Here is a 72,089-nt window from a genome sequence, read left to right on the forward strand (position 1 = left end):
ACTATTTTCTTTTATGTGAGATATTCTTCCATGGATTTGTTTCTATAGAACTTGCCTTGATTCTTTTCGAGGTCATATTGACACATGCATGCATGAACATGATTAAGGCCCTCTTTGTTATAAGCTACATAAGCCAAATAGCCTACCTTGTAATTACTATTTTTCCTTTTGTTGAACCCTTTTGAGCTTTATGGTTTTTTTTTCCGTTTATTGTGAACCCAAGTCACAAGCTTTAAACCCGAAAAACATTGCCTTACCCAAGCCGTAGAACTAGTGGAGCATTGTTCATCATTCTGATATGTATGGGTATGCAAGAAATAAGTGTGGGGGTGTCTAGATTTGTGGTGTGGGTATGACTTATGAAATGGAACATGTTTTCATTCTCAATTCGTGAGTTCCATTGTGGATGTAAGTTTATTGTTCAGAGTTAAAAAAAAAAAAAAAAAAAAAGTAAAAAAGAAGAAAAAAAGGGAGGGTCTATTTATACATGATACATACAAAAGTGGAAGTTGTTGCAAAGGATTGTTCCCTACAGTAAACGAAAAGTGTTCCTTTTGAATGATCTATTTTTCAATGCAAGAGTTTTACATGGTTAAAATGCTTTAAAGCTAAATTGAAGAAGCTGTTGAATAGAGTGATTAGTTTTACATGTCTTATATATTCGAGTTTGAGTTGATTCATTTTTGCTCCACTAGTTTCAATGGCTTTTGAGCTATATTCCCAAATATTTTCCCACCTTGATCCTAAACCCCGTTACAACCCTTGAAAAGTCCTTATGATTCGTGTTATGCACGTGATCCCAGTGGTGGGGAATGAGAAGATATGCAAGCCTATGGTAGATCATTTCCATTAGATGAATTTGAGTGAAACACCTACCCTTCAAACACATGAGAGTTGAGTGATTATTTTCGTAAGGGTCTACGTATTTAGTTTACTCCATCTTTGAGTGAAAATGCTTATTAAGTAATCATAAGTTGTTTAAGAATATTTGTTCATGATATGTTATGAGTTTTGAAGAGTTTGATTGTTTTTTGTTGATGGCGTTGCAACCTTGATGTTTTTAGGAAAGTGAATTTGAAGTTTTGCCCAAGAACGAGTAAATGTTAAGTGTGGGGGAATTTGATAAGAATGCAAAATACCATATTTTTATACTTTAATGTTTAGTCATTTATATATCTTTGGTGCTTAAATGTACTCATTATTCTTTTATTTTGATTTAGGATGCAAATGGAGGTGTTAAGTGCAAAATGAAATTAATTAGGCGATTTTGGACAGTTTCGACATCGCTTCGTAATTTGGGCATAAATCTCACATTTGAACTCTGATTGAGATGATTCAAAATTTTATGAAACGCTAAGAAAAATATCTACAACTTTCATGTTTTGAGTTTTAAGAGATACTGGCTAAATCAAAGTCGAAATCAGGCTTTAAGTTGCTATACCTACACTGTTGACGCGAATTTGATGCGGTTTATTTTCAGAAGTCTCTAGATTTGGTGCACGAAAATTCTAGCTGAAAATACCACTTTCCTAATTATATTAGGATTTTATTTTATTTTTAATATTTTTTATTTAATTAATCAGATTGGGATATTGTTATTTTAGGATCAGATTTAGAATTTTTTTAGGAGATTTTATAGGCTTCTAAGAAGGAAAAATAATGTGTAAAAGAGGGAAAAAATCAAGGGACTTGAAGAAGACATCTCTCTCTCCGCTCTTCTCTAACTTCTCTTTTGAGTTTTTATCATGGTTTTGTGTCGCTAAACTTTTCTAATTGGTTGAAGGAAACGGAAGCTTGGGAATGAGATCTAATTGATTTTTATTATTCAATTTACGTTCTGAGTATTGGATATTCTTCTATGCTTATTTTCATGATTGTCTTGTTTAATTACTAGGAGGCCTACTAGATTATTATTTGTTGCAATCACTGCTAGATTAGATATCAAATCCATAATTGTGTGATCCTTCTAATTTGTAAAGTAATTAAGATTTAATGATTTACTGCGTCAGAAATTATTAGATCTTAGGAAGAACGCTCGACTAAATTAAATACAACCGCTTGTGCTTGTATTGTTTAGCTTCATCGATCTTTCTAATTCTTAAAGTTACTACTAGATTAAACCTTTAGCGCTTGTCTTAGATTGTTTAGTAGATAGGGTTAATTAGATTGCCTGTTTTCTTTTTAACTGCGACTAAGGAGAGATAGGAAAATAGTTCTAACGGTGAATATTTAAACTGTGAATTGATATATACTTGCATCGATGATCAGTTGTACAATTCCTATAGTGGATGTTAACTTAGACCAATGTTTGTTCTTTTGATTGATTTTAATTCTTCTATTTAAATTGTTTCTTAGTTATTCTTTTTAAAATTATTTTCGTTATACTTGAAACCCCCTTTCTTGTTCACGTAGCTTAAAAACTAGGCTAGATACTCTCCGTGAGAACGATCCTTACTCGCACCACTACATTCATTTTTTTAAGAGTATAGGTTTTATTTTTAGTTACTTGCGACACCACACCAATTGGTGAGACATCTTGAATCGAAATTGTTGAAATCATATTGATGAACTTACAAAACCTGAAAGAAAAATAATGTTACAAAACTTGAAAGAAAAATAATGTTAGAACATACTGGTTGTTTACACGAACCAATAATTATCATTTAAGGATGTAATTGTAGAATGGGAGATATGTTTATTTTTGATGTGAGTCGACTGGAAGAAATGTGATACAAGAATTATTTTGTTTCAGTAAAATTATAATTCATAATGTTTATAACATAAGTTTTGAGGAACTATCACGATAAGTAGAATATGAAATGGGAGGTAGAAATATTGTAGTTAGATTCAAATATCAAAAGTAAAGACCATTTGAAGAATAAAATACATTCATAAATTTTGAGGACGAAATTCTTTTCAGGAGGGAGAATGTAATACCTCGAATTTTAATTATTATCTTGAGAAAATAAAATAGTGAAATTTGGAGAAAATTCTGACAGATGGACTTCAGGTGAAATACTCGAATTTTGTTCTGATCATTTTTAATGAAATTTGACTTCACTATTGAATTCAAAATGGTCAAAAAACATACTAATTATGCAATATAATTTAGCCTATAAGCACGATTTAATCAGAAGTTAATCAAAAAAGTTATCAAATCCTCAAGTTTCACATCAAGTATTTATTAAATAGGTAAATGACAATTTAGAGATATAATTTGAAGAATTTGATTATACCATTAGATTCATGTCGAAAAATCACCCAAAATAGAGTATAAATTTGTCCAAATTGGCATTCAGGAAAAATAACTTTCGAAATGACGCTTATGTCCCACTTAAGTTATAAATATATGAATTCATAAGAAAAATCTAATTTTTCTTATTCTTCTCTCCAACCAAAATATCAACCTATTTTTCTTGAGATTTACAACTCAGATCTATGTCAAACTAGAACCATCCGAGTCTTGACATAAGAAGGAAAGTTGTGCACGTCGTCGAGGATTACATGTGGATGTAAGAAAATACGATTTTCGTTGGAGGAAAAACTTTAAGATTTGGCTAGAGGCGGTTCTAAACTTCGTTCAACCATCGAATATAGTCTAAGGTAGGATGCCTTCCCTTCTACCTTCTAATTATGCGATAATTTCATAGAAAATCCATGTGATCTTCGATAGATTGATCGTTTCATTAAATTTACACATATTTGAACGATTTGAATCATGTTTGAATGCTTATTTATGATTGATTTTAGTTCATTTGATGTATTTTAATCATTTTATGAGTGATATAATGTTTGGGACAAGTTTCAATGGATTTCGAGAAAAAAATTTCATGTACAAAAAATTCCATTTTTTGGCCTTCAAGCTTGTTGACGGCGGCGCCGTCAGTCACCAATGTCTCCACCACTAGTCACCATCAGACCTGAAAATTTTCAGAAACTTAATTTTTTTTTTCAACTTTGTTTCCTACATAGCATGTACACTATTTTCCCACCTTTATTTCATTAAAAACATTTAAGTAATTTACTTTAAGTTCTTTAATGAAATCAAGGTTTTACCTCCCATTTGAAAATTTTGGAACTAGTTTTGAGATCCAGATCTCATCATATCAAAATGTAATTTTTGATTTCAAGAACAAAACGTAAAATTTAATGTTTTCGCCTGATTTTCAAAACGTGATATCTTAAGCGTTCATTTGATTTAAGTAATAAAAATTATATGGTATTTCTCATGTACAAAAACCTGTTTTCAATTTCGACAACTTTGAAAAATCACTTTTTCCAATACTTAGCCAAATTTTCACAAATTTTCAACTTTTACATCTTATGGTTTTAATACGTTTTCTGAGCTTTTCTACTCAACCAAAACCATTGAATGAAATTTTTTGATGCTTTATGGATTTCAAATGAATTTAGAAACAAACAAATATTTTGATATATATATATATAAGGAGTTAGACGATGGATTGATCGATTGATTGATGAATGAATAGAGATAACATATGTTCTCGATTGATTGATGGGACAATGCCTCCAGTTCTACGTGAGGATCATGCCACGTAAGACATGATAGATATATTGATGAATGAGAATGACAAATGGATATCACTAGAGGGCACTACCAAACTTTGTTTGTATTTTTTTGATAAAAGAAAATGATATATTATATACAAAACAAAATGATTTGTTTACCATAAAATAGTCATGGAATACCTACAAAAAATGATGCGTTAATGTGTATCCGGAAGCGACAGGTCAATCTAGGATTAACATTAGATTTTATATGCTCTTTGGTAGTTTGGGATTCCTTAAAGCATATTATAGCTTATGAGATTTAAGAATTTCTCTTATTTCTTTCTTGGGGAATGTTCTGTGTAAAGGTAGTCTCTGTGTATTGTAGAGGTAGGTTGGGTTCACATGTATTACCTCTTGATAGACTTCGACGTAAAGGGTCTCCTAGGTTAGTTAGTGATCACTTTTAGTTTGCAGTCGTCAAACGATAGGCCTCATTGTAAGATGAACTCACTAGATTCTTGGCCAACGACCAGTCTAAGTCGGATAAACGGTTCCATTATTGTGGTATGCCGACTGGTTACATAATCAGATTTTAACAATGGGATTCCACATCGAAAGTAAAGTTTAGAATATCGATTGCCATATCGAGACTGTTATATCGATGTGTTATTATGTTCTCTTATCGACTACACCGCCGTGTTCTTACTATGTATTTTCTTTCTTTTGTGATGTTGATAGATGTTTCATTTGAAAAAAATGTATATGTTACTTTAAATGATAAATTGAAATTATTTACAACTGCCTATTCAGTATGCTTAGACATTTATTGTATGATACATTATGAAAATCTGCATGACTTAACTTTCAGTTTGGTTACTCGTGCATGTATGACTTGCTGTTAGAATGGCGATCATCTTATTAAATAGCATTCCCCTGTTACTCACCATATCATTCCCTTTTAAGATACTTTAGCTTTTGCAGAGCATGCCTATGAGGAGTCATTCGAGGAGGTTCTTGTAGAGGGTTTTATCATGAATCTGCAACCACCGCTAGCTTGAGAATTAGTATAGTGACTTAGCAGGTGTGTTGTAATGTATTTTGTGGGACTTGATGTATATTATTTTGAAAGGTTGTATTTAGGAAATGGTTATACTGTTATGGATTCGATGAAATTAATTGATGATGATTAGTTTCCGTTTTGCTCTGATTTTATGTTATCCAGTATAGATTCCACTACGTGTATGTTTCACTTCATAATGTTATTATCTATAATTGTTCTATCAGGTTGTGTACTTATTCACTTCACACCTTGAGACTCTGACTAATGAATCATAAGGATTCGTATTGGGATTTCGAGGCGTGGCAAGAGATTTGGAATTTTTAACCATTTTCATTGTTTCCAAATGGAGAAAAATAGGCTAAAAACAAGTTGAACTAGAAATTTCAACATAGGGTTGAGCGATTGAACCCGAGAGGAATACATTCTGCAATCCTTCGTGTGATGATGGGTGAGTCGATCGAGCGTAACAATTGTTCATCTTCTTATCTGATTTCAACCCAAATTCGCCAACAATCATTTTTAATTTTTTCTCAATTATTAATGATCATAAAACTAATAGATCTATTATTTTTCTAACTTCTAATACAAGATTTCCAATTAAAAGAAAAATCAAATATTAAAATCATTTAATCATGAATGATTTTTTGAAGAATGTACCCCTAGATTGAAACACAAATCTAATTCTTGGATGTAAAACGATTTTCTACTAAAAACTTAACAAATAAAAGGTAAAATGGAAGAATTTTTACTTGTTTGACATTTTCTACAGTGGGCTACGAAGTTAACTCCCCATACCTCCCTTTATTTACTTTTTTTTTTCTCTCAAACGAAATCACAATCTCTTTTGATTCCACACGAGGCCCTTGACAAGAGAAAAATTTTCTTCTCTTTCGTCAAGTGTTCTATCTCGCTCTACAGTCCTCAAATCGATTATTTTATCACTAGGGAGACCAGGGTTAAGATTTGTCTTTGAAAAAGAAAATGAACAATATGTAAATTTCTAATAAGTTTAATACTTCTAGTGACTTAAGGACGAAAAAATCATTATTGAATTTGTTTTATTTTTTATTTAAAAAATCTGTCCCGAACTCCAATTTTCACGAACTAATAATCTATTTTGGATAATTTTCCAACACGAACCTAATGGTATTCTCGAATTTTCTAAGGAAAAATCTATTTAAGTACCCAAACTTAACCCTCAATCAAAATCCCTCGAAATATGTAATGAATTTCTAAGACATAACAAAAACAAGGTAATATTTTTTTACGTTTAAAAAAAAAAAAAAAAAAAAATTACTTGTACATGATTCACTAGAGAGGATCCCTAGCTAAAGATAGGGATCATCATCATAATCTCACCTCAACAAGGAAAAGATGCAAATAACTCCTTATCAATTCCCATAGTTACATCTGGACCCGCAAAATTGAGGAATTCCTCCGCTTAATTTCTCAACATCTTAGATTGTCAAAACTGAAACCATGTCAAATACCCTATTCAACTAGCCCAAGCAACTGTACTGCAACCCCATTATGAGAAATTGGAATACGACCCCACCGCCCTAATCGTGGTTCCTGTAGGAAAAAAGATGAACTTTCAAAATATTAGAAGACAACAAAAGAACTGAACGAATGATATCCACCTTCTTGGTTATAAAATATGGCTGAATTAAGCCCAAATTTTAAGAAGCTTAAATGAACAACCACACGTATCCAAAAGCTTAAAAAAAATTAAAAAAAATTAAAAAAAATTAAAAAATTCCACCAATTACTGCAATTTTTAATATAAAAGATTCAGAAATTTTAATGTAGTACTCTTTTTCTCAACTTGAGCTTGGCTTTAGGAGGGGAGGATTCACTGAAAAAAGTATAATTGCTGCATTTTGATAAAAAAAAGACAAATAAAAGCCCCTCGAACCAATGTGAAAAGTTAAATTGGTTCCCATTCTCCAACCCAAAAACATTAAAAAAAAAAAAAAAACCCTATTTGTTATTTTGTTTCGCGTGAGGCGTTCATATGTAAAATAAGGCACCACTTGATATTTTTGGGCATTTAAAAGCAAATACTATATTTTGAACTACTTTTTGTGCACCCACTAATAAAATAATATTAAAAATGATTTTATATAAAAACTAGAGAAATATAATAGGAAAAAAAGCACTTATTTCAACAATCAAGTTAATTATAATAATTATAAAATTAGAACAATAAAATTAAGTAAAATAAACCCATTGAAGCACAATAACTACAAATAAGCCTAAGAACTCTACCACGAATATGCGGCTTACAATTAGGTGTGGTTGTATAAATAAAAAGCAACAGAAAGCAGTCAAGACGGTATTTTGAATAGAATATTTGGCCTACATCTTTACTCTTCTTCACTTTCCTAATAACTGTGGGTATTTTGGTAGGTAGTTTCCATTAAAGATCCTATTATTCTAAAATATTGAAGCGCCTTACAAGGGTTGGGCCTTTTTAATATTAGATGGGTCCCTCTTAGATGATCTCCCATGTTGAAAATATTCTTGATTGGATGATTATAACCATCTAATTAATCTGTTTAAAGTCATCTTCATAGTAAATCGGCGCTTGAGGGAATAGCCAGAATGTAAACTACATGTATAAATCCTACGAAGATGAGAATGTCTTCACTCAACTAGGATCCAGCTCAGCTCAAATTTGCTAGTCCATATTTACTCAAACTCAGGTTTCTTAATCAATCCTAACTATGTTAACCCAACTACAAATCAAGAATAATTTGGAGTTGTTACAGGGAGATCTTGTTGATTTCAAAACCCGTGCTAGTCTCACTTTTCCAGATTGGAACTTGTTAAAACGCAGATCAATCGTCAACCCAACTGACTGACCAGGTCGGTCCAATTGTCGGGTCAAACCAGACAAACCAAAAGTGAAATATTGAGTTAAATATGAGGTTATGACTTGTTTCTCATCTTCCCTTCGTTCTCTTCCCAATTCTTGGAGGCCAATGGATTATGCGTTCAGGGACTTTAAGAGGACAATGTGATATTTCTTTCAATCTGCAGTTCAAGACATAATCATCTCGATTTTAGGATTCCTGATCTTTAGGTGTAAACTTTTTAAGGAGTTTAGGGGAATAATTTTTGGGTACTTCCTTTGTAGATGGGAGTGTTTGTAATATTACTATGGAGAAGTGTGTCTCTCTATGGGGTATTGGAGTTTGTAATATTGTTTTACTAGTCACCTCAACCAAGTTTCTTTTAATCTAAATTTTCTAAAACATCTTTAAAAAAAAAAAAAAAAAAATTCACTACAAAATTTTAGGTTTTTAACAGGGTCAAAAACCGTCGTAAATACCAAAAAACCCGCCGCTATGTAATATAGAGCATTATAATGATGGTAAAAAACTGCCACTATTTGATTGTTTTACCGTCGCTATAGATATGAATGAGACCCATAGTGCCAGTAAAAAACCGCCGCTAATTGATTGTATTACCGTCGTTATAGATATACTTGAGACCTATAGTGACTGTAGTGGCCGCTTCTAATTAGTTTTTTACCGTAGCTATAAATACGATTTTTGAATGCCTATAGTGGCGGTAATGACTGCCGCTAATAAGATTTTTATTTTTTATTTTTTAATTTCTTTTATTTTAAAATTATTTGTAATTAAATACCTATTTTTATACAACCTGTTAATTAAACACAATTACTTAGAAAATCAAATTAGTTAAAAGACAAGTATAACAAAATAATAAGTCGATTGAATTAAGAGTCGATACTTATAAATCCATATTTGTTACTCAAAAAATAAAAACTATCTATCATGATTGTTATTGTGGACACTAATCATTGTCGGGTTGATTGTGCTGCTCATCAACCTACAATTCATATACATTAATCAAATTAGTCATATCAATCAATATTTATTAATAAAATATTTTAAAACACAATATATTCAATTATCAGTGATAATTTACTTTTCTTATTAGAGTAATGATCAATTCCTTGAGTCACTCCACCTCAGCATCTTTCACAATCTGTTGTTGCTCCAAAGACTCTAGTTTCTTCTTCAACCTATGTACCTCAACAGAATCGCTAGAGGAATTTTCAGAAGATGATGCAAATAATTTGCTAAGAGTTGGTCCCAGGCCAACACCACGAACACGACCATGTTTATTAGGACCCAAGACTTGAGATAATACATCATTTCGACCTGTAATATCTTAAGAGCCTTCTGGTAATAAACTCAAAAGTTCTTTTATCTTGTCCTGTAAAATATTTAAAAAATTCTTAGTATCTTTAAATTTAGATATTAATATAAATGGTTAATGCTTGATGAAAAATATTTTAAAACTAAACCTTCAATCTTTTCTGCTGTGGCCAAATCATTGGGCTTGTGTGTCATGAGAAATAAAATTAGTAAAAGTTAAAAATTAAAAAAATAAAATGTTTTTGACTTATCTCCCTATTAATAGAAAAATTAAACATGATATTCTAGAATAGATTGATTTACTTGACTCCCTTGAACATGGAATTTTGACCAAGTCTAAGATGAAATAACAAAAATACATGTTTTTCTAAGATGAAGTATTGAAGTATAACTGACTCTGTTACTGTTTCAGAAAACTATAGTGTCAGTGGACCTGTTATGCTCAAAGTGTAAGAAAAAGGTGATGAAGTTAAATGCTAGAATAGAAGTGATAAATGGTAACAATAAAGTAATCCTATCTTTGAAAGTTATTTGAATGTACACTGCCTTACATATCAGAGGATAAGACTACATACGACCGTATTTGCAAAATGAGATCATCAATCAAAATCAGATCTAGTCAATTTAAGTTTTGCTACTACCTCGTGTATTAAATGAGCAAGAGTGATTGGTCAATATAGAGAAAATTTTCAAGCAGTTAAAATATGCTTTAATCTATCCAAGATACATGAGGAATCTGTTTCAATCCCACTCTTGAGGATACATGATTACAGCAACTAATTGGTACATTGGCTAGCAAGCCTCATGACACAGAAAGAAGACAACATATGTTGGCATGTAATTGATAGATGATCCTTATTGCAAACATTAGCAGATAAAAAATTAACTAGAAGTAGCTCATACCTCTATCAGCTTCTTCAAACAGATTGTAGCCCTTTCCAAGGCTTCAACATCTTCATCAATCCCCAAATATTCGAATTGGAATTTGCAAAATGGAGAAATAAGTACAGAAATAAGTTATTTTGAATTCTGATATACAACCCTCTGTTTTTTACCATTTGTAAACCATAATCTGAATCCTGTTTTATTCATAAATGTATACTAAAATGGAGAAACGAAGTGATCTACTCAAAAGTATTCATGAAAAATAAAAAGGTGTTCCTAAAGGGTTAATCAGATGAAGGTTTTAAAAATGGCTGTTAATAATTGATTAATGATGATGACATTATAAATGCCTATGGTTCATAAACTCTTATATTTAACTTATAAACTATTAGAACTTCATTTATTTCATATTTTTACGAATAAATTAGTATTTATAAATCAAGGGAGTAGCACATCATACACAACAACAAATATTGCAAAGGTAAAATAAAAATAAAAATGTGTGGTTGTAAAGGTCATCATAACTGTTATAACACCAGTGCACCTCTTATTTTCATTAAAACCTTAATGTAGAAGGACTAGTTAAAAGGAATTTTATTTCAAAAGTAAATCTAATCCACTTTGTGTAATAATTTTTTTATTTTTTATTTTTAATTCTATTTATCTGACTTCTTACATGAAAGAAAGCCTTGTTTTTAATAAACTTTTTAGAAAATATACAAAAGATATATATGGCTTCTTATATTGGGGTCAGGGTAGAACAAAAGAAAATTTTAGTTGATGGATATCATACGTGCACCAATCTGTACTGCCTTGTTATTTCCTTTTGCAACATAATACAATTGTGTTAGAGAGGCTTAGCTGAGAATGAAGTATGTAATGAAACCCTATAAATCTCTCTGCAAAATATGAAAATCATCATAAACAAGATAATCCTACGGTGCTGCTTATCTATATTCTACCACCCCTTTTAGATGAATCCGTTTAAATTAATGACAATTAGTTGAACTTGATCAGTCCACGACGAGGAGGACAACCACCACCAATTCCCCAAGGATCTAGACTTGCACGAAATCATCTACAATGACTTCGAGCTTCGCTGATACCAAGCAAGGGCTGAGTAGTCAATTTTTTCTAGTAAACTTGACCAACCCATGGTGTAAATAAATAGTTTACTCCCATAGAATTAGTTCACATGTTGGGGTGCTATTGGTAAAAGTTAGTGTGGCAATAGAATCTCTAAATTTTTAAGAGTACGGGAAAATTTTGATGTTGAGCACTCGTATAAGATAATTATAAGAGAAGAGGAGCCAGTGCCCAGTAGAAGGACACGTCACCAAAAATCATTAACGTAAAGGTAATATGCTATGCTCAACTCATTAGTGTAAAAAGTTTGATGCATTCTTTTTAAAACTCCAATTGTGGTACGTCTAATTGGATCCTATAACCCAATAAATAATGTTCATTCGAAGAATGAATTTGATTATCAGCAATAGGTATTAACAGATCCATTGCAGCCCAAATACACTCAGTATTTCGAAGGAAAATATTTGTTCGAAATAAATATTTTTTGTCTTGGTAGCAAATATTCACTAAATAATCTCTATTGGTTAGGGCTGTCAATGGATTGGATCAAACCAATCTGATCAAGGATTTATCCAATCTGATATGATGTCAACCCAATACATCAAACCACTTTGATCCCATCTGAATTCAATTGTTATTGGATCAGGTATGGATTCTAATATTGTGATCCAATAAGAATCCAATCCAAGGGTCAGTTCATGGTTTGGGCCCACTCATGATATGAATATTTACTATTCGAAAACACCAAGTCATCCTGTTTAACAACTTCAAACTACAATAATCACTTATATTCAACAACCAAGTTAACAACTTCTAACCCAACTTACCAAATCAAGATACCCGCTAGATGCCACTTTCTCCCAAATCCAATCTGGTACTAGTTCTTGCAATAACTTTAGCTGTTCTTCTACTTCATCTGCAAATCCAAATGCAAGTCATTTAGCTAACTTACATTAAGCATTATTAAATTATATAGGAAATTGTTTCTTCTCATAACTTGATAAGAATCAATAGTCTTACTTCTATCAATTATATCACAATGGCCCACTATTAACTTCAGTTGTTCTTCTATCAACAATTTTATTTTAGCAACAGGGCAGATCCATAACAAAGCCTAGTGTGGAGATCAAGGGAGAAAGATAACTACTCTCTTGTACAAAGGCGCAAGTGTATGGAAGAATTCAAGCAAGCCCATGAACAAATCATCAAGCTGGGGTTCAACTTCACATACCCAACTCTTCCTAAGAGCAGCTCTCATCTATTAGCCCTTGAAGAAGGAATGCACATCCATGGAAAAGTTTACAGGTTTGGATTTGATCCAATTAAGATAATCAGGTAAGAGGAATGCCTCACATACCTTAACACCTTCGGCAATCAGACCTTGTGCAAGAACAACAGAGGTGGTTGTCACATCCCCAGCCTGTCTTACCAACTTAGCACCAATGTTCTCAAAAAGGTCCTTCAATTCGACATAAAAAATAATACTTGAGTTTCAATAGCATCCACCAAGAATGTAGATTCAAAGGTCTAAAGTCCAAAGCACGGAGCTAAGCCATAGTCAACTAAACTAAGCCAAAGTGCAAGACTGTTTAAAATGTAGAACTAGATCTAATCTAAGAAAGAAAAAAATTATCAAAACAATAGTCAACCAAACCTGCAAAACCCAAACTAGTAAAAGCAAGAAATTTTAGAATGTAGAACTAGATCTCATATGAGATATACCCATGATCATAAATCTCAATGAACTTAACCATCAAAATCACAGATTTAGCCCATTTAAACTACAGTTACAAACTAAAAATGAAAAAGCAAGGATAGATCTCCATGAGATCTGAACTAAAAAAAAAAAAAACGCAAAATCAACAAATTTTATTGAAACTGACTATCAAAACCTCATATTTCTCACCCTTCCAATGGACATATATGATATCTTCATTAATATAAACTAAGAATTCGAATTGCAAGACAAACATTCAAAGAGAAGTTCTTTGCAGTCCTGAACCAGAATAAGATAAACCAATCATATCAGCAGTCAAACAATGAAAATTGCAAAAATACTTCCTCAATACCTACTTTTCCTATAAAAAAAAATTCAATTTTTTAGGGTTCAAACAAACAAGAAGCAATTCAACTAGAACAGAGACATGGCTCTGATCTCCTTCCAAAGAAGTAATACATTCATCTACAGAAACAAATGTACCAACAAAGGAACAAATGAAGAGATCACATCTCAATTCAAAATCATTCCCGCCTTTCTGAAACGAGACACAATCGAAATCAAAACAACACTCAAAAAAAAAAAAAAATTTCAAATTGATATAAATCTCAAACAATTCACCTTGTAGAAGTGGAGAATCTTCCACTTCACAATTTAGCAAAGATCGAAAATTCAGCGAGAACCCCTCTTAAACCAGCTCCAATGGCGAAACCCTTGGCAGAAGTTATGATGGTTCTCCAAATCCTTATTCGAATTCAAATAAAATCTAGGAAATGAACAAAAAGATTAAAAATGTCATTTTCTCCATGAAAATCTCTACGACATCCGACGCAAGGAGGAGACATTGAAGAGAATTTAGGGTTTCAGGAGAGTTAATGCAAATGAAATGTACGAGAGTTGCAGAGAGAGACAGAGAGGAAAAGAGCCTCGGAGCAACTAATTGGATGCTCGTAAGATGTTTTTAATGGTGACTGCTGCTCAAAACAAAGAAGCAAACTCAATCCAAAATGAAAATGAGAGAGAGAGAGAGAGTTTTTCACAAAATTTGATGATACAGGGAGAGAGAGGTTTTCCAAAAAAAAATTAGTTTAGGCACGCAGACCGTGTTCTACAGTGACGCCTATTTTAGCCGCCACTAAAATCGTGTCGCTAAAAACAACTATTTTTGTTGTGGTTCAAGTCCAGCCTACCCATCAAAGAATAAAAAAATGTTATTCCAGAATGACAGTGAAAAACTTCTAAAGCAATGGCTACCATGAACATTCTAAAATTTACCATTTTGCATAACTAAGGACTTTTAAGTGGACTTTGTTGAGTCACTTCATCTGGTTCAACATTGATTTCAAGTTTGTTTCTTATTAAGTCAATTTGAGATATATTTTAATCAACTCAAAGAATCTCAGCATGGTAAAAGAAGAGAGCTGCCACTGGCATCCCAAGTTTTACTTATTACACTCCAATTTCTTAATTATTTATCACAAATCAATTAAAGATTAAAACACTCTTTAAACATTACAAAGGTTTGGCTCAGATTATAATCTCAACATTACAAAACATTATAACACTCATTCAAACAATTTCAGTAGTTGTTTATCATTATGATTAGGCTCGTATAAAATCTTAAACCCAAAAATAGAAATCTAATAAAAAAATTCTATTGCCACCACAACTTTTAATTGTTCTCAACTATTTACTAATTTTCTTTATTTTTAATTAGGGTGTAACAAGTAAAAGTTGGGTTGCCAATACCAGCTCTCTAAAAGAAGAATATAAGCAACTAGCCTCTTCTGCAATTACATGGAATATCAAAAGCTTAAATGACAAAGGATCAAGAAGATTGAAATACAGAAGCATGATGATAACTGTAAATAACTGAGCATATAAATTGATCAAAAAGTAGGAACCATATTATATTATGCAATAAAAGCAACAAAACCTCACCTGCCCAACTCCAGCCAAAAGGAACCGTCCAGATTTAGTAAATGCTAGGGAATTTACAAACCCAACCTGAGTTTCATCAGCATAATCAGATCGGTTTCAAAATAACAATAATGGAAGCAATTTTGTATTCATTTAAACAGTAAACCTCAAGCTATATAATAGGAAAATCTACATTCTACATTTCCTGTGACTAACCAAATCAAGGCACCCAACACAGAAATGAAGCAGCAAGTACCAATACTAATGACTTGTATCTTTCCAACTCCAGCAAGACCTTGAAGTTCAATCATTCTCTACATCTAACTCTCTTCAAAAGAAAATCTAAAGAACTCATAGGTGTATCCACTATAAAGCCAAGCAACTAAAGGAAGTGTATAAACCACACTAGCTCACAAGACGTATGAGACATGGAATTGTAAAATCTGCTTCCTACTCTTCCATGTCACAAAATTACCTTGACAGTCCAATACCCAATGGTTGATCCTATTAGAAGGAGAACCAATCTAATTTGAATCTGTAAACCCCTCCATGTTATTACCATTGGCTTTGCAACCAGGACAAAGAAACCCTTCAAACCTGACAATGCATTGTGTTGAAAGGCATTGAGGCACTCTAGGGGCTTCCATAACCAAACAGTAAGTGCAAAAAAGACATCTAATAGGGTAATAGTGATATAATTCAATTTCCCTACAAGTCTCCTATTCTTCCCTCGATCATCTAACAAGTCTCCCTAACCAATAGTCAACTGCTATGTGGGACCACTAAATGTAATTGCTTCATTAAGTATGATGGAAATGGAAGTCATTTGAACCCCTACATGGTCTTGGGAAACCTCATTTAATTTATTTTTTATGTTTAAATGATGCTTTTCCAACTTTTCCCAAAAAAAAATCGAAGTTTTTATTTATTGAATTATTCTCGAACTGCGACTTTGTCACTATGCTCGAACCAAATTATTCTCAAATCACAGGAAACAAAACCTTCAAAATCTACGAGACCAACTTTTTTGGTGCTGCTGAAATTGCAGCTCCAAAAATTGACAACATCTCTGATGACAAAAATTGAGAATTTTACATTTATCAACAAAAAAAAAAATGAAATTGCTCCACTTAAAAAATGAGAGATACCTAGAAAACAACAACTATTTTTTTTTTTTTTTTGATAGATAAAGGAAAGAAATACAGGAAGAGGGGAGGTCGAGATGACCCACCCCAAAAAGACAAGGAAATAAAACAAACAACAAGCTAAACAGAATAGAGATTACAAACACAGTCCCACCGGACCAAAAAATCCTTAAAGAACACTCCTTTGAACTCTTTGAAGACTTTGCACTAATGGAAAAGCAAACCAAGAATCAAAAGGACCGACTCATGTTTTAAATGCCAAATTCCTTCAAAAGTTCTATCAAAATAACCCAGGCCATAATAGGTCAAAGAGTGTAGCACATTGAATATTCTCAGTATTTCAATTCAATGTTTTTAGAAACTAAGGCGTGTGGCAAGGTGCTCAACTGGCCAACGCCTTGAGGCGTAAGCCTTGTGGTGACAAAATATCAACGATGCTGACTAAGGTACACGAGTTACCTCAATAGACGAGTCAATTTAAGAATAATCACATTTCTAATCTATCTAGGATTAATATGATTTATCTCAGTTCAAAATCTCCTCATTCGCGTCAGATCAACAACTAGATAACATAAATCAAATCAACTCAGCCATTTTTTTTTATGAACTCCTAACAGACAAGGCTAAAATAGCTCGCCCCAGATATCTAATTTGATAGATCTTCGCGGGATACCCAACAAACATATATAGTAATAGTTTAACGAAAACTTGGATTAAATGTTCCACCTTTTTTAAGTTCCAAGTTGCAACAACATTGATGTAGCTCGGCCAGAACTCATTATGCAAAAATTATAATCACTTTGGAAATGTCTATTTTCACTAGCAACATCATAATCACCTCGGAAATGTCTATTTTCCCAAGTAATATCATGATCACCTTGGAAATGTCTATTTTCCTAAGCTACATGAAAATCACCTATGGAATATCTATCTTTCCGAGCTGCATCAAATCACTTGGGCTATTTTCCAAGCACCTCAAGATGATGACACATGTAAAGTACCTTGGGTTAATTTCTAATAAAATGGATTTAAGGAATAAGATTGAAATACAAGCTCGAACAAGATAATATTCGACCAGTTTGAATTGAATATTCATGAGAAGAAACAAGATTATCATATTACTCAAAAAAATAAATAACCAAGCACATCAAATGGAAGGATAGTTGAAATAACAACAATTGTATTTCATCTCGACAAAATAGATCCCTTGAATAATTGGAAGGGAAATATTTGAATGAACAAATCTCTTTTGAAAATCAAATAAGCTCGGAAAGTAATGTATCTGACTAGAAGTACAGACTAAACCAATTATAAAAATGAAATCAGCTCAGCATTAACAAGCAAGATGCCTATCAATAGAGCTCATATTATGGATTAGCTCGAAAATGACAAAAAAAACTTGGATTAGAAGGGAAATATTTGAATAAACAAATCTCTTTTGAAAATCAAATAAGCTCGAAAAGTAATGTATCTGACTAGAAATACAGACTAAACCAATGATAAAAATGAAATCAGCTCAGCATTAACAAGCAAGATGCCTATCAACAGAGCTCATATTATGGATTAGCTCGAAAATGACAAAAAAAACTCCTATCAGAAGAGCTCAGATTATGGATTAGCTTGGAATTGACAAATTAAGACCTATTAGAAGAGCTCGGATAATGAATTATAACCCAGAATTTACAAATATCCAAAAAGCTTGAATTGTAGATCTAATACCAAATAAAACAAAAGTCAAACACCACTTTGTGCTTTGACACCGTTTTTCGTTTGAAGAACTTTGAGAAAATGAAAATTTTGATACTTAACCAAATTTTCACAATTTTCCACAACAATAACTATTTATTATTTTATCGTGTTTTCCGAGGTTTTTCAATCTACCAAGACCATCATGTGGAATTGGTTGATATCTTAGAATCACAAAAAATTCATGAAAAATGTATTGTGATAGATATGTAAGAGACTAGGACGATAGATAACAAATTCACAACAAGATGAGAAATCGACTTGAGCAAAACAAGCTCAATGACTTAATGTTTGTATGATACAATCAAAGATAGAAGAAGTGACCAGAAAACAATACCTTTACCAAAATACTCAAGCCCAAAATAGCCCTTATGCACCCTCATTCAAGCCCACTCCTCCCAGATTACCTGAACAAAATCCCATACCCAGATTACTAGCCCCAAATCTAGTACTTAGACTTCCAACCCCCCAAAACCCAAGACCTAACCCACCATTCCAGAGAAGAAACCCTTATCCCATAAAACGTATAAGTCCCAATCAAATGTAGGATAAAAGGGATAAAGGTCTGTGTTATTTTTGTGATGAAAGGTACCATCAAGGACACAAATGCAGCAAACCCAAACTATACTTATTGGAAGGAATGGAATTTGGAGGGGAAGAAGAAGAAGAATTGGAAGAAGAAGAGACCTTTAACCTGCCTAATACAGAGACCATTCCTGTATTTCAGCAAGCTGAATTATTAGGTATATCCTTGCATACCATTGTAGGGGCACCTTCTCCCAAAACCATGAGGTTAGTTGGGAAAATTGATACATGTTTAGTTATTATTCTCATTGATACCGGTAGTACACATAGTTTTATTGATGTGAATGTAGCAAGGAGGGTAAAACTACCAGTGGAAGAAGGCCACTTGGCAGTCCAAATTGCTAATGGGGACACCCTTCCTTGCCTTGGTTGTTGTAAGGCAGATCTTTTAAAGATGCAAAGCTATAACATTTTAGCCAATCTGTTCTAATTAACCCTAAAAGGGTATGATGTTGTGTTAGGGGTAGATTGGTTAAGGAGTTTGGGGACTATTCAGTGGAACTTTATTAATTTAAATATGAGTTTCTTCGTGAAAGGGGAGAATTTATTTCTGCGGGGCTTGAGGTTACCCGAGAAAGCCATAGAGGAATAACACAGTTTGAGCAAAACTGCCTTTGTAAAAGGAAGAGGAATATTGCTACAGTTTAGGGAGATCAGTGACAGTCCAGGAGGAGCACCAGTAGAGCCTGCCATACAAGCTATTTTGAATGAATTCAAAACAGTGTTTGTTGAACCCAATGGATTCCCACTAGGAGTCACGACCACCAGATCCAACTCCAAAAAGCAACTAAACCAACATGTGTTAGACCTTATTGGTAACCCTATTATCAGAAAGAAGAAATTCAGAAGTAGGTCAGGGAAATGTTAAAGTTTAGGATCATCCAACCAAGTCAAAGTCCATACTCTTCACTAATTCTCTTGGTGAGGAAAGCGGATGGGAGTTAGCGCATGTGCATTGATTACCGAGCTCTCAACAAAGATACCATCAAAGATAAGTTTACCATTCCTAATATAGATGAGTTATTGGATGAGCTTAATGGTGCTGAGTTGTTTTCAAAACATGACTTGCGATCGAACTACCAGCAAATCAGGATAAAGCCTGAAGATGTGCCCAAAACTACCTTTCGTACACATGAGGGGCATTATGAGTTTTTAGTGATGCCTTTTAGGCTCACCAATGCTCCATCAACCTTTCAAGGGTTGATGAATGGGATATTCAGGCCATATCTCAGGAAATTTGTGTTAGTTTTTTTTTTTATGACATACTTGTGTACATTAAATCTGTTGAAGAACATGTAGGGCATTTAAAAGCTATCTTAGAAGTTTTGAGACAACATCAACTGTAGGCTAAGGCCTCAAAATGTGTTTTTGGTTGTCGAGAAATGGAGTATTTGGGCCATGTTATTTTCAAAGTGGGAGTCAAAGCAGATCCATTAAAGATTACAACCATGATGGAGTGGCCTGAACCTAAGAACCCTAAGGCTCTAAGGGGATTTTTGGGTTTTGTAGACACCCCATTTTTGCATTTGCCTAATTCAACAATTCGTCACTCGGTTGTGGTGGATTCCTAATGATGAATATAAAGAACTCGAAGGCTTGTGAGTACTGCTTGATTCCTTCTGTTTCTAGTTTCTTTTTATCCCCCTACTTGTCACGACTCGACATAGAAGTTTACGCACGCTTAGGATCTACATCTTACGTCTGACTTAGCAAGCACATACGCTTAGGTTCGATACACAGTTCGATAACTTATAGATTACACTACGCTAGGAAAATAAAACATCAGAACTTAGAGATAGTCACACAAGGACTGAAAGAAACCTCACGCTACAATTTGTAAAAAATCTATAAAAATCACAAAAATGATGAAAATACCCCTCATAAATTTCAGACCTCCGAAAAATCTCAAAAGTACCTCTATTACACTCAGAATGTGATTTCAAGTCTAACGGGACTCAAATCGATGAAAACAGAGAAATTTCGAAAAATTCATAAAAATGACTAAAATGACCCTCAATATCCAACTCTAACATAGAGACCCTTATCTCTAAGAAAATAAAATTCAAATCGAAAATGAAACTAAAATTCAACTAAGAAACTAATTTAAAATTCAAATCAAATTTAAACCAAAAATCAAAATAAGATTCAAATTGAAAATTAAACTAAAATTTAACCAAGATCAAATTAAAATTCAAAATCAATTTAAAATTGGAAATCAAATTAAATTTCAATTAAAATATAAAATAAAAATTAAGTCTAAATTAAAAATCAAGAAACCAATTAAAATTCAAAATCAAAATCAAATTGAAAATCAAGATAAAAATCATTCAACCAATTAAAAAAGTAAAATTAAATCGAATCAATCAACCAATCAAAAAATCAAAATTCAAATCGAACAATCGAAATTCGAAATTTAAAATCAAATTGAAATTAATTAAACAATCAAAATGTAAAATCAAATGCAAATTAAAATTAAAATTAAAACATCAAATTAAAATCAAAATGTCGACAAATCTGAAATTCAAATTCAAATAAAAAAAAAATCAACCAATCAGAATTCAACGACAATAGGCTACCATAATATGAGTAGCGTGGGATCCCTCTCCTATTTTCTTAAGAAGAAAATTTTAAAAAAAATTAATAAATAAAAACCCACGTTTTCCTCTTCTTCTTCTCTAACACCAACGTCTCCAACACCCCTCCCACGTCTTCTCTCCCATCTCTTCATAACCACCCACACAACTCTCCCATCTCCCCCCTCTCTCCCTCTCTCCCTCTATCATGTTTTGATGATGAATACCATGATAAAACATAAGGGAAGCAACAAATTAAATGGGTGGGGGGGATTTTTGGTTGCCATTTTTTTAAAATCAATTAAAAAAAATTTCACCATTAAACTTACAACAAGAGTGCCCTTCTTCAAGTTCATCACGTTTCTACCTCTCTCATCTCCATTAAACCTTAATCCATTTTCAACGTTTTCTCACCCAAGCAACCCATAACAGTCCTTAATGTCTTCAAGCTCCATTAACGTCCTCCACAACCACACTATTACCGTCCTCCACAGTTCTTCTCCATTAACGTCTTCCACATCCAAATAATTCTCCACACCTTCTTCACCATTAAAGAGTGGCAACCTCACCTCCATCATCGTTTGTAACAACCCCACAACAACTCATACCTAAGTCGTTTTTTTTTCTTCAACGTTTTTTTTTTAAAAGCTACCTCACGCCATTCTCTCCCTGCAACTCTCCTTCTCTTCCCCATTAAAAAGCTTGCAACTTCATCTCTCTCTTCTCCCTCAGACCCTTTCTCTTCTTAATCACGTTTTTTAGTTCACTTTGCTGCAACCTTGCTGCACAGCTTCTTCCTTTCATTGCAATGTAGCTCCATTGCTGTCCTCGTCATCCCTGTCGTGCCCTATACATCTCTTCAGTCCACTTTCTGATTACCTCCTCTCTACTCGTAATAGCCGAACCTCCCTACCACTATTGCAACCACCATTGTTGCAATCAATTATTGCTGTCCAGAAAATCTTTTTAATTCATTGCTACGACACTGTTATGTCATATATAAGTATGCGTATTTCTCTGTCTTCGTCTCTCAAACAACGAGTATTCACGAGCCTTTGGATTCTACCTAAAGGACTAAATTTATTGTTATCGATTCTACAGGTAACTTTATTTTCTGTTTAGTCTGTTAATTTTTTTTGTAGTATTTATTTTGATATGGTGATAGGTTAGGTGATTTTTTTATTAGTCATTTTGCCTCCATTTTTGTTTATTTTATTTTGTTGATTCTTGATTGCGTAATTTTATGCATCCAAATTAATTCATTGATTTTGGGGGTATACGTGGCATTAATGGCAACCTTTAATTTTTCGAAAAATTAATGGATCGATTCGACCATTTTTGTTGATAGATTGATTGGGCCAACTAGTTATTTTCAAGCTAGTGAACCGGTTCATAGATTGTTGATATCTATCGAGTCGATTTATCGATTTTTGATGTTATTGGGTTAACTCATTAATGTTGATATTAATCTACTCAATAAAACTTAATGATGTACATGGAAGATAAAAATAAAAAATCGATTTTCACAATAAAAATTGCGAGTCGACTCATTGATTTTGGAGACATTGGAAATTTGAATCGAATTTTTTGTAAATTGGGCATGTGGGTTAACTCACCGATTTAATACACATGATAATTCCAAAAAAAATCAAGATTCTTTTGATTAACAAATTGTGAGTCAACTCACTGATTTTGGGGACATTGGAAATTTGATTTGATTTTTTATATAAATTGGGCATGTGGGTTAACTCACCGATTTAATACACATGGCGATTCAAAAAAAAATCAAGATTCTTTTGATTAACAAATTGTGAGTCGACTCACTGATTTTAGGGACATTGGAAATTTGATTTGATTTTTTTTATAAATTGGACATGTGGGTTAACTCACCGATTTAATACACATGGCGATTCAAAAAAAAATCAAGATTCTTTTGATTAACAAATTGTGAGTAGACTCACTGATTTTAGGGATATTGGAAATTTGAATCGAATTTTTTATAAATTGGGCATGTGGGTTAACTCATTGATTTTGGGGACATTGAAAATTTGATTCGATTTTTTTTATAAATTGGGCATGTGGGTTAACTCACCGATTTAATACACGTGGCGATTCCAAAAAAATCAAGTTTCTTTTGATTAACAAATTGTGAGTCGACTCACTAATTTTGGGGACATTGGAAATTTGAATCGAGTTTTTTACAAATTGGGCATGTGGATTAACTCACCAATTTAATACACGTGGTGATTAAAAAAAAATCAAGATTATTTTGATTAACAAATTGTGAGTTGACTCACTGATTTTGGGGACATTGAAAATTTAATTCGATTTTTTTTATAAATTGGGCATGTGGGTCAACTCACCGATTTAATACACATGGCGATTCCAAAAAAAAAATCAAGATTCTTTTGATTACCAAATTGTGAGTCGACTCACTGATTTTGGGGACATTGGAAATTTGATTCGATTTTTTTTATAAATTGGGCATGTGGGTTAACTTACTGATTTAATGCACGTGGCGATTCCAAAAAAAAAAATCAAGATTCTTTTGATTAACAAATTGTGAGTCGACTCACTGATTTTGGGGACATTAGAAATTTGATTCGATTTTTTTTATAAATTAGGCATGTGGGTTAACTCACCGATTTAATATACGTGGCAATTCAAAAATTAAATTTCTTTGATAAATGCCGTCAATGAGCCAATTCATTAATTTTGTGTACAAGGTATTAATTGATTTCACTTTCTTCCAAATGTGACTGAATCGATTCATTAAATTTTGGTGCCACATAAGCCTTACTAAATTATGGGATTCCATCATGCGAAATTCGAGAATCCATGTAGTTATTTTAGCCATAAGATTCATTTAGTAAATCCGATGTAATTTGATGATGATTGGACCCTAATTTGACCTTTAGTCTTTGAATGTTGACCATAGGATATTTTTGGATCGTAGTAGAGACTGATCATCTTGATCAGGCGAGTTCGGTGCTTAACACCTTTCGAAACCTGTAATTTAACCCCTTACTCATTACTCGTGGACCAACTCAATCCATTTTTGAGTTATCTATGGTTCCTAGACCTAAAATAGGTGGCAACTCCTATTCTTTAAAAATCCTCGAGATACGTAATCGGACCCCTATTTGCTATTTAACGGGGTGCGGGGGCCGAGGCGATTTCAGGTTTAACCGATTATTACAGGAAGTTTGTAAAGGGATATGGAAGTATTGCAGGCCCTCTAACTGCTTTACTCAAGAAAATTTCCTTTAAGTAGAACAAGAAGGCCAGCCAAGCATTTGCAGCATTAAAGGCAGCCATGGTGGCCCCTTCTGTTTTTGGCTTACCAGATTTCTCCAAGATGTTCGTGGTAGAATGTGATGCTTCTAGAAATGGTCTGGGAACTGTGTTAATGCAGGAAGGGAGGCTTCTAGCTTATTTAAGCCAAACATTAAAAGGTAAAAATATGTTATGATCCACTTATGAAAAAGAATTTTTGGCTCTTGTGTTGGCAGTTCGAAAATGGAGACATTATTTGTTGGGGCACAGATTTAAAGTAAGGACTGATCAACAAGCTCTGAAACACCTTTTGGAACAAAGGTTGGAGCACCTTTTCAACAAAAGTGGATGACAAAGCTGTTAGGCTTTGATTTTAGTGTGGAATATCACAGTGGCAAAGGAAATAAGGTAGCAGATGCTCTCTCCAGGTTACCAAACCAGGGGGCAGTTTAGAACCAGAGGTGACCTTAACTATATATGGAGAAGCCAAGGCCATCAGCATGGTTACAGTTAATTGGTGGGAAGGGCTCCATCAAGTATACCACCAAGATCCCCAGTTGTAGTAGTTTCTCAACCACTACCATCAAGGTGATCTTGATCCCCTCAAGTACCAGCTTAGAGGAGGGTTCTTATTCTACAAAGGGAGGTTACACTTGGGAATCCTAAAAATACAGCAGAAGCAAGTCATGCAGCAATTCCATAACAGCCCCATGGGAGGGCATACTGGTTTATAGAAGACTCACTCTAGGTTCAAGAGGGAATTCTTTTGGCATGGCATAAGAAAGGACATCAGAAAATTCATAAGAATTCTACGAGGTATGCCAAAAAAAAAAAAAAAAAACCTTGAACCAACTGGGGCTTTGTAGCCTCTACCAATACCAAGTAAAGTATAGGGTGGATATTAGTATGGACTTCATAAAGGGGTTGCCTCTGTCCAAGGGATACAATGTAATTATGGTGATAGTAGACAGGTTTCAGTAAGTATAGTCATTTCATACCAATGGCACATCCATATACAGCAACAATAGTCGCAAAGGCATTCATGGAAAACATATTCAAAGTACACGACATACCACAGAGCATAGTCAGTGATCAAGATGCAATATTTACAAGCAACTTTTGGAAAGAAATCTTCCATTTAAGTGGAACAAAGCTGCTAATAAGTTCGGCATATCACCTTCAAACGGACGGGCAGACAGAAGTAATGAACAAATGGTTAGAAGGGTACCTCAGTTGCTTTACCAGTGATAGACGCAAAGATTGGGCCAATTGGCTAGCTTTAGCCGAGTGGACATATAATACCTCAAAGCACTCTTCCATAGGGTTTACCCCCTTTGAGATAGTATACAGACAAGAGACACCACGACTCCTCCCATATGAGCCTGGGACTATGGCAGTGCATGCAGTTGAAGACAAAATGAGAAGCCAAGACTTCATCTTTACCTTATTGCGAGAAAACTTGCAAGCAGCTCAAACAAAAATGAAGCTGTACGTAGACAAAAAGAGAACAAAAAGGGAATATAGCATGGGAGATTGGGTCTATTAGAGGTTAATACCCTATAGACAGATGACGGTCATAGTGAGGAAAAGCTTGAAGCTTTCTCCATGGTATTTTGGACCTTTCCAGATCATTCAAAAAATTGGGAAAGTTGCATACAAGCTCATTCTACCCAAAGAATCCAAGATTTACCCAGTATTTCACATCTCTTGCCTAAAAAAGAAGCTTGGAACCCAGGTAAACCTTAACCCTAGACTGCAAACGGCACAATGGCCCCTGAACTAAAGAAAATATTATAAAGAAGGCCCAAGAAAAAGGGAAATCACACGGGAGTTGATTTCTTGGCTCAATTGAAGGGAGCTTATAAGGAGAATGCCACCTGGGTTGATGCAGAAGAGTTGCGCAAGACATATCCTGAACTCGTGGGTGAGTTCTTCTGAAGGGAAGGGTTATGTTACACGCCCAAAATGTTCAAGTGTAGTAGGGCTACGTAAGTGAGAGAATTACTTTAATTGTCTAAGGGTATTTTCGATTATGCATGTTTTTAATTTAGTTGGGTCTAGACCAAGTCAATGGGTTGTTACAGTTAATGGGCCACGATTTGTTAAGTGGATTGTTATTTGTTAGCGCACTAGTCTATGCGAAGTGGGTCAGTTATTTCCTAATTAGTTGTAAGTCCGTAAACGCCTATTAAAAGCCAGAGTATTATGAATGAAAGGCATCATATTGAATCTCATCTTGCTGAGTGCAACCTTTTTAGTGACTAGCTACTTGAATTGCCAAAATTTACCTGAGCTTATTTCTTGGACTATAACTTGTAGATGATTTTCAACATTTCAACAATTTTCGATTGTTATTCACAAGGTGTATTTGACATTTTTAAAGTACTGGGGAGATCGAAGTCTTGGTTTCCAGTATCAACGATGTCTCGATGTTTTTCGTACCCTCCTCCCCGGTTCAAGAGGATGAATGGTGCACCTGGCAAGGCTCGGTCAAATCAAATAAGGTTTGTTGAGCATTTGATTATTCGCTTATGCTCGACTGCGTTCTTCGATTCACAAACATTGATTGGAATCAATTTTGGGACTATTTATGTAACATCAACTGGATTGTTTTTGTATAAAAAAAATAATTGAACCCATTATGTGAAAGCGCACTTGATCTACGGGGTGTGCGGATTCACTTTTGATTTTTGAGATTTGGGAGTTGCCACCTAGTTATTACGGTCTAGGAATCGAGCATTGACTCAAGATGGATAAAAACAACTAATCTACAAAAAGAATCTAAGTCTGGGGATCACGTTACGGGGTTGGAAGGTGTTAGGCACCAACTCCGCCCTGCGAACGTCGGTCTCTACTATTTCCCAAAAAGATTACATTGCTAAAAAAATCTAAAATAAATAAATAAATAAAATAAAAAAAAAATAAAAAGAAAATAGATCTATAGGATCGCAATGATTTGTTCCCTCAGAATTGGTAGAATGGTTCTTCGTAAGATACTTCTCGTTTTGTTTCTGTCACTAAATCCGCTTCAAATCTCAAAGATGAAGTACCTCCTTCTTAGATGTGAATGTTTTCTAAAAATTTTGATGGATTTCTGGGTGTTTTGTGAAGAGTTTCTGAGAGTTTGTGAACAAAAACTAGGGTTTTGATGATAGGTAATGGGTTAGGACTTCAAAATCAGGGTTTTGGGAAGGGTAGGGAGGCTTTTTGACCTACATTTTCTAGGATTTTCTTTGACCTGCGAAATTAGGTTGTGGAGGCTCCTATTTATAGATTTTTTAAGAAGAATTAAAAGGTGACTAGGTCTCCTTTTAGATAAGGTGAATTAGGGTTTTGACTTAAGTCTTGTTTGATTGACTAGGTTTCTTTAGATTAGAGTTTTGACTTAAGTCTTATGAGATTGACTTGGTTTATTTAGATTATGGTTTTGACTTAAGTCTTATGAGATTGACTTGGTTTAGATTTTTAAATTAATTTTATTAATGTTTTACGTTGATTAATATTTTATTTATTAATTTTGAAATTAAATTTTTTTAAAATTAGAAAATTAACGTTTTGCCCCCGAAGAGAACTTTTGCGTTTCAAGTCGGTTTTCGATGATCTAGAATGCTTTGGAATCGATTTTTCATAAGGAATTCAATGAGATTATTGGTTTGTGTCACTTATGAAATTTATTGGCACGAAATGATTATCAACCCTTATGAAGGGCATTTTCGTAAATTTGTCAAATTTGGTGAAAATTGGCGAAATGGTTTATTTGATTTCATTTTATTGTTTTATGTATTCGAATGGGTTTTTCTAAGTGTAAGGGGGCTCTAAGGATATTTTGATATTAGGGGTATTTTGATAATTTGGTTATTTTTTAGTGATTTTTATCGTAAAGCTTCTTTTTATTTGTAAAATGATGATTTCTATGTTTTTGGGGTTATATTTTCCTAGCGTAGCGTGATTTCTATAGTTTTGTTAGTTTGAGATACTTCATCTGAATTTTTGAAACAAATCTAGTAACAAAATACAGCATTAAAATAATCATCCCTCATTGGAAACCGTCGCGATCGGGTTGACGAGTTGATTAATCAGGTGAATACAAAAATGGGGTGCTACATTATGTTGCTAACATGAGTAGGAAATTTCCAAAATTAGGTAAAATGTTTTGTGATGGTTATAGTAACTTCTTAGTAAAATTTTCATACTATTTTGGTGCTATGCAAGTTTAAATTTTTGGAATGGTTTTACTATTGAAACCACATAGATTTTTGGGTTGTTCGATGCCCAAAATCAGATTGCTTTTGGAGATTGCGTGGTATCCACAAACCGATTCTTGAGACTTAATGTGGGGATTGTCTTCCACAAAGCTAGATTGCATGGTTGTTTTAGATATCATGAAACCCTTAGTCTTTTGGATGTGGTTGACATTATGAAATTCATTTTAAGTCTCTTCTGATACCACTGGAACCCACTCTCACGGATCATGTTCATCCCTCTTATGGATAAGGGGTCAGAAGATTTTATTGGGTAGTACCTATAATTTGGCAAATATTGATTCATGCTGCCATTTCTAAATTTGTCCATCGAGACATCTAGGTTTAAGACTCAAACGAAACATTTGACACCAAAACATTGATGTCTTGGATTACTTTTCTCTACTTTGTGGCTTCTTTACCCTAATTGTTTCTCACGTTCTTTTTTACTTGAGGTCTATGCTAGAACCTAGAAATAAGGTGGAAATCAACTATGTTGAGTATCCAAACAACCCAATTGAAATTCATTAGGAATTTCCTTCAAATTCCAGGTATAACCAGACAAGAAAACTTCCAATGTCAAGAATTAGAATTTTCATGCCAAAGTTCTAGAATTCCAATTGCGTGTCCGCTTCCAAGAGGACACTCATTAGCATCTTATTTTACAGGGGAAGAGAACATATAAAAGGAAAGTACATCGCAGACCACAGTTTACTTAGTAGCATACCCAAAATCCAATCCTTCGACTTATACAATAAAAGTTTCTAACTTTTTTATTACTATAGTACTGAAATGGAAAATGAAGCATGCAAGAGGGTAGCAACTATACGGGTAAGGCTTGGTTTCTTTCCTTTTTTTTATAGGTTTGGACATTTATATTTATTTGTTTCTTTGTTTCTGTTGTTTGGTCCAATTTTATTTTTGAGAGTATCACTTCTTTGTTGGGAATTCAATTTGATGGACTCCATAGTGTGTGTTTTTATTTTAATTTTTCATTGCTATTTGTAGTTGTTTTAACTAATAAACACCTCTTTGGGTTTATGTTTTCTATTTTCTACTATGTAACAATGACATAAAAATGTTTTGGCTTCAATAAAGCTCACTACAAACAAGTTTGTGCTTATTGTTTGGTGCAACCATATTTATTCTTTCCTTAGTACTTTTTTGGTCCATCTACTTTAGGTTATTTGTTTAAATTGCGATTCAGCTTAAGTTTAAGTTATGATTCAACCAAGTAGACTCAAGGGTTGCTCTTACTGCACTTACCCTTCTTTATCTTCAAGCTTTGGAATAATGTCTCCAATTGAAGCTATGAAACTTGAATCTTTAAGCTGGTTCTCTTTCATTTATACACCTAAGAACAAACAAAGTTTATGGATTGTAGAAGATAATCTTTGTACCATATTGAAGAAGAAACTAAGTTGAGTGTACTAATGAAGTTTTTCTAAGAGGAACCTATTTTGTTTTTTGAAGTACTTGAAAACTTGTGGATGCATTTTATTCTATGACTGTAGGTTCTCTACTTGGTTGTGATGGAGAAACCTATTTCCCTTTAGACCCAAGCATATTTGGGTTTAAAAAGTGAAGGTTAGATAGTTCAATAATTTCAATTTCTAGCATCTAAGGCATTTTTTAAATGCTTATAAATCAATTTTTATGCTTATACTGTGAGATACACTTGGGTGAAGGATTGCTGGCTTTGGTTAAAGGAAGGAAAGAACGTGATAAAGAAATTTCTTCTTTTATGGTTTCCAGATGAGTAGAACTGATGTTATTGGCAGTAGAAGGAGGAGGTCTTTCCTCGTCTTCAGCTACAGGGTATAGCAAAGGCCTGACTGTTCTTATAACAGGTATTCTATTCAAATTGTTGCTTAGCTCGACTACAATTTGGTTTGAAGGACTCTTTAATAAGGATTTGTTTTATGAATAATTTTTTTTATTAACGGGGGCAGTCAAGGTGACCTAAAACCCCAAAGAAGAACAAAGCAAGCAAAAAAACGGAAACAAACAAACAGCTCCACATAGTTATGAACTATCCATACGGGGCTATAACTTAAATTATCCCCACCTAACTGCATTGTGTTGTATCAGAGCTATAACTTAAATTATGAAGAATATTTCTTTGTTGTTTGATGATCATGAAAGTCATGATGTTGCTTTTGTGTCTCTTTTCTGTTTTTTTTTTTCCTTTTAGCCTATTTGTCTCTCTAGAAGTTCGAAATTGAACTCTTGGTCTTTTGTTCTTGTATTGTAGTGATTTGGGAATTTTCAGGCTGCGTGCCTTTTTGTTCATTGGAATTTGAATAGTTCATTTCTTCATGCCATTCTTATTACGATTGATGACTCGTCCTAGTTGCACTCTAAGCAAGTATCTTACAGCTTGAGAGCAAAAACCAGATGAAAATAGATTTCACTTAACAAGGTAGCTCGCAAATTTGCAATCTAATTTGTAGGTCCCCAAGTCTAGAGTTGTTAGCGTCAAGAGGAAGTTCAAGTTGCAATGGTTAAATAAAGTTGGAGTTTTCTACTAAAGAGTGGGAGTAAGTATTTTTTTCTATCCAAATTGGTTCGTAGGGTTTAGACCCATAGCTTGATTTGACAGGACTTAGTTGACTAATTGCTACATATTAAATGTGTTTGAAGCTTTCTCATCTACGAAATCGATCCAAACTCTCTTTCATGAGTAGGTATGTCAATGGGTTGGGATATCATTGGGATTTTAAGCTCATAATAGGTATGTGAATGGGTTGGGAGGATAGATGGACTTTTAAACCCAGTTTGCTATGTTTTCAGATGCATAACATAATTTTCTATGCAAATTTTTATTCTGGTTCCAACATGTAATAAATATCATGATGAATCCTTACTCTCATCAAGCAACTTGAATAGAGTTTTGGGCTAGGAAAAATGAAGAAAATAGATTGCTTATTTTAGTCTCACATTCTAACATGAAAAAAATCAATGGACTCGTGGGGATACAAAATGATTTTTGCAATTGAGGTCAAGTGCTTTAGAACATCTCTTAGTCTGTTTCCTTTATTGAAATTTATACATGTCATAATTCATGTATTATTAATTCACTTTACCTTCTCTTGTTTAGGCCATTGTTGAATTCATCACATCACTAAATAATCGAAGCTTACAATGTTTTACCTATTAATTTTTTGGACAGGTTGTTGCTGAAGTGGACGTAATTGGATTTGGCCTTGAAAGGGATGCTTTCACCTCACTAATGAACGAGGCAGCCAAAAACTTCATTATTCAGTTCTTAATGTTATTAGTGTGAGGGTTTGTAGGACTAATTCTTGGTTGTATCTGATCATATGGATGGGCAATCCATTTTCCCAAGGTTAGATGGGATATTTGTTGCTTACATCCTTCTTTCCAGAAAAGTCCACATCTTACGTACTTTATAAGGTTAAATGGATTGCATATATTTATTTACACTATGGAGTTGTGCTTATTCTATTGATTGGCATGCTAAAACTTTTTTTGATGATTTTCCAATCATCTTTTAATGTAGATGGATCCATTGAATTGAGTACTCAAAAAGCTTGAATGTTCCAATACTGGAGGCACAAAATCAACAAAACAATCTAATGAGTTTCTTCGAAAGGTAAGGAAGCCAAGCACATAAATGCCATAAGACCCAAACTAATTTTCCTAAGATTTCATTGCATAGTCAAGTATTATAACTACTGATTGTACAGACAAAGAAATGACCTCCATATGGTTCTGAATACAGAGGAGGATCAGATTGCCCATAGAATATAAGATGGCGTTTTACCAAAATAAGTATTATAACTACTGATTGTACAAACAAAGAAACGACCTCCCCATTGAGAAAACTTTGTGCTTTGCTATTTATGTTGATGTTCCTCTTACATGGTGATAGGTGATTTGGTGGTATGCTCAAGCAAAGGAGGCAAATGCATTTTGGCCTATTTTTCTTGCTACAATTTTGACACTATGTAATTCTTGGGCTACGGTGGTAGCAAGAAAGCTGTCAAATTCAGCAATAATGATGAGGCATACTCTATCATCCAAAATAAGTAAGGTTTGACATGTAGCATATAATTATATTTGTTAAGGTTTACACACACTTCACATTCCAGCAATTAATTTTAGTTGTGATTGAGGATAAAATTTTGACTAAGACATTATCCCATAGATTACACTTGAACCTACTACATATCTTACATAGTTTATATGATTCTTATAGATGAAAATCTTTGCTTGGTACATCTTGGAATGTCTTCTTCAAAGTTTCATATGTAGACTTTCTTTTGGTAGGTTCCACAACAAGTGGACTCCTACATGAAGATCCTGGTGGATTCCTTCTTGAAGGTCTAGTTGAGTGTACTTGGGCATGGAGGAAGATCCTAAAGATAGAGAGAGAGGGGGAAATTGTTTAAGATTATTATTTTTAAATTATTCCCCCCAACACTCAAATTTCTTAATTTTTTTTTTATATTTGTATTTTTTGGGGTTTAAGATTTTAAATGAGCATAATCATAATTGTACACATAATCATAATTGTAAACTACTGTTTAAATTGTTTGATTGAGTGTTCTAAGGTTTTGTAACGATTAATAATAATTAGACCCAAACCACTGTAATAACTGAATGGTAGTTGTAGACACCCCATTATTGCATCTGCCTAATTCGACAATTCGTCACCCGATTTTGGTGGATTCCTAATGATGAATATAAAAGAACTTGAAGGCTTGTGAGTACTGCTTGATTCGTTCCGTTTCTAGTTTTTTCATCCCCCTACTCGTCACTACTCGACCTAGAAATTTACGCACGCTTAGGATCGCTACATCTTACACCTGACTTAGCAATCACGTACGCATAGGTTCGTTACACAATTCGATAACTTAGAGACCTCGTTACGCTAGAAAAATGTAACTTTAGAACTTAGAATACTCACACAGTGACTGAAAGAAACCTTACGATAAAATTTAAAAAAATCCGTTAAAAAATCATCAAAATGACGAAAATACCCTTCATAAATTTCAGATCTCCGAAAAGTCTCGAAAGTACCTCCATTGCACTTAGAATGTGATTTCGAGTCTAACGGGACCCAAATCGATGAAAACAGAGAAATTTATAAAAATTTGTAAAAAATCAACAAAATGACGAAAATACCCCTCATGAATTTTGGATGTCCGAAAAGTCTCGAAAGTATCTCCATTGCACTCAGAACGTGATTTCGAGTCTAACGGGATCCAAATCGATGAAAACAGAGAAATTCAAGAAAAATCGTCAAAAATCGTAAAAATGACCAAAACGCCCCTTAACATCTAACTCTAACATAGAGACCTTGATCCCTAGGAAAATTAAATTCAAAGAAAAAAAATTAAACCAAAATAAAATTCAAATTGAAAATTAAACTAAAATAAAAAATTTAAAATTAATCGTAAAATCAAATTAAATTTCAATACAAAATAAAAATTACATTTTCAAGAAACCGATTAAAATACAAAATCAAAATCAAAATCAAATTGAAAATCAAGTTAAAAATCACTCAACCAATTAAAATGCAAAATTAAATTAAAATTTTAAATCAATCAACCAAATCAACTAACTAAAAATGTAATTAACAAATTAAAATCCATTCGATCACATTTAAATCGAAATCCAATCAACCGACCAATTAAAAATTAAAATCAATTTAAATTTCAAATTAAAACGCAAATTAATTAACCCGTTCAACATTTAAATTTCAAATTAAACTCAAAGTAAACAATTATCGAACCAAATTGGAATTAAACCAACCTAAATCGGAATCCAAAAAATTGATAAATCTAAAATTCAAACTCAAATAAACTCATCAACCAATCACAACTCAACAGTAGTAAATTACCGTAGTATGAGTAGCGTGAGATCCCCCTCTCTCATTTTTTTTAATAAAAATAAATAAAAAATAAAAAATAAAAACAACCCACGTTTTTCTCCTCTTCTTCTCTAACGCACTCGTCCTCAACCCACTTCTTCTTCTCCAATGAGCTCAACCCTCTCTCCCTCTTTCTTCCCCACTTCTTCTCCAACTCTCTCCATCACTCTCCACTCCATAACCACCCACTCTCCTAACAACTTCCATCTTTCCCTCTCTTAACTATAAAAAAACAGCAGCCATTGAAGAAAGGGAGGGCCATCATCTTTTTCTCCCTTAGCATTCTTTCTCAAACGCCAACCCTCCACGTTAGGAAACAAACTCAAGCTGATCCCTCTCTCTCTTACATCTCTCTCAATTTCTCCACGTCTCTCTCTCTCTCTATCTATAAAAAAAGAGAAAAGAAAAAAACGTTTTTTTTTTGGGCTGCCTCCATTAAAAAAACAGCACATCTTTTTCTTCAAAAAAAAAACTGCACACTTTCCTTCTCCAAAAAAAAAAATAGCAACTTCATCTCCCTCATCTCTCTGATTTCTCTCTCTCATTGTTTATGGTACAACTACCATAAAACAACAAACATTAAAAAAAATAGAGACGTTTTTTTTTTCTTGGCTGTTAGAGGAGAAAAAGAAAAACAAGCAACCACTTTTCAAAGAGACAAAAACGTTTTCTTTTGTTGCCATATAAAAGAAAAAAAACTTGCTATAGCTCTCTCTCCATTCTCATCTCCTTCATAGCTGCTGCAATTTTTTATCTCCATCATCATTTCTTTTTTGTTGCCATTGAATCTTTGCTGCCCAACCTCTCCTAGCCATAACCTTGCTTCCCTAACTCTCTACTTCATTGCAATTTCTCCCTATTCTTTGAAAAATCCCCGAGATACGTAGATCGGACCCCTAATCCGCTATTTAGCGGGACGACCGTGGGGTCGAGGCGATTTCAGTGGCGACTCCACTGGGGATTCTAGGGTCAAACTTGACCTGATCCAAGACTATCCTTAGGTTGACTTTTTCCTCAAGTCAACCCAGTTGACTCAATGAGACTATTATACTAGGCTAGATTTGGTCCTTTCTTTCATTGGCATATGATTAGATATATTCAATTATTTATCTCTATTGATTGGTTTGATGATTGGATGTATTTGATTTGTATGGTTGGATATTTGTGAAAAACGCCCCGCGCGCACTTTGTCCCTTTGCACACACTCACGAGCATGCATACGCATATTTGCATCATGTTATGTCCTTATAAATCCAGTAGCCGGATCTAAGCTAACCTGGTCCTTCGGGACACGGGGGACGCCCGTGAACGCTACAACTTCACTACAGTACCTTCGGGTATATCAAACTGGAACACCATGTACTACTTGACCAAGTAAAACTGGAATAGTATATTGGTGTTTCGGGTTGAAGTGACCTAAGCTTTGTCCTAACCTAGCCTCAATCATATAGAAAGCCTAGAACTTAGGTGCGATCCTATTAGGCCACGACTCGAATCGACCATAAGTGCTCCCGGGTTGCCTTTCTTTAATCTAACCAAAAGGTAAGTGGGTGGATCGGTCCACACCGCTCAAATTGAACCCGCAATACCGGTCCAACCCAATAACATAACTATGAGACATACCGATCAATGTCTATTTAAACCAGTTAGCCCAATTGGTAAATAGATTTCATGGATCAAAACATGGATTGATTGGACTAATTCGCTTAAAAATAGTAGATGAAGTGATTCAAGTAGAATATTCAGATCTATTGAGTCGAATCGGCCCAAACTCAAATGGGTACACAGTCCCATTAATTTTTATTGGCCAATTTAATTTAATGGACTAAATATTTTATAATCAACAAGGTTGGGATTAGTAGAAAACATATTAAGGGTTGTATCGACTAGCACAACCTAGATCTTACTCTTGGAAGGTCGTACAATCCTTAATCATGGTTATATTTTCTAAGATTCCTGATCAATTGACAAATCAATTTCATACAACTTCTTGTTCAGAATGTGTCATTAGTTAAAGACTTTGAATCTAAGGGGTTAATCTACTAAATGTTATCAAAAGTGACCTTTAATTCTAATTGTTAAAACCTATCATCGGATCAGTAATAAATAATCCACCATTGATGGGGTTTCAGGATACTATTGTGCCTAAACTTAAGCGTCTGCCACCTAGTTGGAGTCAAGAGTCAGGTCGTTTGGAAAGAACATCAGCACCAAGTGAACCGTCAAAAATGACTTCTGAATCTGAACTCGTGGAAATTCGTAAGATCCTGGCAATCTTTGCAATGGATATGAACAACATAAAAAATAAGGTAGAAGTGCTAGAACAGATCTCTGAGTCAACAAGAGACCAGCTTGATGATCAAAGGGGCAAGGAACCAGAAGGTAGCACAGCTAAGAATCTAGATGAGGTTTATGAACTTGATGGAAATGAGGAGCATTTTAATGAGAATCCAATGTTGGTCAACAGAATGACTCAGTTGGAAACAGCCGTGAAAAATATAAAAGGAATTGACGAAATCGTAGCAGGAATAGAGGCTTTGAATCAAATTCCTAAGATCCGTCTGCCCGAAAAATTTGTAATGCCAGAAATGGAAAAATTCAATGGAGTAGGCTGCGCAAAAACGCATCTCAAGGTATATGTCACCAACATGCGCACAATGGGCCTTAGTGACGAACATATGACATTATTGTTCCAGCGTACTCTATCAGGATCAACGTTGCGATGGTTGATGTCCCAAGATTCAGTTGTAATTGGGACATGGGAAAATATGTCAAGGATGTTCTGGCACTAGTACAAGTACAGCACTGAAATCGAAACTTCTCGAAGGGATTTGGAATCCACTAAGTAGAAGAATGGGGAAACATTTACTGATTTTATTAGTCGCTGGAGGGCTAAGGCTGCACAGATGTGGGATAGACCATCAGAAAAGGAACAAGTGGCAATCATCTTGAAAAACCTCTCGCAGGGGTATGCTCAGCATTTAGTTGCCCAGTATCTCCCCACATTTGAATCCCTTTTACAAGCTGGAAGCCAACTTGAGGATGCTTTTGCCTCTGGGATCCTTTCCAACTCTTCTGTCAAAAAACCCTTCACTAATTCCAAACCCAACATCAATCATGCCTATATAGCCAATACTTCCACCACCCCAGTTCAACCCCCAGCTCGAACCAATAATCAGGCAAATTCAGGTAGAGCCCCCTCTCGACAGTTCACAAATCTAGGGATGACCCTCACTGTAGCCTTTCAAAAACTATTGAAAAAAGGGCTCCTCACCCCTCTCCAGCCTCGACCTCTACCAAACCCCCTACCAACTTCACATAACCCTAACGTCTTTTGCGAATTCCATCAAAGCCCTGGTCATCATACTGACCGTTGCATCTCTCTCCGCCACGCCATCCAAAATCTCATTGATGATAAAAAAAGTCATCATTCCTACCCCAACACAGCCAAATGTCACTACCAATCCACTACCTGCATATCAACCTCCGCCAATATTGAATATGGTCTCAAACACCCAACTACCATTCGACCCAGTTTCTCTCATCCACCCAATCTACGCCAAACCACTTAGTTATCCTCTTGTTGGAATAACTTTCAATGATGAGGTCTATGCCACAAGCCATGAGCCATTTGATTTAACTGAAGATGAATCATATTGTCTATCCCCACCTCGCTACGATAGCTCATCATATACCAGCCACCTCTTGGCACAAATGACCTCGAAAATCCCATTCTCTGTAACAGATGAAGATCTTTACCTATTAGCCGAAGAAGACGGAGCATCTGAAGAATTCGAAGGAGCAGATGATTGGCAGACAACTGTGGATTCACTCAATATTGCTCAGATGTTTCTCGAAGAAAGAAACGTGTCAGTCTTGTCAGTCAAAAATGGTGCTCAAAACCCACAGTCTGTAATCAAACCCGCAGTCGGGTCCCTTTCCAATTATCATGTAATGAGTCCTTTATTGTATGTCGAGTCTGGTCATGATGAGTCTGTCGGGTCTGTAGTAAGTCCTGTCACCCCATCTATCTTTAATGAAATAGAAGAAGTTTCTGATTACCCCGAGTGCAATAATGATTTAACTGATAATCTGACTTTGAATTATGAATCTTCTGATGAAGAAACTCCTATCGAATTAATTAAACAACTTGAACAAGAGGATGAACGTCGGGCTCAACCTGTAATGGAAAAAATAGAATTAGTCAATCTCGGGACTAAAGATATTCCTCAAGAGATTCAAATTGGAGTCACCTTATCTCCTGAGGAACGCGAAGGGATAGTGGATTTGCTCAGAAAGTTCAAGGACGTATTTGCGTGGTCGTATGAGGACATGCCAGGAGTAAGTATAGATATCGTCCAACATCAGATTCCATTGCATCCAGATGCTCGGCCAGTAAAGCAGAAACTCCGACGTATGAAGGCAGAATGGACTTTGAAAATTAAGGAAGAGGTCACTAAGCAGATCAATGTTGGATTCTTGGAAGTGGTAGAGTACCTAGAATGGATTGCTAATGTAGTCCCAGTTCCCAAAAAAGATGGGAAAGTGAGAATGTGCGTGGACTTAAGAGATTTAAATAAAGCCAGTCCAAAAGATAGTTTTCCGTTGCCTCACATAGATGTATTGGTTGATAATACAGCAGGGCACGCCATGCTTTCGTTTATGGATGGGTTTTCGGGGTACAACCAGATAAAGATGGCCCCTCGCGACATGCAAAAGACATCATTCATCACGCAATGGGGAACATTTTGCTACAAAGTCATGCCTTTCGGTTTGAAGAACGCTGGGACTACCTATCAGAGAGCAGCTACGACCTTATTGCATGACATGATACACAAAGAGGTCGAGGTCTATGTGGATGACATGATAGTGAAATCCAAAGAACGATCGGGACACGTCGCTGCATTAAAGAAGTTTCTTACAAGGATCCAAAAATACCAATTACGCCTTAACCCTCAAAAATGCGTATTCGGAGTGACTTCTGAAAAATTACTTGGATTCGTAATCAGTCAAAGGGGGATCGAAGTAGACCCTGGAAAAATCAAAGCTATACAAGAAATGGCACCTCCTAAGACTGAAAAATAGATTCGGGGGTTCTTAGGCAGAATTCAGTATGTCAGCAGATTTATCGCTCAGCTCACCAATGTGTGCGAACCTATATTCAAGCTTCTTAAGAAAAATGAGCCGACAGTATGGAATGAGCAATGCCAAAAAGCTTTCGACCAAGTTAAGGAGTATCTCTCAAATCCGCCCATTTTGGTTCCACCTACCCCTGGTGAACCTCTCCTCCTTTACTTGTCAGTCACGGAAGAAGCTATGGGATGCATGTTGGCACAGTACGACAATGACAATCACAAAGAGAGGGCCATCTACTATATCAACAAGAAGATGTTAGAATATGAACGAAAGTATTCAGCTCTCGAAAAGACTTGCCTAGCACTAGTATGGGCCACTCAAAGGCTTCGGCATTACATGTTCTCTCATTCAGTCATTCAGTTATCTCGGATGGACCCCCTAAAATATCTCTTCGAGAAGCCGGCATTGACAGGTAGAACTGCACGTTGGTTGTTGTTGTTATCAAAATTCGACATTACACATGTTACGCAAAAGTCTGTCAAGGGAAGGGCAATAGCAGAATACTTGGCTGATCACCTAGTGGCAGAATGAACAAGACCTATCGATCAATTCCCAGATGAAAATATCTTGAACCTTGAAGAAGAATTGCGAGATAGAGTATGGCGGTTATACTTTGATGAAGCTGCGAATCAGAACATGTACGAAATAGGGGCAGTCTTATTCTCTCCTGAAGGATGTCACATTCCGATTGCTATTAAGTTAGCTTTCTCCAATACTAATAATACAGCTGAATACAAAGCATGCATTGCCGGGCTCGAGGCTGCTTTGAATCTGGGTATCACAGAAATTGAAGTATTTGGAGATTCAGCCTTGGTTATACATCAGTCGTTGGAAGAATGGAAAACTAAGGATGTGAAATTGAAGCCCTATCACGAGTATCTGCTAAATTTAGTAAGGAAGTTCAAAGCCATCTTGTTCCAACATCTTTCAAAGGAAGAGAACAGATTCGTTGATGCTTTGGCTACTCTTTCTTCGATGATCTATTTGCCTTCAGGCATGGAACTAAGGCCTATCACAGTCGAAATCAAAGATAAACCTGCATATTGCCATCAGGTTGACATCGCTGCTTGACTCCCTGACGGAAAGCCATAGTACACTGACATCCAGAAAATATTAGAAAGACAAGAGTTTCCAGTTGAAGCGTCAAGGAAATAACGACAAACCCTACAGAGATTCGCATCCCAGTTCATCCTGTGCGTAGGAAACTTATATAAGAGGTCTTATGATGGAATTCATTTGTCATGTGTTGACGAAAATCAAGCTGAACGATTAATGGAAGAGTTGCATTCCGGAGACTGTGGACCACATATGAGTGGAAAGATGTTAGCCAAACGAATCATGAGACAGGGATATTATTGGCCAACAATGGAAACAGACTGTCATCACCTGGTCAAGACCTGCCATAAATGCCAAGTACATGCTAACCTCATACATGTACCTCCATCTCAATTAGTTGGTTTGACTTCGCCGTGGCCATTTTCTATTTGGGGTATCGACATAATTGGCAAAATCACACCTAAAGCATCGAATGGACATGAGTACATTCTCGTGGCTATTGATTGTTTTACAAAATGGGTGGAGGCCACTTCATATGCTGTTCTCACTGCAGCCAAAGTTGCCAAGTTCGTCCAAACTCATATTATCAGTCGATATGGGATACCTTCTAAATTGATCTCTGATAATGGGTCACATTTCAAAGTTGACTTTATTTCCCTGTGTTCAAAGTTCAAGATCCGACATCACAAATCATCACCCTACCGTCCCCAGACTAACGGAGCAGTTGAAGCAGCCAATAAGAATCTCAAGACAATCATCAGGAAGATGTGCCAATCGCATAGGGATTGGTCTGAAAAATTACCATTTGCGCTCTGGGCATACCGTACTTCGATACGATCTTCCACCGGAGCCACCCCTTATTCACTAGTGTATGGAATGGAAGCTGTCTTGCCAGTTGAAATGGAAATCCTGTCCCTCAGGATTCTAATGGAAAGTCAGTTATTCGAAATAGACTGGGTTTGTCACCGGTATGAAGAGTTGAACTTAATCGATGAAAAATGGCTTAAAGCATTGTACCACGTGCAAGCCTATCAAAGAAGAGTGGCTCGGGCATTTGATAAAAGGGTTAAAGTTCGCGACTTACAAGTTGGAGACCTCGTACTTAAAGAAAATCGAGCACCCATCTTCGATCCTAGAGGCAAATTCAAGCCCAATTGGGGAGGTCCTTTCATTGTCAAAGAGGTACTGCCTGGGAAAGCTGTCAAACTCCAAGATCACGATGGCATTGAATTACTAGAACCGACAAACCTTGACCAGATCAAGCGGTATTACATTTGAGGAGGCCATCTTCGGTTGAACCAATTTTCCTGTCATCCAATTAAATATCTCCTTTCTCAGCCCCTTGTAGCCATTTAAAAAAAACTTTCTTTTTTCTCAGCCCGTTCACCTAACCTAGGGGAGGGAAATGTTCGAACTACGTTTTGGTCTGATCCCAAAATTTTGGGGGTACGTAGGCAACCTGAGAAGTTACTTCAGGCCCGACCAGTTCAAAAAATAAAAAATATGTTCTCCCGTAAAGAAAAATTGTCAAAATGGGGAAGGAAAAGAAAACTATTTTAAAGGAATGCCACACAAGGGGCATTCGGGTTCTCGAGCCTTAAATCTCCTTTCTTTCTTAGCCTATTCCTAGGCCCACCTATGGAAGTCCTTCTAAGTACCGCATGAAAAGGTTGAGGAAAATAGTAAGCGTGATCAGACAGTAACTCCAGAACTTCAAAAAAAAAAAGAAAAAAGATAGCTTGCTAGATTGAAAACCCGAAAGGGTGGCTTAGGCAAAAATTAAGGCAAGCTCGCAAGGTTGAAAATCCAAAAGGACGGCCTTGGCAACAATCAGAGCAAAGAAAAAGAAAATTATAAGCTCGCTAGATCGAAAACCTGAAAAGGTGGTCTAGGCAAAAGTTAGAGCATGCTCGCTAGATTGAAAACCTGAATATGCAATCTAGGCAAAATATAGAGCAATCAAAAGAGAATCTCCATCGAGCCGAGAATCTGAAAAGACGAGCCGAGTTAGAGCATCAGAAATCTGAATGACCAAGCTTCAATATCCAATTTAAGTCAGACAAAGATTTAGAAGCCACATGTATCTTGTCTACGACTGATCTGGAAAAGTTTACTTTTCGAAGTGAACCAAAGGGGAAAGAACGTGATCTCCAAGATGAATCTCAAAAGTGAATGTTTGTTCCCAACAGATGAGCTTGACTCATAATCTTCAATAAAATCGAAATTAAAAGTGAATCCTTAATGCACTTGTGGTAATCTAAGACTTCTTATTTTCATATTTAGGGGCACCTCTCCTTTTGTTTGGAAGCGTATTTATTTTTCCCTTACATTAGGGGCATGTCATTTCAAAATATGTCCAATTATCCCTAGTGTAATGTCCTATCAAACTAAGGGCATTTTTTTTAAGCCTGATCAATTCCAGCCCCAAAGGATAAGGAAAATCTGAAATTAAAGTTTACCCTTTTGATAGCATTTTTTGAAAACCCCTGAGGTTCAAATGTTGACCTGACCATCTAAAAATATAAAAAAATGATTCCTGTGGAGTGAGATTTTTACTCCAGTATTTTGCTCATACCTGCCGAGATTCTTTCTCGGATTGCTCAGACACCGTCGAGGGTTTTCTCGGATTTTGCTCAGACCTACTCAGATTTTGCTCAGATATCGTCGAGGGTTTTCTCGGATTTTGCTCAGACACCGCCGAGGGTTTTCTCGAATTTTGCTCAGACACCGCCGAGGGTTTTCTCTGATTTTTCTCAGAGCTACTCAGATTTTGTTCAGACCCACCGAGATTCGTCTCGGATTTGCTCAGATACCGCCGAGGGTCATCTCGGATTTTACTCAGACCTACTCAGATTTTGCTCAGACCTGCCGAGATTCTTTCTCGGATTTGCTCAGATACCGCCGAGGGTCATCTCGGATTTTACTCAGACCTACTCAGATTTTGCTCAGACCCACCGAGATTCCTCTCGGATTTACTTAGATACCGCCGAGGGTCATCTCGGGTTTTACTCAGACCTACTCAGATTTTGCTCAGACCTGCAGAGATTCTTTCTCGGATTTACTCAGATATCGCCGAGGGTCATCTCTGATTTTACTCAGATCTACTTAGATTTTACTCAGACTTGAATTTTTAGATTTTACTCAGTTTTATTTGATTTTCTACAAAAACATGTCGCACGGATTTTATGTTGACCTTACACAGTTTGCAATTTTCTCAGCATGAATGTGTAGAATGGAGATGCGCATTTTCGAAATCATCACTACACAATGGCACACACGTGCTCCCACATTGCATTTGCATTAGTCAAGGAGAATTTTTTCAAAATTCAAGGATCTGACATTTTTCCAAGGAGAGGTTATTCTCAAGGATCTGGAAACTTTGACAAATTGTCGAATTAGGCTACAAAATGGACTGTCACTAGCTTTGGCATTCAGATGTCGCACTATCTACCACAATAGATTGGGCATCTAGTTTGCTTCCACCCTCTGCCAAAGAGGGGCATCTATAGACACCCCATTATTGCATCTGCCTAATTAGACAATTCGTCACCCGATTTTAGTGGATTCCTAATGATGAATATAAAAGAAATCGAAGGCTTGTGAGTACTGCTTGATTCGTTCCGTTTCTAGTGTTTTCATCCCCATATTCGTCACTACTCGACCTAGAAATTTACGCACGCTTAGGATCGCTACATCTTACACCTGACTTAGCAATCACGTACGCATAAGTTTGTTACACAATTCGATAACTTAGAGACCTCGTTACGCTAGAAAAATATAACTTTAGAACTTAGAAATACTCACACAGTGACTGAAAGAAACCTTACGATAAAATTTAAAAAAATCCGTTAAAAAATCATCAAAATGACGAAAATACCCTTCATAAATTTCAGATCTCTGAAAAGTCTCGAAAGTACCTCCATTGCACTTAGAATGTGATTTCGAGTCTAACGGGACCCAAATCGATGAAAACAGAGAAATTTATAAAAATTTGTAAAAAATCAACAAAATGACGAAAATACCCCTCATAAATTTTGGATGTCCGAAAAGTCTCAAAAGTACCTCCATTACACTCAGAACGTGATTTCGAGTCTAACGGGATCCAAATCGATGAAAACAGAGAAATTCAAGAAAAATCGTCAAAAATCGTAAAAATGACCAAAACGCCCATTAACATCTAACTCTAACATAGAGACCTTGATCCCTAGGAAAATAAAATTCAAATAAAAAAAATTAAACCAAAATAAAATTCAAATTGAAAATTAAACTAAAATCAAAATTTAAAATTAATCGTAAAATCAAATTAAATTTCAATACAAAATAAAAATTACATTTTCAAGAAACTGATTAAATTACAAAATCAAAATCAAAATCAAATTGAAAATCAAGTTAAAAATCACTCAACCAATTAAAATACAAAATTGAATTAAAATTTTAAATCAATCAACCAAATCGACTAACTAAAAATGTAATTAACAAATTAAAATCCATTCGATCACATTTAAATCGAAATCCAATCAACCGACCAATTAAAAATTAAAATCAATTTAAATTTCAAATTAAAACGCAAATTAATTAACCCGTTCAACATTTAAATTAAAAATTAAACTCAAAGTAAACAATTATCGAACCAAATTAGAATTAAATCAACCTAAATCGGAATCCAAAAAATTGATAAATCTAAAATTCAAACTCGAATAAACTCATCAACCAATCACAACTCAACAGTAGTAAATTACCGTAGTACGAGTAGCGTGAGATCCCCCTCTCTCATTTTTTTTAATAAAAATAAATAAAAAATAAAAAAATAAAAACAACCCACGTTTTTCTCCTCTTCTTCTCCAACGCACTCGTCCTCAACCCATTTCTTCTTCTCCAATGAGCTCAACCCTCTCTCCCTCTTTCTTCCCCACTTCTTCTCCAACTCTCTCCATCACTCTCCACTCCATAACCACCCACTCTCCTAACTACTTCCATCTTTCCCTCTCTTAACTATAAAAAAACATCAGCCATTGAAGAAAGGGAGGGCCATCATCTTTTTCTCCCTTAACATTCTTTCTCAAACCCCAACCCTCCACTTTAGGAAACAAACTCAAGCTGATCCCTCTCTCTCTTACATCTCTCTCAATTTCTCCACATCTCTCTCTCTCTCTCTCTCTCTCTCTCTCTCTCTCTCTATCTATCTATAAAAAAAGAGAAAAGAAAAAAACGTTTTTTTTTGGGCTTCCTCCATTAAAAAAACAGCACATCTTTTTTTTCAAAAAAAAAACTGCACACCTTCCTTCTCCAAAAAAAAAAATAGCAACTTCATCTCCCTCATCTCTTTGATTTCTCTGATTTCTCTCTCTCATTGTTTATGGTACAACTACCATAAAACAGCAAACATTAAAAAAAACAGAGACGTTTTTTTTTTCTTGGCTGTTAGAGGAGAAAAAGAAAAACAAGCAACCACTTTTCAAAGAGACAAAAACGTTTTCTTTTGTTGCCATATAAAAGAAAAAAAACTTGCTATAGCTCTCTCTCCATTCTCATCTCCTTCATAGCTGCTACAATTTTTTATCTCCATCATCATTTCTTTTTTGTTGCCATTGAATCTTTGATGCCCAACCTCTCCTAGCCATAACCTTGCTTCCCTAACTCTCTACTTCATTGCAATTTCTCCCTATTCTTTGAAAAATCCCCGAGATACGTAAATCGGACCCCTAATCCGTTATTTAGCGGGACGACCGCGGGGTCGAGGTGATTTCAGTTGTGTATTTTAATCTTTAACTAGGGTGTGACAAAAATTTAAGAAATTGTGGTGTGGTAAGTAAAAGTGGGGGGGTGCCAATAGCAGTTCATGAAAAAAAAATTCAAACATTCGCTAATGCATCTGGAAACAGTTGTGGCCCAATTTTCCCAGTTACAAATTTGGAATGGTTTTAAGCCATTCCCAATCACCAACATTTGAAACGGCTTCTAACCGTTTGAAATAATTTGTGACCTTCAATTGAAAATAGTACATAAGCCATTTTGTGCATGCTTAGGAATGGTTGAACACCATTCCTAATGTCCATTTTTTGGTGTAGTGACTCAAATCTCCTTCACCTCTCTTCTATAAAAGTAACCCCTCCCCATTTTTCAAACTCTCGACCAAATCCTAGATAAAAAAATCAAAAAAAGACAACAGAAAAAATAGATAGAAAGGAAGAGAGAAAGAGAAATAGAAGAAGGGGTCAGACCTCATCTGTTACGTGCATAGGAATGGGTCGAATACAGGAACAACATAGTTGAATCAGTTCATAGTTGATTCAGTCCATAGTCTAGGTATCAATGTATGTTAGAGCTTTGTGCTTAGTGGTAGGGAAGGTGGGTAGTTATTGAAGGTGGAGAAGAAGTATTAAAAACCTTCTTTGAATATTAAAAAGGATCATCTTGGATTCCAAAAAATCTTTCTTAAGGAGGTTGGTTACCCTCGAAGTAACCTGTAAATTCAGAATAGCTAAAAAGAAGTCTTCTAACATTGGTATTAGAACGGAAGATCCTATTATGGCAGAAGGAATAAGATATTCTGAGCTTGCTGAGGTAATTACATTGTTGAAGGTAACTACTAAAGTCCATGAGAAAATATTGCAAGAATTGGTACAATAGATGACAGTCATGGACTCGAAGATGGAGAATCCTTCTAATGGCTAGGGTAAGAAGGCAGGAGAAAGCTCAAATGGAAGGTCTATCGATAGTAATAATGGGGTGCCTTTTGGGGAATCTGATTGCACCATTCAAACTTGAACATAACGATTAGATTTTTCACGATTCAATGGAACCTATCCTACAGGTTGGTTGTATAGAGCAGAACAGTTCTTTGTTCACCAACAGACCCCTCCTTCTCAAAGTTACTCATGCTTCCTTCTATATGGAAGGAAAGACTCTTCAATGGTTCAGATGGATGGAAAGGTCAGGAGCAATTCCTAGTTGGGAAGATTTTGTAAACGCTCTATTGATGAGGTCAGTCCATCCCACTATGAGGATCCCACATCATTATAATCAAAGTTGTGTCAAACCGCTTTAGTTGAACACTATCAAACTCAGTTTGAGGAGTTAACAAATAGAACTGAAGGCCTTAATGAATCTTTCATGGTGAGTTGTTTATTGAGAGGGCTGAAGGAAGAAATTTGTCTGAGTGTTCAAATGTTAAAACCCACAACACTCATTGATGTTATCGGACTAGCTAACATGCAATAAGAAAAAGTCGTGATTCGTAAACGACATGTTTGATCGGACAATGCTAGAACCATTCCAACCAGTAGCTATGGAACTAATAATTTTTAGTCACCACTTATCAAAAGGCTGACACCAATCGAAATCAAGGAGAGGCGACTATGCTATAATTGTGGTGAAAAATTCTTTCCCAATCATAAATGCAAGGTGCAAAAACTCTTTCTCATGGAAGGTAATTGGCCTGAAGAAATTTTTCAAGAGGTGAAAGCTGTGAATGATGAAGATGATGCAGGACACGAAGAGCGGCTTGTTCCACCTGAGATCTCCTTCCATGCCATCATAGGAACCTCAACTCCACAGACTATGAGGGCCAAAGGTCGAGTGGGAAAAGTTCCCATCATGGTGTTTGTAGATTCAGGAAGCATTCTTAACTTCTTGGACCCCATCATTGCTCGTAAGGCAAACCTAATGATAATTAAAACTGGTCAATTTGAGGTGTTAGTAGCAAATGGTGAGCGAGTAGTTCTGGAGTTGGTTCTACTACAAGGAGTTCAAATTTCAATAGAATTTTATCTGTTGGGATTAGGAGGATGTGATGTAGTTCTGCAGGCACAATGGCACAAAAGTTAGGCCCAATCACTTGGGACTTCGCCCAACTCATGATGGAATTTAAATAGGGGGAGAACACATGAAAATTCAATGGCAAAACCTCAAAGGAATTATAATTTATGAGTAACAAAGATGCTAAGAAAGCCAATTCAATAGGGAGTTGCAACTTGTTGTTACAGATATACAATGCTACTGGAATCTTCACCACCGAATCAGCACACCCACAAATCAAAACGATCTTGGTAGAATTTCAAGATTTTTTTGTTCAAGAAACTTACCACCTTCACGTCAACACGATCATCGAATTCTTTTGCTGCCAGGAACACAACTGTATAGTGTGAGACCTTATAGGTATCCACATTATCAAAAAAATGAAATTGAAAGCCTAGTCCAAGAATTGTTGACGAATGGAGTATGCGTCCAAGCAAAGCCCTTTCTCATCACGGGTCCTATTCAGGGGGTGGAGCCAAGATTTTCTTTTAGTGGGGGCAAGCTATGATTAGTTGTATAGTTGAAGAACTTGAATGGAGGGAAGTGAGGGTGTGGGGGCAAAAATTGGAGGGAGATGAGGGTGTGGGGGAAAATGGGGAGAGAGGTGAGGGAGTGGGGATAAAGGGGGGCATGTAATTAGTTAAAAATATAGGGGTGTCTCAAAGTTCTGTGGGGGCAATTGCTCCCACCAGCTCCTTACTAGCTCCGCCCCTTGTCCTATTAGTCTAAAAGAAAGATGGTACATGGAGATTTTGTGTGGATTATAGAGCTTTGAATCAGGAAACCATTAAGGACAATTTTCCAATTCCTGTCATTGTTGAGCTTGCAAGGCGCGAAAGTCTTTTCCAAGCTTGACCTTCGCTCGGGTTATAAGGGTGTAGCCAAAGGACATACACAAGACTACCTTCTGAACTCATGAGCGACACTACGAATTTCTTGTAATGTCTCTCGGATTAACCAACGTGCCGTCCACTTTTCAAAGCCTCATAATGAAGTGTTTCATAACTATTTGTAGAGGTTTTTCCTAGTTTTCTTTGATGACATTCTGGTTTATAGTAAATCTTGGCATGATCACTTGAGCCACCTTTACACAGTATTAACTATTCTTCGTACAAACAAGTTATTTGTCAAAGAAAGTAAGTGCAAGTTTGGGTGTTCCTCAATCAAATATCTGGGCCGTGTGATCTCCAAGCAAGGAGTAGCAGCTGATCCTAGCAAAATTGTTTGAATGCTGGATTGGCCACTTCCTAAATCACTTAAAACTTTGCGCGGATTCTTGGGGCTTACCGAATATTATCGTAAATTTGTAAAGGACTATGGTAAGATTGCACGACCACGTACTAATATGTTGAAGAAGAATTCATTTACTTGGATGCCTGAATAGATAGAAGGTTTTGAAAAGTTAAAGCATGCCATGAGCAATCCACCGGTCCTTTCTATGCCGAACTTCAATTAGTAATTTACTATTGAATGTGATGCTTCAGGATCAGGTATTGGTGCTATACTAACACAAGGAGGAAAGCCCGTCGATTTTCTAAGTCAAGCAATAAGAGGAAAATATCTTTTCCGTTCTACTTATGAGAAGGACTTGTTGGCATTAGTGTTAGCAGTTCGAAAATGGTGGCCTTACTTATTTGGTCACAGATTTATTGTCAAAACTAACCAACAAAGTTTGAAATTCCTCTTGGAGCACCTATTGGGAACACCTACACAGCAACACTGGGTGTCACAATTACTAGGGTATGATATTCTAGTGGAGTATCAAAGTGGTAAACTCAACATTGTAGTTGATGCTCTATCTTGAAAAGGGGAAGAAGGTGAACTGATGGCTGTCTCAAAACCAGTTGTCACATGGCTAGATGAGCTGAGAGTGGAACACAAAAATGATCATGCATTTCAAGATAAGCTTCATCAGTTAAAACAAGGAACTTTGGATCCTACGAGGTTCACTAAACACAAAGGACTCTTGTCTTACAAATGACGGTTTTATCTCAATTCAAATTCATCGTTGACGGACAAGGTTCTACAACAATTTCACAACAGCCCCATAGGAGGCCATTCCGAGTTTCACAAAACCTATCATCAAGTGAAGACTGATTTTTATTGGGATGGCATGATCGGGGATGTGTGCAACCACATATGAGAATGTGAAAGTTGTCAACGTCACAAGACTGAGAATGTTTCTCCTACCTGTCTACTTCAGCCACTTCTTATTCCTTCGCATATTTGGACTGAGATCTCCATGGATTTCATAGAAGGGCTGCCTCGTTCCCATGGGAGTAATACCATCATAGTGGTGGTGGACCGTCTCTCCAAATATGCCTACTTCATTCCACTATCACATCCTTATACGGCAGTAATGGTGGCAAGGATTTTCATGGATCACGTTTTTAAACTTCACGGAATGCCTACTTCAATAGTCAGTAATCGCGACCCCACATTTACTAGCAATTTCTGGATAGAATTTTTCAAATTACAAGGTACTACTCTCAACTTAAGTTCAACATACCATCCTCAAACAGAGATTGTTAATAAATGTCTTGAGCAATACTTAAGATGTTTTTGTAGCGATCACCCTAAGGACAAGGTTTAATTGGGTAGCTTTAGCTGAATTTTGGTACAATACCAATACCTATTCAACAACAAGCCTCACTCCTTTTGAAGTAGTATATGGAGTTCCCCCCCTCGTTTATTATCCTCTGTCAAGGGAACCACCAAGGTAAACGTTGTGGAACAAGTGTTAAAAAGCAGAGATCGCATTAGTCAAATCTTTAAGGAAAATCTGTAAGAGACTCAACAATGGATGAAACAAATGGCTAACCGGCATCGCACTGAATGTTCTGTTGAAGTGAGCAATTGGGTCTTTTTCCGTCTCAGTTCATAGTCGAATATAGGAACAACATAGTTGATTCAGTTCATAGTCGATTCAGTCCAACCCATAGTTGATCCATTTTAATTCAGTTAATGTTAGTGTTTTGTCCATGTTTTAATTCAGTTAGTGTTAGTGTTCTGTCCATGTTTTATTTAGTTAGTGTTCTATCCATGTTCTTTTCAGTTAGTCCAGGTGTCAGTGTATGTTAGAGCTTTGTGCATAGTGGTAGGAAAGGTGGGTAGTTATAGAAGGTGGAGAAGAAGTAATGTATTTAAAACCTTCTTTGAATATTAAAAAGGGTCATCTTGGATTTTAGAAAATCTTGCTTAAGGAGGTTGGTTACCCTCGAAGTAACCTGCAAATTCAGAATAGCTAAAAAGAAGAAGTCTTCTAACATCATCATCCTTATCTTCTCGAACAGCCAAACCAACCCATCATCCTCATCTTTCCAATAGCCGAACCAGCCCATGCTCCTCATCTTTACCAATGGCCTAACACAACCCCTATTTTCATGTTTTTCATCTCTAAAACAACCCCCATCCATCACGTTTTTCAGCCCCAATACAGCCCCCATTCTCACATTTTTCAACCACCAACACAATCATCATCATCTTTTTCCTCTAGCCAACCCACGAACACCAACAAAACCATCTTCATCTTCTTCCTCCAGCCAATCAAATCCCAATAACCATCTTCATCTTTTTTCTCGAGCCAACCAAACCTTAACAACCTTTTCATTTTTTTTGTTTTAGCCAATCGAACTTCAACACACCATTCACTCTCTTCACTTTAACCCATAGAACTGAACATATTCTCATGCACTTTCTTCATTTCAATCCACAAAACCCGTTCTCTCACAAACGGCACAACCCACAGAACCCATTCTCTCATCCACGACTTAGCCCATACTCTCGGTTCCCATTAAATTAGCACCATTACTCATCATATTCTCTTAGTCTTAGTAGTCACTTCTCAATTACACCATCATTTGGAACTCACCCTCAACTCACCATAGTCTTAGTCATCTTAGTCGCTCTCTCGACATCCTGATTACAATTGCATGATCATGTTCAATTTTGAAGGCACCACAACAACCACACTCTTTATTTACTTAAGGTAAAGAAAAGATTTACTCATTATTTTATGTTGAATCGTGGATCCAACATTTGATCGACACCTCATGATTAGTTTCTTTAGTTAGTTTCTATTTTTTAGTTAGTTTTTTATTTTTATTTTTTATCATTCATTAAAACACATCAATCCATGGATATTTTTCACAACGAGTTGACTTGTATTTTTTGAATGCACGTGGTGTTACATGAATCTTTTTATTTTTTTAGAAAATAAATAACAATCCACTCGAGTCGATCCATTATTTTAATTTCTTCTTTTTGAAAAAAGGTAATTTTAATCAAAAGTCCCTCATAAGAGTGGATCGGCCTATGGGTGTGTTTTTTAGGCATAATCATGTTGGAAATTAATGTTACTTTAAGTTGGTTCATTATTTTTGTGCACATATCACCAAAATTGGGCTTTTTTTCATAATAAGTCAATGAATTAATTCATTCAAATTGAACTTCATTTTTAAAAAGCACACCTAGTGAATTATTTTTGCGCATGAGGTGTTTTAAATTGATTTCAATTCTTTTTTACTTTTAAGTTTGTCATTTTATGCGCATAATCCAGCTCATGAATTTTTCCCTTGTAGATTTGATTCAAAATTTTGATTTTCCGATATGATTTGAAAAGGAATTTTCTTGGTCAAGCAATTGTAGCCTAGGATTCTTTTGAATCTATTTAGCATAAAATAATGATGATCGTTGGCTGACCTAACATGAGATGATAATGATGATTACTTTAGACCTTTGACCCTTGACCTTAGTTGATTGTAGGATTGAATTGACCTTAGTTTGACTTTAGTCTTTACCCATTGACTATAGGATAGTCTTGGATTGTGTAGAGATCGATTGTCTCGATCAAACGAATTCGGTGCCTAACACTTTTGAAAATTTGTAACTCGACCCCTTGCCCATGACTCTTACTTGTGGACCAATTCGAATCAATTTTGGAGTTATCTTTTGATTCCTGGACCTAAACTAGGCGGCGACTCCCAATTCCCAAAAAATCTCCTAATTCAATTATACTTTTTGATGTAAAAAATGTCAGAGGCACTTTTAGAATTATAAAATCTAAGAACAGAAGAATGTCCTTTGGCTTGGATTCCTCCTATATGGATAAGAAAACACATCTTCTTCATGGTTCATTATAAAAAGAGGCTATTATTCTATTTAGATTAGTAGAATAAACTTACGATTTAAGATTTTGTTGATTTTGAAGGATTGACCACCATAGGAATATGAACTATGATTGTCATTTTACTAGGAAATGCAAAAGAGTCTTTGGCTTCTTCAAGATCAACAGGAGTTGCAAGACAAGATTCATTTTGCTCAGCTTGTCATGTCCTTCTTATTCAACAAAAGCGATAAAGAGGAAAGTCAATTGAGTTAAGTTTTAGGAATCATCTCGAATGTTTTATTTCATTTTTCATGCATGCATTTCAAGTGCTTACATAGTTAATCTCCCGTATCTCCATATCGGTTTGATTATCATGTGTTGGCTCTTGTTGTTCTGCTTACTCACTTGGTCATGTCTCTTCATTGACTTTCTTCTTCGATTTCTCAATGAAAGGCATCACACCAATTAGATCTTCAGAGTCAAAATTTCTTGCATTTTTTATATGAGAGATTAATGAATTTTGAGTCTCCATTTGTACTACTACAACACCTTTGTTAGTTGGTCAAGTTCATTTATGCATATTTCATACAATTTTCATTTATTTTCTTTTACTTACCATCATTTTGTTTTTTTATCCATCATCAAATGATACTTTTACTTCTTCCACTTCCCAATTTTTTTAATCTTCTTTTTTTCTTTCTTCATTGCTCTTATACTTTTTTTTTCTGATACTATTTCATTTCGATTACCTCCTTCTTCTTCACCTTCTGGAGTTGTCTCTCGTCCATCGACTTCTTCATTTCTTTCTTCTCTTTTGGATGTGGTTTCATATTTTTCTTCTGATACATTCTCAGCATCATCATAAAATAGTTGATTATTCCCAAACTTAGTAACATACAAGTTTTGCAATTATATTTATCATAACTTCATAATAGTGAGAATCTTGTGTGTTTCTTTTTCGTTTCTTCTCTTTCAAAAGATTCTCAATTTGTACCGTGTGTGTATGTGTGCATCAGTGTGCTTTATTTATAATATTTTATTGTTTCAGCCATTTTCTGATACATCCCTAAAGCCCATAGTGTTGATACAATGGTCGAATCCTTATTAAAATTCTCTCTTTCTTCTTAGCATGAAACCAATACCTCATTTGTTCTCACACTTTTTGTTTTCCTTCAAAAGAAATGATTTTACCTATTTTTGGGACATTGTATTTCTTTTTCTTGATCACCCTCTTAATTATGACTATGGGACATTGTATTTCTTTTTCTTGATCATCATATTCCTATATCTATACCAACTAGAGAGGTTTTCCTATCTAGTTCAGTTCCCAAGGTAACAATAAAATGTCATTAGCCTTACCCCTCTAAAGTTGAGGATCTTTTTCTAATCTAATTTAAGGTTCTTGTTCCCTATTTCATTTGTGTGCTCTTACCTTCATCAGTCGCTTCATCAACGTATTGTTGTTGACCTTGCTTCCTCTTGATTCTTCTTTGTAGCGTTTTTGACGATTGTTCCGAAGAAGATGTTTTTTCTTTTATCTTTTCTCTTTTCTCTTTTCTCTTTTTTCTTTCTTTTTGGACGGGCTGGCCTTGCTACTAGAGCTTTAGTTGACATATTTTTTTTCCTTCTTTTCTTCACCTCTTCATCTAATTATCCTCTTCCTCCATCCCAATCCCATGTTCTTTCTTGATATTTTCTTCTTCTTTTGGAATATTTATTAGTTTCTCATCAATACGATTGATGTGAATAGTAGTCTTCTTCGATTTTTTAGATACTTCCACATCGAACCCTCTCATTGTACATTCTTCAAAGAGGAGTATTTGCACTCCTCCACCTAGTCCAACCATATGGAATGATTCGGTTTTGTATTTTCATATGATTTTCAAAATATTATTGATAGATATTTGTTACTGCACCTTCCCTATCATTTGTTGCTACCAGTTGATGCTTACTCACAAAAATCGTAAAGAAATAGTTCACGGTTGCTTCTATTGATTCATATTTTTCATGAGGCCATTAGAACGACACATCCTGGTCATACCGAAATTGATGCGCAACTCTATGCGGATTGTAAGCTACTAAAGGGGTTGTGGAATCTAATTTCTTCTTTCATACAACTAACGGATATCCTGGCATCCCAATTAAGAATCCTAGAATAGTTTTCCTGTATATGTACAACTAAGTAGTGGAATCTCCTACTACTTTGGCCTTATCTTGAAATAGTGACTTTATTCGGTACTTGTCTTTTTTATATGGCCTCCATGTAATTTTGGCCTTGTACATAGTTCTCACAAGTAAAAAATTGTATCCTTCATTCTGGGTTTCTCAGTACCATAAGAGCAGTTCCTGTAGATAATGATCGGATCTATTGATGGTTTATCTTTTTGGCATGATTGATTCGAATCTTGATATGCATGGCTGCAACACCCAATGTGGTTCGCACATGTTTTTCAGGCTATCTTTTTATCTTTTCTCCTCTTACTCTCATGGCATCCCATGCCACCATGTCTTGATGGTAATTGTCCAAGCCCTAGTACAATTGCACTACTAATAATGTAACACCCCGGATTTTCAACTCATATCTCGAGGGAATTGATTGGTGAGATTTGGAGGAAAATATTGGAGAAGGGACTTAGAGAAAAATACTTGAATATTGTTATGATTAATTTCAAGGAAAAATCGACTTTGCCATTAGATTCAAAAAGATCGGAATATATACATTAGCCTGTAAGCAAGTTCGAATTCGAGTTCGGATGAAAAAGTTATAAAATCCTCGAATTTCGTGTTACGTGGGACCCAAAATAGTGGAGTTTCGTTAGAGCGAGAATCAGAAAATTTGATGACACCGTTAGGTCCGCGACGAAAAATTATTCGAAACGGTATACTCGTTTGTCATTTTTCGAGTCCGAATAGTTAAGTTATGATCGAAACAAGAAATGAGGGAAAATTACAAGTATACCCTCAGCCCTCTTATAAAAGAAAACTCACTTTCTTTTATTTCCTTTCACTTATTCACTCTTCTCCAAAGAACTCAACTCAACTATTTTCTAGACCTAGGGTTTGAACCCATTCCTATCAAAATCTATCCCAATCAAGTCCGAGTTGAACCTCGACGAAGAAGGCAAAGTCGTCGGCGTTGTTGAGCTCTACGTCCTCACCCCATCCAACCTCCATTTTCTCTTCTTTTCTCTTGGTCTCCCACAAGAATCAGCAAGTGGGTTTTTGTATAATCACTTGGAACCTCATCCAAATCATAGGAGAGTCGTTGTTGGTCATTAGGAAGCGGGGAGAACACCTTCAAAGAGGGTTTCACAACCAACCACTCCGTTGACACCCGAGTTCAACCACTTTCGGAACTTCGAGCCGCCTAACATTGATCCTTAGTGTTGATTCATCACCATTGGAGTCCACAAACAAGTAGTGGACTTTCAATTCCTATTGGTAACTTTAGATTTCTCAAATATGTATTTAGGGTTTTGAAACAAAACTTATTGTTTGCATTTAAATGGTAGAAATTGGTGTTTGATTTCAAATTCATGGTAGAAGTAGGTGTTTTGTTTATGTTTTATTGAATTTTGATAACAAAATCGTGGGTGGGTCGAATGGTTCGAAGAATGGAAGAAGAAATCGAAAAGGGGATCGAAAACTCGAAAGTTCGATTGAGGTTCAGGCTGTAGGCGGGTAGGGTCGGTGCCACCGGCACCTACCGAAGGCAATCTGTCGATCCCACCGACAGAATGAAGCTTCTGCCACCGACGAAAAAAATAACGCGAGAAAATTTTGTTCTGTCGGCAGGACCGTCGGTCCCACCGACATTGCCGATGAGTAAACTGTCGGTTCCACCGACAGAATCCTGATTCTGCCCTCGACAGACACAGTTTTGATCAGAACAGTGTTCTAACTCTTGGCTTGACCTCCTCACACCTTATACACTATTTCTCACCCTTTATTTCATTAAAAAATATTTAAGTAATTTACTTTAAGTTCTATAATGAAATTAAGGTTTTACCCCCCATTTCAGAATAATGGGAATGGTTTTAAGATCCAAATCTGAAAGGATCAAAATCTGAATTTTGATTTCAAGAACAAAACGTAATTTTCGACGTTTTCAGCAAGTTTTCAAAATGAAATAACTTTCGCGTTCCTTTGAATTAGATTACAAAAACTATATGGTGTCGAATCTCATGATCAATACTTTCATTTCAGAAAACCCATTTTTAATTTCGAGAACTTTGAAAAATTGAGTTTCTGACACTTAGCCAAATTTTCACCAGCTTTCTCTATTTTTAACAGCTTTGGTCCCGAGCAGCGCTGGGACCTTGTTTTTGAATAAACTTCGATGGTTTTCAATGGAAAGATCAAAAGAATGACTTTCAATGGAAAGATCAAAAGAATGACTTTGAAAGATTGAAAATGAATGGTTGATTTGAAAGGATGAAAAGTGAGAATGTCGAGAGAATGGGAAAAAGGAATGAACAGTAAAATGTCAGAATCACACCCGAGGGGTGATGTCTACATTTTACATTGTATGTTGTGTGTAGGTTGGTGAAATGATATCCAAGTTATTAATGAAAGGGTTGCATGTTTATTTCCGATTATGTTAGCGCGTGCGCTGAATACTGTTGTTTATTTTAGGCCGGGTGGCCACAGTTGCATGGTAGGAACTGGATATCCATTCTCAACCTTGTTTTGTTAATTTCTCTTTTGCTTTAAATCAAAAACTATATATATACGTAACTATTTTGTGAGCTGTTAAAGGGTTTGTGAATGCCTGAAGGGATAGTGTGTCACATCATCCGGAGGGGTGCACTATCCTGGGATGTACGGTAGGGACCATCAAACTCATACGTGGTATGGGACGCGTATGAGAGTGGAGTCACAACTGGAATTCGGGTTCATTCCTCTCTTATCTTTATCAGTGAACGTGTATTGTAAAGGTGGTCGTAAACGAGTGGAGTGTCTTTTGGGAATCACATGCACGCCTGATAGGCATAGACGAAGATGATTAGTCAATGATCACTACCAATCTAGTAGTAGTCGAACGTTCTGACACATCAAAAAGAGACCCATTGCTTACGGTCACGTCAAACGGCTAGCCTGAGCCGGATAAATGGTCCCGCAAGCATGGTAGACACGACCAGCCACAAAATTAGGAACTACGATGTTATTGAGGAATATCATGTCCTGACTGGGAGCAATCCAGTCGTGAATCCCAACTCTTTAATTCCAATACTCCACCATTTGTAGTATGTATCTGTTGTTATATTTCGAATTATAAACTGAGAAGCATGTCATTTATTTCAATGTTGTCAATACTATTTGCATAAAATGGAAAATGTATAATGAGTATGGACGATTGATGGTGTGTGTAATTTTTAAACTGTTTAGTTGTTCATCCCTGGCTATATGTACCAGTTGATCGTACTTCATCTTATAAAACCTTGCATGTATTAAAATGTTTAGTATGCTTTATTCGATCATGCTTAGGAAGGGTTATTAGTAGGAATTGGTTGTGGACTTACTGGGTAACCATTGTTACTCACCCTTTCCTTCCTATTTTTTTTAGTTTCAGCACTTGCAGCTATCGAGGCAGGCGTAGAGTCAGTAATTGAGGAGTATCTGGTCGATCAGATCGACGATCAAAGTTTATTGCCTGGTGAGCACTAGGGTCACATCCCTTAGCGTTGTTAGTTTCATCCAGGATGTGTGTAATTTTTGGATTGAGAGTTTAGGCCTATGTTAGAGTGAGAATGTTTTGGTAAGCCTGTATATTGATAAATCTTCCGCACTCTGATCTACTTACATGTTAGATGTAATTAGTCTTCCGCTGTTATTTTCCTGTATCTACATTTTTATATACAGGTTTTGTTATAAATTAGTTTATCAGGTTTGAGTTCCGTGAAACGCTAACATAAACAAAGGAGACCATGCCGAAATTTTGAGGTGCCACCTAGTATCTTGAGATTTGGCCTTGGGATTTGTGTTAGCGTTTGGCGGGGCGCCACAAATAAACTAGCCAGGCATACATCTTTCCCTGCTAATACTCTTGCAATGACATTTAAGATAGTTTTGTTGATACATTTGTAAAGGATTGCCAGTGCAATGAATATTGAGAATTAATATACAAGTAAAACTATGAAGTATGTGTATTTGTAGTAGTACTATTATACTTGAAAATGGGTACACCCACAAGGCCAGCCTAGATATGAGTAACTTGATTGAAAATCATATGTCAGTATGGTTGGTCTAACCTAAGAGATCGTGAAATTATTAGATTTGAAGGTGGCAATGTCCAGAATCGAGAAAATTGAATGATTATCAAAAGAAATAAAGATTCAAAGAATCGAGAAAATAGATATCACTATATAGTGATTTTGTTATTTGTAGCAATTTTTGAAGTCGCTATCATTATAGTCATTGGATGAATAACAATCTAAAGCACTATGTTGTGTAAAACGATCCGGAAGTTGGTTTAGTTATTTAAAATAGAATGGCAATCTTCCCTCTATGACTTTATAAATGGGGGGGAGACATTTAGATTTCAGGAAGTCTTTTTCACTTTTTAGAATGAGAGAGCTCTTCATTTTTAGAGAGATTTTTCTCATTTTAGATAGGAGAATTTTTCATATTTTTTAGGATTTTAATAGAAGGGATTCTAAAGAATTTGTCCTCCAGGTCCCAAAAACTTTAGAGAGAAAGTGAGAGATTTAGATTTCGAGAGAAGTCTTCCAAGTTATTTTAAATTTGTTGTAAAATTTTGATCTCAATAATAAAAGAATAATTTCAATCAAATTCGAGAGATGCATGCAAATTAAAGCAAATAAAATCAAAGTGATACTAGATTTATTGAGTTTTTCTACCAAATCTTTCTAATTTTTTTTTATCATTTTTGAATTTGAGTTTTTATCATGGATTTTAGCTCCTCTATTCTTCATTTAAAATAAATTTCTTAATCGTTAGATTTTTTGTAATTGTCAATTTTAATCTATCACTTTAAAGCTTGATTTCTTAATTTTAGTGAGATTTTTATCAGATTTCAATTTCTAACCTAGATCTGGTTGAGGAATCATTCTAATTATTAACATAGAGTTTAATTACTTTGGAAAAGCTTCAAATCAGATCCAGAACCGATCACCTTGCTATATTGCAAGGTTGGATCTTGGATCCTCTTCCTTACGTTTGAAAGTGTCGCACAAATCTCTGAGGAGGATCCTCAAGGGATATTGGGTTGGGAGTCGCCACCTAGTTTAGTTCTAGGAACTAAAATTTACACGGAGATCATTTGATACGTATTCTCTCCAAATGATCATTTTTGTCGAATTTGGATAATTTGTACAAATCTCATGATTTTTAGAAGTTAAGTACACCATTTTCTACAGTTTGTCTATTTTTAACCTATGTAAGAGATTTCTAGGTCACAAGATGCAATTCGGAGTTTTCTAGAATGTTTTGTGATTGGGCGAGCTCCTAGGGGCGTTTTCATAATTTTACCTATGTCAAGGGTTTTTGTGAGTGTGACCTAGGTTCTTGATCTTTATGTTCTATGATGAGTGGTTCATTTGTTGATTTTCACGGGGAATGGTGGTAATGATCCTCTTTCCTCAATTTTCTCTCTCCTTTCTCTATCTTCTCTGGATTACATGTAGTTTTTGGTCATTTTAGAGTGTAGGGCAGTTTATACTCATTTCAAAAAATACAATAGTTTACAGCTCATCTCGAAGCACTTACAATAGTGTAAAACTCATTTTCAAATTCTTGGACAATTATTGTGACGAGTTAATGAATCAAATGAAAGTCAAAATGGGGTGTCTACAGATGCCCCTCTTTAGCAGAGGATACAAGTAGGTCAAGTGCCAAAATACATGTTGGCAAGCATTGCATTAAGGAAGGCCAAAGTAAATGACATTTCATTTTTGATAGTCTTATTTGACGATAAGTCTAACGTGATGCTAGCCTTTGAGTATTGCCAAACTTTGTGAGCGTCTGACACCATTGGAAATTAATTTGACCACCTTAGATGCTCTGGACAAAAAGGTGATTTATCTTCAGTGATCATGATTGATTGAAGAAAAATTTTCCTTGCTCTAGTTGAAAGGATGTTGTGCCTCAATAACTGATTGGTTTGAATCACCATCCTACATGTTCTAGACAAAAGGATGTTGTGCCTCGATGATTTGATTGGTCTAAAATACCATCCTACATATTTTGGAAGAAAGGATACTATGCTTTGATAATCTGATTGGTTTGAAATACCATCCTACATGTTCTGGATGAAAGGATATTATGCCTTAATGATTTGATTAGTTTGAAACATCTCTTACATGTTCTCGATGAAAAGATGTTATTCCTCGATGATCTGATTGGTTTAAAACATCATCCTACATGTTCTGGAGGAAAGGATACTTTACCTTGATGATCTTAGTAGTTTGAAACATCATCCTCTATGTTCTAGATGAAAGGATGTTATGTTTCAATGATCTGATTAGAACATCATCCTACCTATTCAGGACGAAACAACACTATGTTTTCATTATCTGATTTGTATGAAACACCATCCTACCTATTTTGGACGAAAGGATGCTATGCCATATAATTGATTGGTTAGATGTCATCAGAAAACATACTAAAAGTTTTAGGTTAAATGTTTCTTGAAGGCAGGCTAACTGGTCTTTGGTTAGGTACCTCTAAGTGAAGCATACTAACTGGTATTTGGTTAGATGTCTCTAAAAGGCAGATTAACTGGTTTTTGGTCAAATGCCTCTAGAAGGAAAACTAATTGGTTTTTTTTCGATTTTTTTTTTTTTTTTGAATGGAATAATTTCTTTGTGGTAAATTTTACTATTATATTTTTAGACTCAATTTGATAATCTATTCACATTAGGTAAAGATTGCTTATCATGACATAATTTCACCTGACATTTGGATACTTTTGAGAGCTAAAAATGTCCCTAGTTAAAGTGGGCATTCTTATTAAGGCAAAAAGACTATCAAATGAGGATGCGCACAAGACACCAAAGACTCTGACAAATGGCACATTGAAGCAAGTGATGATATCCAATTGAAAATCAAAGAATTTTAGGACTACCATATGCACAATATTCATTAAAAAATTTTCACTTTTTATTAAAATCTTGAGATAGATTTGAAATTGATAAACATTAAAATTGGATTAGATCAGTCTTTTCCTTTTTGGATCATTTAGTCAAGTGACCAAAATTTTGAAATTCTGAGATGATTTCAATGACTTTTGAGTTTTTTCGGCTTGAACCCCAATATTTTCCTTCACTCGAAATGAATCATTTGTTGAGAAGCGAATATTATAGCTCAAAGGTATTTTCTTCTTCTGCCTTGATTCTTATCTAGATTCTCACTTCATATTTTCAATCTAGTAATTTTTTCTCTGATTGTGTCTTAATTTTTGCTTAGGTGGCCCTTTTTAGGTTTTCGACTTAGAGAACTTTTTTTTTTGGTGCCCTACATTTTGCTTAGACTACTTTTTTCAGATTTGTACTTTAACAGGCTTTGAATTTTTTTCTTGTTATGCCCTAACTTTTTCTTAGACCTCCCTTTCAGGTTTTGAACCTAACGAGATTTTTTTCCCTTCACTAGGCCCAAAAGATCTTTCTTGGTTTACCTTGAAATCCTTTTACCTTGATCAAATCAAATGATACTTAGGAAGGCTTGTAGGTGAGCTTATGAAAGGTTTCAAAAGAAATGCTATAAAGGCTCAAATTCCCTTAGTTTGCAATTTTTTTTTATTTTGATCGGATGATTTCTTGAAATACAACTAACTTTTTGCTTCAAAGAAAATGAGATTTTGCTTCAAAATCCAAAAATGCCCCTTGTTTGGCTTTGAGCTTCACTGATGTTTTGAGTTTTTTTTTTTTTTTTTGAGACCAGGCCTGATTCACTTCTTGGGTTGTCGACGTACCCCAATATTTTCTCTTGGGATCAGGTCTAAGCGTAGTTCACCTAAATTGCCATTCTCTTAGTCAAGATAACGTGATTTAGAAAGAAAGGGCTTAATATTTTAGAGGTTGCAAAGGGGTTGGCAAAGGATAACTTTTTTACTAGATAAGAGTGGAAAAGTAAAATGACCAAATGAAAGCCACCTGAGATGAAGAATCACTTGATTAGGTCAAAATTAGTTGGCTCAAGAATTTTGAAAATTTTCCTTACAAGATTTTTTTATGATTGATGGCTTGCCCTTGCTGGACTCGCATTTTCCTCGATGCTTGAATGATGGGTACTTCATCCTTCACAATGTCATCCACCCATCCTGATTTTTCACCTTGTGTTGCACTATTTTAGTTCTTTCGTCAAAACTTTGACTCTCTAATGATTCCTTCTAACTTTATACAAGGATATTCTCATTTAACCAGCCAAATGTTTAGACATTCGAGTATCCAGTATTAAATAATATTAGTGCTTATGCCAACAATATCTTCATAGGATCATGTGAAAATATCTTTGAAATTCTTTAGTAAGTTCACAATTTCCTCATGCTCCTCTAGATTAAGGAAGATTTAATTCGCTTTTTTTTTTAAGATAGTCTTTGTTTCAAATGTTTATGAATTTTTTCCATTGAGGGTGAGCTTGATGCTCTTCTTCTTGCTCGAAAGTTTTTCAAACAGTCATTTTTAAATTCAAAACGAGATTATAATTCATTTTACACACAAGATTAGATCTGACTAATTTCATTGTGCGATCTTGATCTTGAGATATACTTCTTTCATTTTGGTGATTTTCTCTCTCTATGTTCATTCAAACTTTATTTCTTAGTATGTTATTTTATTTAGTTTTAAATCTAGCTTTTTAATTTATTTTACTTTTATCACTGTTGATTTATTGGGTTTCATTAATAGATGTCATGCTCTTGATCTCACTTTGCTTGAGCAACTTTTCTTCCATTAGATTTTTTTTGGGCAATTTGTTGGAACACCCTAAATTCGCCAATTTTTATTGTTCCATGATGCTATGATCACGTTACAATAATTCTTAGTGAAATAGTTGTTTTCCTCCTTTTTTTTTTTTTTTTGACTTTCTTTTGTAGTTAATGGAATCTTATCATTTTGAACAAGTGAGTGATAGTGCTATTTATAGTGGTGATGAAATCGTTATGAAAGTGGTTTCAATATCATTGTACGTATAGTGTTCACCAAATTGCTATATGGTGATTTTCAACATGGCATTTTCCTTTTAAGCTTCGATTGTTTTATAGTGTTTTGTCATACTTTTGCCTTCACTTGTGCTTTATCTTCAATCATTTTCTATGTTTATTTGTTTTCTTACTTGTTTAATATTTTTAATTGATTGGTCGAATAGAGGATTGAGTAACACCCCACATTTTTCTTCGAATTTTTTTTTCCATATCACAATGATGCGTTATGTTGCCCAAATTTGTCTAGTTATTTTTCTTCCTATTTTTCCTTCATACACCATTTGTTTCTCAAATAAGTTGCATGTTCAGAATTCGACACCATTTCTTGATAAAACCTCTTCGTCACTATTTTGATCATGGATATATTTGTTATAATCATCACTGTACTTGTTGGGATCATTGTTGAATCTATTTTTCAATACTAACCACGATAGATACAATAACAATCATTATTGTATTTGTTGTAATCATTATTGTATCTGTTTTTGATCACTTTGCAATGTGTTGTTTTTTATATGACTCATTATTGTGACTTGTTCAATATCCTTGGAATGTTTGGATTATTACTTTAAGTCATTTTTTATCACTCCCCCCTTAGAGGACCATACCTAACAAGTCATTTCACAGGTACATTTAATTTAGGAATGATACATGATCCAATTATGGAAGTAATTAAAATATGATTATAAAATAACAAGTCCTCAAGGGAGTATACCAAAAGCTTCAGAGTGCAACTCTTATAGACATATTTACGCATACGGTAAAACCCCCACATGTATATATGAAAGCGCCCTCGATCCGCGGGGTCCGCGGATCCGCTTTTGACCCTTGAGGTTTGGGAGTCGCCACCTAGTTATTACGGTCTAGGAACCGATCAATGACTCTAAACGGATAAAAACTAATCTAAAACAAAAAAAAAACTGAATTCGGGGATCAAGTTACGGGGTTGGAAGGTGTTAGGCACCAACCCCGCCCGGCCAAAGCCGGTCTCTACTAAATTCCCAAGCAAATTACATTGCTAAAACCTAGATAAGAAAATAAATAAAAATAAAAGGTTACCTTTCCGATGGCAAGGACTTGGTTCCCTCAGATCTGACAAAAAGAACTCCTTGTACCGTGCTCCCTTGCTTCGTTCCGCTTCCGGATTTGACTTCGGATCTCCGAGGCAAGGTATCTCCTTGTTTTTGAATCTGAACTCTTCAATTTCGTTGCGGATTTAAGGGTGTTTTTAGAAGGCTTTTGGGTGTTTTTCGACTAAAATTGAAGGAGGGATGTTAGCTAAGGAGTTGGGGCTCCAAAACTAGGGTTTATGGGGGGCTAGGGGAGCTTCTAGACCTACTTCTCTTAGGGTTTATAATTTGATACGAAAATAGGGTGTGAGCACCTCTATTTATAGATGTTTTTTAGGGTGATTTGGATAGAGTTATTGTTAATTAGAGATCTTTTAATTAGAGTTGTGTTTTAGTTTAACTTTTTTAGGTAGAATTGTGTTTTAATTAGAATTGTTTTAGGTAGAATTGTGTTTTAATTCAAATTGTTTTAGGTAGAATTGTTTTTAAGTTAGAATTGTTTTAGGTAGAATTGTGTTTTAATTCAAATTGTTTTAGGTAGAATTGTTTTTAAGTTAGAACTCTATTAGATAGAGTTATTAATCAATTAAATCTATTATGACTTTTGGTCTTATTTGATTGACTTTTAATGTTTTGACTTCAGTCTTAATGGATTGACTTTTAATATCTTGACTTCAGTCTTGCTTAATTGACTTTAATTTTGACTGTAGTCTCACTCGATTGACTTTAATACCTTGACTTCAGTCTTGCTTGATTTACTTTTAATTTTTGGAGAACCCCCCTCTAAAATATCTTTAATTCTTTGGACCCCCAAATGGAGGGGTCCTTAAAGAAATATCCCACGAACCCTCAACAATTTTGCCTGAGAGTCCGATTAATCGATTTTTTAGGTTCAAAATTTTAAATTAATTTCATTAATGTTTAAATTTAATTATTTAATGTTTTATTTATAAATTCGAATTTTTTTAATTATGAAAATTGTGAAATTATCGTTTTACCCCCGAAGAGGGTTTTTCACGTTTTAAGTCAGTTTTTAATGTTCTAGGATGTTTTAGAATCGATTTTTCGTAAGGAATTCAATGAGAATGTTGGTTTGTGTCATTTATGAAATTTTTTGTGTGAAATGATTCTGAACTTTATGAGGGGCATTTTCGTAATTTTGTCAAATTCTGTTAAAATTGGTGAAATGATTTATTTGATTTCGATTTATTATTTTATGTGTTCGAGAGAGTTTTCCTAAGCGTAACGTAGGCTCTAAGGTTGTTTTGAGATTAGGGGTATTTTGGTAATTTGATAATTTTTTAGTGATTTTTATCGTGAAGCTTCTTTTTGGTCTGCAAGATGATGATTTCTATGTTTCTGGGGTTGTGTTTTTCCTAGCGTAGCGTGATTTCTAAGGTTTTGTCAGTTCGAGATACCTCATCCGGATTTCTGAAACACATCTGGTAACAAAATAAAGCAACGGAATACACATCCATCATTGAGAATCCTTGCGATCGGGTTGACGAGTTGATTAATCAGGCGGATGCAAAAATGGGGTGTCTACAGATGCCCCTCTTTGGCAGAGGGTTGAAGCAAACTAGATAGCAAATCTATTTTGGTAGATAGTGCGATATCTGAATGCCAAAGCTAGTGACAGTTCATTTTGCAGCCTGATTTAGCAATTCGTCAGGGTGTTCGGATCCTTGAGGGTAAAACTCTCCCCGAATTAAAAGGTTGTCAGGTCCTTGAGCGCAAACTCTCACTGACAGTGTCAGATCCTCGAATTTTAGAGAATTCTCCCTGACTAAAAAGTGCAAATGTGCAAGTGTGTGCATTGTGAAAATTGAGTAAAACCTGAGCATAAATTGAGCATAGACTGAGCATAAACTGGGCATAATTTGAGTAAAATTTCGAGAAAACCCTCGACGATAACTGAGCAAAATCCAAGATAACCCTTGGCGGCATCTGAGCAAAATCCAAGATAACCCTTGGCGGAAACTGAGCAAAATCCAAGATAACCCTTGGCGGAGACTGAGCAAAATCCAAGATAACCCTTGGCGGAAACTGAGCAAAATCCAAGATAACCCTTGGTGGAAACTGAGCAAAATCCAAGATAACCCTTGGCGGCAACTGAGCAAAATCCAAGATAACCCTTGGCGGAGAATGAGCAAAATCCAAATAACCCTTGGCGGCAACTGAGCAAAATCCAAGATAACCATTGGCGGAGACTTAGCAAAATCCAAGATAACCCCTAGCGGAGACTGAGCAAAATCCAAGATAACCCTTGGCGGCAACTGAGCAAAATCCAAGATAACCCTTGGCGGCGACTGAGCAAAATCCAAGATAACCCTTGGCGGAGACTGAGCAAAATCCAAGATAACCCTTGGCGGAGACTGAGCAAAATCCAAGATAACCCTTGGCGGCAACTGAGCAAAATCCAAGATAACCCTTGGCGGAGACTGAGCAAAATCCAAGATAACTCTTGGCGGAGACTGAGCAAAATCCAAGATAACCCTTGGCGGAGACTGAGCAAAATCCAAGATAACCCTTGGCGGAGACTGAGCAAAATCCAAGATAACCCTTGGCGGCAACTGAGCAAAATCCAAGATAACCCTTGGCGGAGACTGAGCAAAATCCAAGATAACCCTTGGCGGCAACTGAGCAAAATCCAAGATAACCCTTGGCGGAGACTGAGCAAAATCCGAGATAACCCTTGGCGGAGACTGAGCAAAATCCGAGATAACCCTTGGTGGAGACTGAGCAAAATCCAAGATAACCCTTGGCGGCAACTGAGCAAAATCCAAGATAACCCTTGGCGGAAACTGAGCAAAATCCAAGATAACCCTTGGCGGAGACTGAGCAAAATCCAAGATACCCTTGGCGGCAACTGAGCAAAATCCAAGATAACCCTTGGCGGAGACTGAGCAAAATCCGAGATAACCCTTGGCGGAGACTGAGCAAAATCCGAGATAACCCTTGGCGGAGACTGAGCAAAATCCAAGATAACCTTGGCGGCAACTGAGCAAAATCCAAGATAACCCTTGGCGGAGACTGAGCAAAATCCAAGATAACCCTTGGCGGAGACTGAGCAAAATCCGAGCAAAATCCAAGATAACCCTTGGCGGAGACTGAGCAAAATCCAAGATAACCCTTGGCGGCAACTGAGCAAAATCCTAGATAACCCTTGGCGGAGACTGAGCAAAATCCAAGATAACCCTTGGCGGCAACTGAGCAAAATCCAAGATAACCCTTGGCGGCAACTGAGCAAAATCCAAGATAACCCTTGGCGGAGACTGAGCAAAATCCAAGATAACCCTTGGCGGAGACTGAGCAAAATCCAAGATAACCTTGGCGGCAACTGAGCAAAATCCTAGATAACCCTTGGCGGAGACTGAGCAAAATCCAAGATAACCCTTGGCGGCAACTGAGCAAAATCCAAGATAACCCTTGGCGGAGACTGAGCAAAATCCAAGATAACCCTTGGCGGAGACTGAGCAAAATCCAAGATAACCCTCGGTGGTATCTGAGCATAGTTCTGAGAAAACCCTCGGCGGTATCTGAGCATAATTCCGAGAAAACCCTCGGCGGTATCTGAGCATAGTTCCGAGAAAACCCTCGGCGGTATCTGAGCATAATCCAAGTTAACCCTTGGCGGAAACTGAGCAAAATTGGCAAAGGAACGAAGGACTTTTGGGAAAGAATGAATGAATTTGGAAAAGATTGATCATAGTGAATTGAATAAATCTGGAAGATACTGAATCTGGAAGAGAAATGATCGATTCCAAGAATGATTGGATCTGAAAAAAAATCTGGAGAACGAAAGAATGTCATATCTCCTATGTGAGATCCAAAATGCTTTTGCTTGAACCTCAAGGATGTATCAAAAAGTTTTATGAATTTAAAACATGAGTTTTTATTTCTTTTGTACCTCAAAAGTTTTTTGAAAAAACTGTTATCAAGAGGGTAACCTTAAGTTTGGGGTTCCTATTATTTTTATAGGATTAACATTGCTCGAAGACAAAATGCCCCTAGTTTGACAATGTACGTGACATTGAAGATAATTGAACACATCATGCAAAAATTAATTAAAAAAAATGCCCCTAGTATAAGGGGGAAAAGTTACATTAAAAGAGAAAGAAAATGCCTCTTGTATGAAGGTATGAAATAATTGATTACCACAAGCGCAATAAAGACACAACTTTTAATTTTGATTAATTTTATTAATAGTTTTGAATCAGACTCAAGAGTACAAAATTATTTCCTTTCGAATTCATCATAGAATTCACCCTCATCTCCCTTGGTTCACTTGGGGGAGTAAACATTTTCAGATCGATTGTAGACAAGATACTTGTGGCTTCTGAGTCTATGCCTGGTTTAAGCTAAGTATTGAACTTGATTATTCGGACTTCTGATGTTTCAGCTTGGACTGCTCTCAGTTTAGGATTTTCTTCTGTTTTTCTTTATTGCTCTAATTTTTGCCTAGATCGTCTTTTCAGGTTTTCAATCTAGCGAGCTTGCTCTAGTTTTTGCCTAGATCGCCTTTTCAGGTTTTCGATCTAGCGAGCTCTTTTTTTTCTTTACTCTGATTGTTGCCAAAGTTGTCCTTTCAGATTTTCAACCTTGCGAGCTTGCCTTAATTTTTGCTTAAGTCGCCCTTTTCGGGTTTTCAACTTAGCAGGCTTCATCATTTTTTATCTTTTTCTTCTCTTCTGAACTTCTGGAGTTGCTGTCTAATCATGCTTTGCTATCTTCCTTGACTTCTCGCACGGTACTTTGGAGGACTTTTATAGGTAGGCTTAGGATTGGGTATAAAAAGAAAGGGATTTTGAGGTTCAAAAACCCAAATGCCCCTTGTGTGACATTTCCTTTTAAATTATTTTCTTTTTTCTTGAATTTTTTCCCAGTTTGAAATTTTTTTTCTTTTGGATTTTTTCTTGATTTTTTTTATTGTGTGGGAAATATTTTTTTTTATTTTGATGTGGTCGGGCCTGATATAACTTCTCAGGTTGCCTACGTACCCCAGAATTTTGGGATCAGACCAAAACGTAGTTCGAAACTTCCCTCCCCTAGGTTAGGTGATCGGGCTAAGAAATACAAGGCACAATATAAAAAAGGCTGCAAAAGGCTGAGAAAGGAGATAATGAATTGGGTAGCAAGGAAATTGATTCGGCCAAAGATGGCCTCCTTAAATATAGTACCGTTTGACTTGGTCAAGGTTGGTTGGTTCTGGTAATTCGATTTCATCATTATCTTGAAGTTTGACAGCTTTTCCTGGTAATATTTCTTTGATGATGAACGGACCTCCCCAATTTGGTTTGAACTTCCCCCTGGGATCAAAAATGGTGCCCTGTTCTCTTTGAGTACTAAATCCCCGACTTGTAAGTGACGGGCCTTGATTTTCTTGTCAAATGCACGGGCGACTCTTCTTGATAAGCTTGCACGTGATACAACGCTCTCAGTCGTTTTTCTTCGATCAAATTCAACTCTTCATACCGTTGGCGAACCCAATCTGCTTCTGACAACTGACTTTCTAACAAAATCCTGAGAGATGGAATCTCCATTTCAACTGGCAAGACTGCTTCCATGCCATACACTAAGGAGTAGGGAGTAGCTCCGGTGGAGGATCGAATTGAGGTTCGATATGCCTATAATGCAAATGGCAGTTTTTTTGACCAATCTCGATGTGATTGACACATTTTCCTAAGGATAGTCTTAATATTCTTATTTGCTGCTTCGACTGCTCCATTAGTCTGAGGTCGGTAAGGAGATGATTTATGGTGTGATTCCGGATCTTCAACTTTGAACACGGAGTAATGATTTAAGCTTTGAAGTACGACCCATTATTAGAGATCAGTTCAAAAGGTATCCCCATATCGATTGATAATATGTGATTTGCAACTCAAGATGTAGTAAGGATAGTGCTGATATATTTTATAACATCTTCT

The 72,089-nt window shown here is 35.6% G+C and overlaps 2 long non-coding RNA genes across 5 annotated transcripts; both read right to left on the bottom strand.

The window, feature by feature from the left end:
- Positions 1-9,307: 9,307 nt before the first annotated feature.
- Positions 9,308-10,753, bottom strand: LOC147409907 (uncharacterized). Its single transcript, XR_015175477.1, has 3 exons — positions 10,666-10,753; positions 9,530-9,820; positions 9,308-9,430 (listed from the first exon to the last, which is right to left on the bottom strand). It is a non-coding gene; the product is annotated as an uncharacterized LOC147409907 (long non-coding RNA).
- A 1,807-nt stretch (positions 10,754-12,560) lies between these two features.
- On the bottom strand, positions 12,561-26,650 carry LOC147409908 (uncharacterized). Of its 4 annotated transcripts, none has more exons than XR_015175475.1 (4): positions 15,392-26,649; positions 14,072-14,216; positions 13,091-13,988; positions 12,561-12,649 (listed from the first exon to the last, which is right to left on the bottom strand). It is a non-coding gene; the product is annotated as an uncharacterized LOC147409908 (long non-coding RNA). The 4 variants fall into 4 exon arrangements; XR_015175476.1 differs by having other exon boundaries at positions 12,567-13,988; positions 15,392-15,457; positions 25,924-26,647; XR_015175473.1 differs by having other exon boundaries at positions 12,567-13,988; positions 15,392-26,650.
- Positions 26,651-72,089: the final 45,439 nt, after the last annotated feature.

This window comes from Akebia trifoliata, chromosome 2 (assembly GCF_017979445.1).
Source record: "Akebia trifoliata isolate Shusen 1 chromosome 2, ASM1797944v1, whole genome shotgun sequence".
In the NCBI taxonomy this organism is placed as follows: domain Eukaryota; kingdom Viridiplantae; phylum Streptophyta; class Magnoliopsida; order Ranunculales; family Lardizabalaceae; genus Akebia; species Akebia trifoliata.